The following is a 66,423-nucleotide window of genomic DNA, read 5'->3' as shown; positions in this document are numbered from 1 at the left end:
ATTAACTTCTGTGGTACAGGATCAACCCCGTCACCGATTCGAACCGAGTCACCCACACACTCAGCTTCCATCACTTGAACCCAAAAGGTTTGACATCCCCTTTTAGCTGCTTTTTGAGCGGCCCTCGCAGTCAGGAACTTTGCATCCCAATACTTTGAGGAACGCTTTTGCAACTGAAAGGATACATTAGGATGTCCTTCTGACTTCAACATGATACGACTTTGTCCAGCACCATAAATCCCTTTTATATACTTGTTGAAGAAATCCATACCAAACACCATCTGAAAATCTAGTATCTTCAACACTACCAAGTCCACTCTTTCTTTCCACTTGGATATCTTTATTGGAACATCACTCACAAACTTTCTAGCTACTTGCCCACCTTCCGCAAACCGGAAGTGCATAGGCGACATCTGCTCAGCATTCAATCCTAACAACTTAACTAAGTCTTCGGATATCACACTGTGCGTAGCTCCCGTGTCAATCATCACTCGGATTCGGTGTCCACGGACAAAGCCTACCAGATACATCAACGGATCAGTGTTTGCATTGACTGCAAGAAAAGCTTGAGGAAAGCAACAAAAGTTACTCACCTCTTCTTCCTCATAGTCTGCATTGACCAACTCGTCAACCCCTTCAGCTTCACCACCACCGTCTTCCCTCATGACATTAACCCGAGACCTTGTCCTATGCTTGTTGGGACATTCTGAGGACCTATGTCCCGACTCTCCACAATGGAAGCAATGACCCACACTACCTGTTCCACTAGGAGCAGGTTTTGCAGGTTGCTGCTGCTTGTACCCACCAGGAGGAGGAACAGAGGGCCTAGGACCAAAAGAAGCTGCTGGTGGTCTCCAACCACCACCACCTTTATTCACCGTAGCTTGTGAGCCCCCAGGGCGGTACCTACTTTCCACCCTTTGTTTCCGATCACCTTGCTTATTCCCAGAATTCCTATTCTTATCCGAGTTACCAGCATAAGATTTCTGATATTGTTCTATGAGCGAGTGACTAAAGGCAACTTGCTGCGCTGCCTCCTTACACTCCAGGTATGTCTTCGGCTTAAACTTCAAGATCTCATTACGAGAAAGTGAACTTAAACCCTCCAGGAAATAACTCCGAGCATCTTCGTCACTCATATTTGCAATCATAATGCGCTTCTGAGCAAACGCATTAATGTAATGCATAAGGTCCCCTCGCTGCTTTAACCGCCGCAGCTCTGTGCGAAGTCTCAGACCAAGATCATCCGGCAAGTATTCCTTACGGATACGAGACCACATCTTGGTCCAACTTCTAGTCTGCCCTTTTTCAGCACACACCTGGCGCCACCAAGTTTTGGCATGATCGGTGAGAAAGGATTGCACACACGCAACTTTCATACGATCATCTACGTCTGCCGCTATGAAATAGTTTTCCATATTGTAGACCCAGTCTTCCAAAACTTGATAGTCCCGCATGCCTCTGAAGTTGGGTGGTTTTGGAGGCTTGAACTTTGAAACTCGTGCAACCGGGGGCGGCTGCAGAACTTCGTCGTCCTCAGAACTCGAAGAGGAGTCCGGTTGCTTAGGCTTAGCTGGTTTAGCTGCCTCAGCTTCTTTCTTCCTCTTCTTGTTCTCCTTCTTCAATTTGCGAATCTCCCTTCGCAAATTCTCGATCTCAACTTCCTGAGCCGTACGCTGCAATGCCGCAGCATCTGGCTCTTCCTCTTCCGACTCGGCCTCAGCCCCTTCCGCAGCATCTCTAGCAGGAGTTTCCTCCTCTTGATTCGCCTGTCTAGAGGTTTCAGCGTCATCAGCACGGTTCCTCTTCACCATCCTGCTAGCTGCATGCATGCCTCTATCAGTAACTGAACATGCATACAACGTTCTTACCGAATGGTGCAATCCAACTAATCCTACACAGGTCGCTTCGGATCTACTAGCAAAGTTTCTGCGTATGCAACTTGAGTCAGAAAATCCGACAAAAGTTGGATAGAAATCGCTGAGACAGTCCTCTGATACCAAATGTAGCGCACTTGAATTTGGAGCCAAACTCCAAGCCCGTTGCGATACGAAACGAGGGTCCGGTACAATCCCACGAGCACCAGCTCCCCGTATCTAGCACCTGCACGCAAAATGGTGTCAGACGGAGTCTGGCACAATTTTGGCATACCGGTGGCCTAACGCGAGGAGGAGGGTACTCCACCGACTAGAGCAGCGTGGAGCTTGGGCTTAGACCCAAGCCGGACGCAGAACAAGGAGCGACATAGCCCAGCGGGAGCCAAACTAATGTCTCAGGTGGTCGGACATGCATTCCAACCACTATCCCTACTATACATTTGGAACCCCCCACAGCCCCCCCCCCCTTGAGGGACACACGCTTTGGGCTTTCACCCCAAGCCTCCCTTAGTACCAGGAGTTAGTCTCTGGGACAAGTCCGAAACTTACTAAATATGGAATGGCCTTAGATTGCGAATTTGGACATGGGACGAACACCATTGTGTTCAGGCCACTCTCTACATTCTGTAGATATGCCAAATGAGCGAATCTAGACACTTTCCATAAATAGCATATGGGACCGAAATGAGACCAACACTAAGGGTATGATAGCGAGGGTGTTTGGCAGACACGGTAAGCTATCATCCAGCGATATTGAGGGACTAGTCTCAATACGCGAGGGTTCTTGCCAAGCCAGTGCAAGACAAAGCAAAAGAGAACTAAAAAGCCGGGCCAAGTATGCTTGGCCAAATAGACACTTAGGAATTCCGTCCTTATGCTCTTCCGGCCAAGTACAGATGCTAAGTCCAGTTTACTAACACTTAGACAAGAGGGGCCAATAAAGGGAACCAGCAGTACCGACCTCCTGCTGTCATGGCAGTAAGGAAAGAGTGTCCGTAAGGACCGGTCGACAAGTATCTTTCGATACCCGAAGTCACATTCGCGACAGTTGAGCAAGATGAATCTTTTGCTTATATTGTGATGGCTAAAGTATTTTATGATAGGAAGTCCCTTATTTTCCAAAGTTTAAGTACATGTTTTTCTAATTTCCCCATTTCTACATCACTAGTTGTTGCAAAGTCCTCTTTTGATGCTTCTTTATTCACTTTTTCTTCTTCCACAATTGTTTTTCCTCAATTTTTCTCATTTTCTCTTTTTTTCCCTAATGCTTCAAACATTTTTTTTCTTCGGAGGAGGGGTAGAGGGGACGGATGGGATTCCGGCCCCGACGATGGAGTGAGGATGAGCGCATACGATAGCGGAGCGAGGATGAACAATATGGATTGTGGAGTGAGAATAAGCATAGTAAGTCCAAATAGAACATTTGGCCTTGATATAGTAAAGCCAAACAAATGCGATAGTGGAGTGATGTCAAACATACATGGTGAAGTGAGGACGAACACAGCAAGTCCAAATGGAGCTAGTGCTTCAAAACATTTTTTCCTTTGAGAAGGGGATAAAGAGAATGTGGAGAACGAATAGAGTGAGTCCAACTTCCCAATTCAAAGTTATAATTGTGTGGTTAGTTTAAGTATTTAGGAGTTATATATGGAGTTGCAACTGGTTTATCGAGATTTTGTAGTCAGCTAATGTTTATACCATGGCTTTAGATTTTATTTAAGTCATGGTTATCAACAACTTTGTTAGTGATTTTGTGGGAGCTTCAAATTCTTATGATAGTTTATAATTGCTAACAAAAACTTCAGATGTTCCATCTGATTTATTATCATCACCTTTTCATCTTCCAAAGGGGAAGATGGCGTAAAATTTGTAAATATATGAATGTATATAAATGTATTACCCTAGCTAAGTAATATACTAATTATAGTACTATAGCATATGGACTGTTCATTTGGGACTAAATCTGGTCCATCCATTCTTGTATATAAGCAAGTGTTTAAACCCCAATTAAGATACCTATTCTTATATCCCAAGCACTCACAATACAAAGTATTATGATATATAGTATTATGATTTTTTATATGGGTTTTTTTATCACCAGGCTCTTTGATTTTAAAGTTACAAATGAAGTGTGTTTCTCTAGATATGACTATAGAAGATATTTAAAAATATAGATGACTTGAAATTAATTTATTAAATAATATTTTAGAAAAAATAAAATCAAAAGTTTTTAAGTATTATGTATCACAATATTTTATAAAAATTAAAATTAAAATATTTTGAATGACTTATTTAGATTTTAAGATTATATATTTTGGTAGCTAAATAAAAAAGAACATTTCTCTAAATATGCTACTTTTAAGTGATATGCAATCAATATTTACATATAAAAATAATTTCATAAATATAAATGATGGTCAATTTTTAATATATAAATTTACTATTAGTACTAACTTAGACTAAAAATAATAGTTTTAGTAATCATCATACTTTAGTATATATATCTTTTAGTTTTATTATATGCAATAAAATTTCTTATTGTATAGAATAAGAATTTAATAAATTACTCATACAAACATAAAGATATATAATGTATATAGAGTGTTAAATATTATATTTTTAAATTTAAAACTTTATTAGCAAGTGTTCCAGGACTACATATGGAAAGTAATTTACTAGTATGAAAGTAGAAATGTCTGAAATTGCTTTAGCATTAGTTTCAAATAGAAATAAATACTAGTGAGTCAAATCAAAATTTGCTAGCACTTGTTATGATCTGGTGCTAAATAGCAAAGATAAAGAGGCCTAACCTTACATAAACTATGTTATACTTCCTTGTGAGTTTCCTCACTATTCAACCATTCCCAAACTATCTCAAAAAATTTATTATGCCATCATTTCATTGTGAGCTGTTAGGTAGGTTAAGTTCTTTATTCTAAGTTTTTATATACTTTAATATACCCTTAGGTTTATTTTTTACCTATATTGAATATGCAGTTAAAGCTAGCATCTAAAAATCCTCTTCCCCCCGTCCTCCTAAAAGTTTTTGTCCTAAGAACAAATTATACCAATAATTACCTTTTCTATGGATCTTTATATAAGTTTCATTTATCTAACCACCTTTGTCTTATCTTTAATTAATTTCCCTTGCTAAGGTTCTCACTTATTGTATTAACTCTTATTTTGTCTTATTTAGGTTTAGTTACTCACTACACAAGTAATACAATATTGACTATTTGTAGAGAGTGTAGCCAAACTTTATATCTAGTCTAACATAAAGAAAGGGATTGGGAGAGAGTTTAAGAATTTATGAAGCCAAACATATCAAGCTTTTAAGTTTTAAAATTCCTTTGATATAATAAAACTTATTTATAAAAATCTATACATCCCAAGCTTTAGATGCATCTCTTAATTTAAGATCCCCAGAAGAAACACTATAACCTAATGACTCAGTATGGGTATCTTAACTTTTCATCTTTGTCCCAAAGGGAAGGCCCAAGTGCTTCATAGTACTCAAGTTCTACTTGAGTCAAGAACAATTTCCTTTTCAAGAATAAGAATTACTCTTGAGCATATCCTTGAGGGGCTTTTATGCACCCTTCAAACCCATGTTCATTCCCACTTAGAGCTATTAGAACCCTAGACACAATCATTTAACTTAGTTTTGACTCAGTTTCCAATTCAATTTTGATTTGGGTCTCAAGCTTAATTTCAAATTTGGTCTCAGATTTAATTTCAAACTTAATTTCAAACCCAATCTCAAATCTTAGAAGATTGAGTCTTGAACTCATTCTCATCTGACAAATTTTTTATCATTCTAATCTTAATTTTGAGGGACCTTTTTAACTTAGAACCTTCAAAGAGTTAGTTCTTTACAACTCATAGAAGAAATTTAATACCCAATGATTTATTAACCATGGTCTTCAAGGTTAGAGAAGATAAGACGAAGAGAATGTCAAGTTCTCGGAATGTTGGCAATACGATTTGACTTTCATTGGTGCAAGTAGAAGTGATTTGTTGTCTGGCAGTGGTACTTGCTTTAAGAGTTTTTTTTTAAGAAAATCCTTTTGAATTTTTGGGACTACCTAGTAAAAGCGAGTCATTTTATGGATTGTGTTATACTGGAGGAATTGCTTTCGCGTTACTCTCGGATGCAGACGTAGGCTAGTGCGTCGGGTTGCAACTTGCTGGCGCGACCTTCGTGTATTAACAGCTCGTGCAGCTTCCGCTTCTGCACCACCGTGTGTTTTAAACAAACAAACAAAGAAAAGCAATGCTCACCTCGGAGAAGCTGCTCGTAAAAACCGAAGCATCCGGGGATAGCCTTGGAATGATCGTATTTCCCTGACGAATGGTTGTGAGAGGCGGGAGATATTTAGAATCTTTTTCTCACCTGTGGAGCCCCGAAGAGATGGTGTACGCTCATTTTCTTCTCGTCCTTCATTAACATTACGTGCGTGAACATCGTTTCCAGCTCCGGAGATGCAAACGATCCCTGATAGAAAGTGTCAAAAGGGGTTAGGAGAAATTGAAAGAAGCCGTGCCTAACCTCGTTCAATGACTTTCGAGCAGTATCATCCTTCGCACTCTGCTCGTCAGCGTAGTCCCGTTTTGCTGGCGCTGTTTCATTCATCAATGGCGCCTTCTCGGCCACACTTGTCTCTGGAGCAGCGGCTACTGCTTCTTTGTATCTGAAAGAGTGAGTTTGTTTCTTCCTCTCCAATCCTCCGTTGTGATCTATCTCTTCCAGAGCAGTTCCTTCTGTCTGGATTCTCGCTTCAGAGTAACTGTCCCTTCCCGATTTGCCATATCTATATGATGGAAGTTTGGGTGGCGGCTTTGGAGAGAACGGCCTTGTTGGGAGAGCGGAATTCCCACTTCTGGAATCCGGTGCCTCAGCAGAATATGGAACAGTAGAGCTAGCTGACTCTGGCCTCCAGTAATCCTCCTTGCAACTCATATCCACTTGCGTGTGAATCTCCGTGTAGCTCTGCTTGGTTAGACCTTCAACATACTCTACGTCGATGCTCCTGTCCGTGCTCAAACCTCCCGATGCGTCCACTGCGGAGCTTGTCTCATAGTTGAAGAGGCGGCTCTTGACGTTGTTATAGTTCGTCTACACAAAACGAAACATCAAGCATGTCAAAGCTGGAAGAGCTTGCTACCTTTTTCGAGGCCGCGTTTCGTGCAATCTCCTTGACTTTACTTCTGTATAGTTTCGTCTTGAGCTCTGGTTCCAACCTTGAGCTGACCATTGGCTTAACCTTTCAATATAAGTTGTCACAACCAGAAAATAAACGAGTGATAACAAAGAAAAATACCTTAGACCAATCTAGCTTTTGTGGAGCCATTGCCATAGACTTCCGTCGTAGAAACGGTCTCTTGGGCTTTTCTTGGTCGGATTGTTCGACATCGCTCTCTACGGTTCTAATGCTGCTCTCGTATCCATAGTCATCAGGCTCCTTGCTCCGCGTGACTAAATATTGTGACAGCCTCGAGGCAACGGCGTTTTCGGTGTCAGCCTTTGGCACTGGAAGCTGAGAGTCCAAGTTCTTTTCCATGAAGTAATACCGAGCGTTCTTGCTCATCCCCGATCTTTCAACCTCTTGAGTTTTTCCTCGTTCCTCGTGAACGGGAGCGCCTTTCCTAGGAGCTTCTGAACAAGTTGCTGGCCTCTTCAAATGTTTGACTGTGTAGTCACTTTGAGGTACCTGGACCCGATGGTGGTTGTGCGTGTTCCCTGTGCCTTGCGAACCTTCTGACGCTTTCTCGCTCGACTTGTTGACAGTAAAAAGTGAGCACCTAAGAGAAGGAACTCCAGTTTCGGTGTGCGAATTTCCTATAACACGAATCTGAGCTTGTTCCCCCGACTTTTGAAGATGTGAAGTCGGAGAAGTTGATCTAGAACCATAAATGACAAGAGGAGTCGCTGGACCACGTCGCAGTAGATATCGAGCAGCATCTCCAGGACCTGTTGCAATCCAATGGTAAGACCAGTATTCAAGATGAAGAATACTACCTTGCAGGGCAGTATGCAACTGTATGATCTTCTGTTGCAGCTGTCCCGAAAGCTGAAGCACAAGCTCGGAAGAACCTGGCGCCGTTTCCTGCAGCATGTCCTCCAAGAGGAACCTTATTTCCTGTAATCCAGGAACATTCAAATTCTAGAAACGAGCACATCGATTTTTGAAACCTTTATCTCCTTGACGACTGCTTGTAACCTTCTCGTTTTCAATCGCCTCCTCACTCTTGCGCCTTCAGTGCACGCATGCACGCGTTCCAAAATTCTTACAAACTTTCCTGGAAGTAGATGTAAGCACATTGATCGAAATCCCCTACTCTGCGTGTGTACCGTATGATGGAGGATTCAAGTTTTTGGAGGCATGCCTCCGCTTGATTACATCGTAGAGCTCCTGAGAGTGCACAAAGTTTTCAGTACAACTATTTGTAAGATGGCTTCGTTCACCTTCAATGTAGTCGGGAGAATTTCCTTCGTCTTGGGCTTCAACAGTCTTTTCTTTCTAAAACACGCCCGCCAAGAGCGCTGGATAGTCCTTGCTGCTTCTTGAATCGTGGGAGGCCTCCGCTTGGATACTCTTGGTCGTCTTACATTCTGTCGCACGGAATGAGAAAGATCAAGAAGCAGAAAAGAATTGCTCATACATTAGGTGGCTTTGTAGGGCTTGGTTTCTGCGGAACCGGACTCCGTTTCTTCATCCTTGATTTTTGTCTTCGCAGAACCTTTACACGGTGTTCTCGCCAATGCCTTTGTATACAGGCTGCTGCATTCTGCTTTTTACGTTCCGTAATATCCTGCAAAATCACCGCAGTGGTTACCACAACAAGTGATGAGCATTCGGGACGCACCGTAATCTTCTGTCTCTGCATTGCAATCCATTGCCGGTCGTCATCAACGATCTTTGCAATGTCGACTTTCTCGAAGCTACAATCCAATGCCTTTTCTTGCACTTCTTGTGTTTTCTGAGGTGCTCTCTGGGGTGCTTTCTGGTTGACATCCTTTCCAAAACTAGCCCTTGGACGAGCCACTTCAGCTGAAGTTGGCAAGACCAGTTCGCCAACCGGTAAATTGAAAGTCTTACTTTCTATGCACAGTGCTGCTTTCTCGACTGTTTGCTCAGCATTTGGTACTGAAGCCAGCTTAGGACTTAGAACAGGAGTAATCTGTTGGTCCTCGCACAAGGAAAATCCAGAAGATCTCAAATTCTCCTGGAACAGGATATCAGAGACAACGTAACAACGCAAATAAAGTACCTTCATTTGCGAAACTCGAATCAACCTGATGATCTCCGCCTCCTCTTCCGATAGCCAGAGCAATCGTTGCGAGTTTGAGGTGTCAGCCGGAGGATTGTAAGGAAAAACGGCATCTTTCGGAGGAGGAACTGGAACCAGCTCGCGGGGCTGATCAAACTCCTGCTGGACTGGAAAGCTATAAGCTCCCGGGAGAGCGTGAGCATACTGCCGAATGCTGGGAGGTGTGGACGCTCTGTTTGGAAGATAATTGTAAGGACCCGTTAGAAGAGGCTGCTGCTCGTAAACAGGTATTCCCACCTCCGGCTCTGAAAACTCGTAGTCTTCAGCGAACGGATTGTATCCACGCCCAGCGGGATAATTCACAAGAGGATCGCTGTAGCACACGGATGGAAACGCTGGCAGGCTCTGGGAGAGAGGATTGTATCGCGGCGGGTGTCCCTGATCGGCAGCAACGTAGCCTGTGGCGAAGGGATTGTAGGCAGGCGGATTGTATGCCGGATCCACTGGGGTTGCCGCTAGAGGAAGAAGATCGGCGTAGGAGTTGTAGCTACCATTAGCATTGGCGTAGTCGAAATCCTGGAAGGAATTTTGCAAGAACTGCGAATCCAGCGACCCCATACTCGAATCGATGCCAATGAGACCCTTGCCAAGTTATCCGGTGCTGCCGCGGCGCGCATTCACCATCTCCGTGCGCATCCACTGGCACCAGCGCTCCCACGCCCGCGGTTCTTGAGAGCATTGCTCGATTGGACGCATCATGAGGGCGAGCAAAACGATCGATCGCTCACTGCGCTGCCCAAGGAAGACTGCCACTCCGGCGCTACTCACAAGCCCGATCGCCCCGGGAGAGATGCCGATCTACGCGCCCTAGCACTGGAAACCCTAGAAAATGAAAATGCCGGCAAGAAGGTTTCATCTTACCGAATATTCCGCCGTCACAGCACAAACAATATTTCCCCTTTTCTTTTCCCCCTTTTTAAGGAGCTCTCGTTTTTACTTGCGGGTTTTGTCTAGGGCTCTATGGCCGATGGCTCTTCCAAGCGAGGGATCAACAAGGCGCAAGAACAGGCGCTCCACCAGCAAGCGCTCCACCAGCAGGCGCTCCACCATCAATCCCTCCAGCATCACGGCCTGATTTCTTCCTCGTCTTCGACTTCCAAGCAGCAGCAGTACAATCCAGGTGTGAAATCCGAGCCCCCCGAGCAGCACCATCAGGATTTTAGCAAGCAGATTTGCTGCGTGGAAGCCAAGGACGGCGCCGCCGCTGACAACAGCGGCGATGAGAAAGTGGAGGAATCGGAGGAAGGGTCGATTGTTCGTGGCAGCAGTGGAGTGTTTGCCGATTTAAATGTGGAGCCTCCCACCAGCGACGGTGAGGAGGAAGGTGAAGCTCGGTAAGACTTTCGCAAGTAGACTATAGTTCCTCTAATCTAGAACCAATGGCATAGAACTAAGACTTTGGAGAAGTTTTACAGCCCATACTGTTACCGTTTGGATAGAACTGTGAAGGACCGTTCTGTTTTCTATGTTTTCAGGCCAGAGGAGAAAAGACGAAGAAGACGAGTTTTGAAGGAAGACAGTCCAGCGGATGAGGAAGGGAAGAAATCGGGGAAGACTTTCAAGTCTCGATCAAAATCTAAGTGGTCCGAGTCCGGCGTGGATGGGGACTTGGAGTATCCTGGCAATGTACAGAACGTGAAGGAAGAAAAGATCAAGAGCTTAAAAGCTGTAAGCGTCCGGACGTTTCTTCTGAGATTTTGGTTTCTTATCCTCTTGGTTTCCAGGGACTTGTGCACGTATCTCGAAAGCTACCAAAGAATGCACACGCACATTTCGTCCTGGGACTGATGTACCAGCGTTCCGACCAACCACTAAAAGTGAGTTCTGCTTTTTTGCTCTTTCGACCGTAAAGCCGATAAATGTTCATTCTAGGCAATTCCCGCCTTTGAGAGAGCACAAGAAATTCTAAAGCAAGCCGACGATGACCTTTGCCGCCAAGGTAGAGCCCAGTTGTTGGCCTTGGTACAAAACCATCACGCGCAGGTATGGTATGTTGTATGGATTTGCCATCTCCAAGCTCATTGTTTTCGTTTTTTCTCTTCAGTGTCTTCTGCAGGGAAAGATCGGCGGGCAAATCTCGCCTGGAAAGGATTTCTCCAAAGAAAATATGCGTTTGATTGGCTCAAAAGTGAAGGAAGCCGTTCCTGAGGACTCTGGCCAAGCTTCCATATGGAACACTTTGGGACTCCTTTTATTGCACACTGGCCGCATTCAAGTGAGAACGTTGGTGTCAATCCGTCAAGTCTTTGTTTGATTTTCTGGTAATCGCAGAGCGCAATCTCTGTTTTTACGAGCCTGTTGAGTATATTACCGGACTCTCTCGACGCTCTTGCGAACCTTGGAGTTGCATATTTCCAAAGGTACTCGAGCTTTTCTCTTCCTGTGTGATTTTCGCTTTTTGCTTACAGTGGCGAGCTGGACAATGCAGCCCGATGCTTGCAGTCGGTCTTGGAGAAAGATGTGTACCACCCTGGAGCACTTATTAACTATGGAGCAATACTTGTGCGACAACACGGTTCCTTTTTGCCTGGTAAGCAATCTACTGCGGTAACGAATAAGCTGTCTGAGGCAAGGGATTGCAGGAGCTGGAGCTGGAGCTAGTAAAGAAACCGGAGCTTATGCAACACAGCTAAAAGCCGCACACGCAGCTTGTTTATACTTGCAAACCAGCTTGAAAGAAGACCCGAAAGCTGGCTCGGCTTGGGTCAATCTTGCTGCTGCTTATGAAGTCCTGGGCGATTTTACCAACGCTAGCAAATGTTTGGAACAGGTAAGAAGTACGATGTTTTATTTCACCAAGCCAAAAACATTGTTTTTTGAGCACAGGCCTCCAGATTGGAGCCCCACAGACTAGCTACTCGTTATGCCGTGGCCGCTCACAGGATAAAAGACGCCGAAAGATCAGACGATCCATCGGAACAAATGTCGTGGGCTGCAAACGAGATGGCCTCTATCCTGAGAGAAGGAGACCCAGGAACTTTCCATCCTCATCTTGCATGGGCTGGACTGGCGATGGTGAACCGGGCACAGCACGAATCCGCGGCTTCTTTCGATCGTGGCGTGATGGACTCGAAAGATGTGGAAGAACGAGCAGTTCATACGCTCCAGCAGGTAAGCTCTCAGCTAGTTCCTTCCGACTCTCTCCTTTTGTTTCTTCGTGACAAGAGCGATGATATATTCGCAGGCAATCGAGGAAGATCCAGAGGATGCTTTGAAATGGCATCAGCTGGGCTTGCACACTCTGTGTACCTTGCAGTTCGTCGCAGCACAAAGCTATCTCAAATCGGCCATCGCTCGGCGAAGAACTTTCGCAATGGCTTGGTCGAATCTAGGTGCGTTCTCTCGACTTTTCATTGTTTGTCTTTCTTCCTTGACGAGCTTCGTTGTTTACACAGGCATAGCTCTCCACTTGTCCGACGATCCCTCCCTCTCCGAGGCCGTGTACAAGCGAGCGCTGAGCCTCATGCCCGAGAACCAGTCCTACGGTCTCCACTCCAACCTGGGAAACCTCTACAGGCAGCAGAAGAAATTTGCCGAGGCCCACGAATCCTTCGACAGGGCTCTGCGAATTTGCCCGAACTACGCCCCGGCTTGCAACAATCTGGGACTGCTTTACGTCGCCGAGGGGAAGTGGGTGGAAGCGATCGAGATGTTCGATCAAGCATTCCTCTCGGATCCTTACTTGGATGTGGCGAAGTCCAACAAGATCAAAGCCACCGCCCTATACACTGACAAGCAATTTTGAAATGTCGTTAGTCAGCTCTAGTCAACGCACCTTAGCAATGCCCTAACAGTTAAATATAGAGCATAATCCTCTTTAACTTCAGCCGTTCGATCTGGGGTTCTTGGCATTAGGGTTCTTCCAGCGGCGGAGCAGGGTTTTGGGAGGAGGAGATGGCGGCTGCGGCTCGACCGACTGTTTCCGTCCAGGTACTGGAAGCTGGCGATCCGACGAAGGCTGGGGTCACCGCGGCACTCGCTGAAGTGTTCAAGTCCCCGATCCGGCCAGATGTGGTGCGGCAAGTCCACACTGGCATCGCCAAGAACAAGCGCCAGCCATACGCGGTGAGCAAGAAGGCAGGGCACCAGACGTCGGCCGAGTCATGGGGCACGGGCCGCGCTGTGTCGCGAATTCCTCGCGTGCCGGGTGGAGGAACTCACCGCGCCGGTCAGGGAGCTTTCGGCAACATGTGTCGCGGTGGGCGGATGTTTGCGCCCACCAAGACGTACCGCCGCTGGCACCGCAAGCTCAACATCAATCTCAAGCGCTACGCGGTGGTGTCGGCTCTGGCGGCGTCGGCGATCCCGTCGCTGCTCCTCGCGCGCGGCCACCGCATCGAGAAGGTGCCCGAGGTGCCGCTGGTGGTGAGCGACGCCCTCGAGTCGATCGAGAAGACCTCGGTGGCGGTGAAGGCTCTCAAGACGCTTGGCGCGTACGAGGACGTGGAGAAGGTGAAGAAGAGCCGGAACATCCGCTGCGGTAAGGGAAAGATGCGCAACCGGAGGTATGTTTCTCGCCGGGGTCCCTTGATCATCTACGGGACCGAGGGGGCCAAGCTCGTCAAGGCCTTCACCAACATCCCAGGTATCGAGGTTTGCAACGTGAATCGTCTTAATCTTTTGCAGCTCGCCCCCGGCGGCCACCTCGGTCGGTTCATCATCTGGACCAAGTGTGCCTTTGAGAAACTGGACGAGATCTTTGGCAGCTTTGACACCCCGGCTGCGCTCAAGAAGAACTACCTGCTGCCGCGTCCCATCATGTCCAACTCGGACCTGTCGCGGATCATCAACTCGGACGAGATCCAGAGCGTGGTGAGGCCCAAGATCACCGACGTGAAGAGGGCGCCGCTCAAGAGGAACCCGCTCAAGAACTTCAACGCGATGGTGAAGCTCAACCCGTACGCCAGCACCGCCCGGAAGATGATGGAGGAGCGGCGGAAGAACGCCAAGGAGGAGAAGCTCGCAGCCAAGCGCGCCCAGGTAAACAAAAAAGAACTTTTTTTCTCTCTTTTCCGGCCTGACTTAACTCTTTTGCGATCGATGTTTCTGCAGAACCCCGAAGAGAAGGCTGCGATCAGCAAGGCTGGAAATTTGTGGTACAAGACGATGATCTCGGACAGTGATTACTTGGAGTTTGAGAACTTCTCCAAGTGGCTGGGAGTGTCACAGTAGAGAGAGCTCACCACGCAACCGATAAAAAAGAAGATCTCGACAACTAGTTTCTAGCGAGTGATGTTTTCCTTTCTTCAAAGTTTTGGACTTGATATGTACTCGAAGCATTCATCTAAACGTCCCATTCCAGCTCTCTTTTTTTTTGGTTTCTTGTGTGTTCTTGAGGCGTACGAAAAGATGCCCGTTACGAGGGATCGTATGATGGGATATGCGCCCCCGTATATGATATTCCAAGAACAAGGGAGGGAAGAAAAGCATGAGGCTTGGAAGAAAGCATCTGTGTTAGCTGGCAAACGTTTAGATTCTTGCTTGGTTGCTCATATTTTAGAAGCTTTGGCGACGCGATCGATCGAGAGCTCGTTCTTCGTTTTGTTCTTGATTGATCTTCTCTTTGTTCTTCGCGCTTCGCGATTTGAGAGAGGGGGGAGAGAGATTGGAGAGAGAAAAAGTAGAGGAAAGCGAGCGCTGCGCTTTTTGCTTTGGTCTTATTTTGTTTGTTTTTCAGTTGGGATCTGGCAGTGATTTGTGGTCCTTTCTCGCAGGAGCGCAGTGGTTGCTGCATTGCATTGATCATCTCCTGTGCTCTTTGCGCTGCGCTTTCTTTCTTTGCCTTTAATTTTTCTTTCTTGCTTCTTCCTTTCCTCGTTTCCCTGGCAACAACAACGCTCTGCTGCAAGAGCGCTCCTCTGCTCTCGCTGGTGTTGTTGGATCCATTGATGTGATACATTCGCTCCTCCCTCCTCTTAAAATCGAAAGAGGAGATAGAAACTGAGAGAAGGAAGACGAGGAAGGTCTCAGATCGATGAAGGATTTCTGCAAGAGGCTCGCGCTCGTCCTGCTGTTCGTGTTCGTGAGATCCTCGGCGGCGCTCAATCTTTCCAGCATTGCCAATCCAGCGGCGGCGGCAGCGGTGGCAGCGGTGGCTGAGCAGCATGATCACCAAAAATCCATCAGGTGTGTCCACATTGCCTCCTTCCTCTTCCCTGCTCTGTTTCTCACGGTTGATGCCACGCTCGAAAAATCATCCACAATTCAGCACCGATTCCAAGCCATCGTCTCAAACGCTTCCAAAATCCACGACCCATGTCGCCCAAATCATCGCCCAGCTCTGAATTTCCCGGATTTCCGACTCCCCTGTTCTTCCTTTCCTTCATTCATGACCGGTGCTCAAGCCACCGATCAACCAACCTTGCCTTGATTGATCCCGCCCTACTGCATTCATTCCATCCAACTCACTCGATCTCTTCAGCAGGAGTAATGACGACGATGACGCCGATCAAAGAAGAAGAAGAACCCTAATCCAAGACCAAGAACAAGAATGGGGGCGGCAAGAAGACGACCAACAGCAGCGCGATCGGAGCTGCCGATCCACCGGGAACCCCATCGACGATTGCTGGCGCTGCGATCCCCACTGGCACTCCCACCGCAAGCGCCTGGCCGACTGCGCCATCGGCTTCGGCAAGAACACCATCGGCGGCCGCGACGGCGATTTCTACACGGTCACCGATCCCTCGGACGATCCTGTGAATCCGAGGCCCGGATCGCTGCGCTACGGCGCCATCCAGGACCGCCCACTGTGGATCATCTTCGCGCGCGACATGACCATCGTCCTCTCCCAAGAGCTCATCGTCAACAGCCACAAGACGATCGACGGCCGGGGGCACGCGGTACGGATAGCGTACGGCGGGTGCCTGACCGTGCAGTACGTCCGCAACGTCATCGTGCACGGAATCGGCATCCACAGCTGCCGCCGTACGGGGCCGGCCATGGTAAGGAGCTCGCCCGGCCACGTCGGCTGGCGGACGGTGTCGGACGGCGACGGAATATCCATCTTCGGCTCCCGGGACGTGTGGATCGACCACTGCTTCCTGGCCGACTGCGCGGACGGCCTCATCGACGCGATCATGGGATCCACGGGGATCACGATCTCAAACAATTACTTTCGCGACCACAACAAGGTAAGCTTCCCATGGATTTTGGTGCTTGGATGCGTTTTGCTTGCGTTCTTCTGGTTTTCTGGCATGTTGGATTGCTTGCTGGATTGCTTCGCCTGAAGTTTCTGCCCAATTCCTGCAAGTAATCGAACGCAAGCTTACGAGATTCCTTGTGGCTCACTCCAGGTGATGTTGCTCGGCCACAGCGATAGCTACACCCTCGACAAGATGATGCAAGTCACCATCGCTTTCAATCACTTCGGGGAGGGGCTTGTGCAGCGAATGCCCAGGTGCGTGATTCGTTTTTTCTTCAATTTCTCTCTTGTGTTCTTGATCGCGTGAGACATCCCAACAGGTGCCGGTATGGATACTTCCACATCGTCAACAATCACTACACGCACTGGAGAATGTACGCGATCGGCGGCAGCGCAAACCCGACGATCAACAGCCAGGGCAACAGATTCGTGGCGCCAGCCGACGTAAACTCCAAGCAGGTACATCACCCAAAACAGAAACTTGCTTGCACTCCAGCACGATTGACAATGCTAACATTTAGGGTTCTTCCTCTCATTGTCAGGTGACCAAGCGAGAGTTTGCGGGCGAGCGGAGCTGGATGAAGTGGAACTGGCGATCCGAGGGCGACAGTTACATCAACGGCGCGTATTTCAGGCCCTCGGGCGCGGGAAGCGCCGCGGTATATGCCAAGGCATCGAGTCTCCCCGCGAGGCCTGCGGCGTTGGTGCCGGCCATGACGGCCTTCGCGGGGCCCCTGAATTGCCGCCACCATGTATCGTGTTAACAGAAAAAATTCAAATTTGAAAGAATATTCATAAAATGATTCTTTTAGGGCTGGCTCATATACTCCTGGAGCCAATTCCCAATTTGCAAGCGAATGAACTCGCGAGCTTTGTCTAGCATGTCGCATTCTTGAGGATCTGGTAGAAAAGTTATGGAGTTGGGGGAGAAAACGAAAAGAGGCTTACTTGTTATCACACACCCTGTCTTGAAATCCTGGACGTGGGAACAAGAGTGGCAGTCCAGCATAAACGATGGCTCTGCGAAATAGAAACAGTAACCATTGATCAAACGCTTCTAGCAAGACTATGTGTGTACCAGAAAAAGAAGACGTGATGTTTTGGATCGAAGCATGCCGCCATGGGTCCTCCGATCCATTTAGAAACATGATCTTGGAGCCTACAAGAACAAACCATGAGAAAAGAAATACTCAAAAACATGGAAGTACCGGCAATCTTTGCTCCCCCAAACAACAGGTTTGTCGTTGTAACGTCCGGTCGGATTCCCTGCCCAAACATTTGCGAGCACTGATCCAAGTAGTACCTGAGACATCGAGAGTTATATTGTTCTTCGAAGGAATTGCTATGTTTGGTTGCTCTTACTGTGTGTTGATTTGGAGAGAAAACAAGCCATCTGGTCCGCTAGAGACTCGAAAGAGTCCCATTTCCGTGCAAACTTGATACTTCCAGGCCCATTGATCTCTTGCACTACTTTGGTTAGCTTGTACTGAAAGTCTCAGTAGTTCCACGTCGAAGAAATCTACAGGGCCGGTTGGGAAGGATGAAAATACGTCCTGTTTGAAACAGTTGGGTGATTGTACGTGGAAGATGAATTTAGTTACCAGAAGCTTTGTAGCATTGTTAGTAGCACTTGCGTTGAGTACTGAAGTACACAACTGATTAAACCGTCCGCTTTGGGCCTGGATTGTAGCAAAACGGAACAGATCAGAGGAAAGAACAAAAACATGGCGTTGGAGTTCTTTTCTTACTGCAACAGCTATTATCTCAGCCACATAAGCCAGAAAATCGACGTCTTGCAGCTGCAAAAGCAACACTACTTTCTTCAGTGATAGAAAAAACACTAAAAACTTACCTTTACAGCGTTTGGATCAAAGAAAGATTTGATCGCGGTTCCGTTTTCTAGCAAAGCCTTCTCAACAATGCTTGTGACATTCTGCAGCACTCGCTTGCATTCTGGGCCAGCAGTGATTCCCATCTGCCTGCGAATCAGGGTAAAAAAATAATTAATCAAGTTTTCATCACCTGCCTGTCGTAAGCGCTGTAGCTTAAGATCGGATGCACCACAGCAGAGCTGGCCCAGCTTCCAATCACCAAGTGCGGAAATTTCAGTCTAAACCAAGCACTCAAAGCACCCGCATAGGAACCTCCGATCACGAGCCACGGATTGTCTCCGTCCTTCTGGAACTTGGCATTGATTACCTTCTGAAGAATTGAAAGAAAAGAATCTTACGAGAGTTGAGAGCGTGACAAAAGGAGGTTCACCTGATAGAAAGCGATAAACTCCGCGTGATCCAGCAAAGATTGCTGGATCGTGAGATACTTGAGGTTGTCAACTGTGAGGTTGTGAAATGGTGAGCTTTCACCGTAGAATCTGTGCTCCAAGGTCACGACAGCGGCTCCAAACTCCTTCGCAACATCCTGAAGAAAAGTTTAAAATAGCGAGAAGAAAAAAATGTTGTTGTCCAGCGTACCCCTACAGATGTGAGTTGAGCGTATCCTCCCGGGCATGAGGTCTCTCCACACATAACCAGGAACATCGGCCCTCGTTGAGGCTCAAAGTAGTCCAATAGCTCGAAGTATTTCTGAGGAAACGTCCTTGTATCCTAAAGAATAAACAATCCTAAGATAGCACGAGATTTTTTTCTCAAACCTCCGGTGTGAAGTGATCCAGTTTTTGTTGCTGGAAGTAAGCTCTTCGTTCTTCCAGTGGAACTTTCCATGCCGAGCTAGAGGAAGCACGCAAACCTGGGGTGAATGCAAGCAATGGTGTTGCAGCCACAAAGAGGGCCAAAACAAGAGAAAGCATCAGAGTCTCTTTGAGCATCGTAGAAATGCGGGCTTCTTGATCAAGAAAGGGTACAACGCAACCTTTGGAAGGATCGCCAGCATCCTCCAAAATATTGGCAGCGTTGGAGACTCCACTAGCAGACGATTGACCATAAATGATAAACCCTAATAACATTTTAATGAATTAGTTGACAGCCGTCTTAAGTATGACTTCCTACTGTTTTCCACCAATGATAGAAGAGCAGCCATAGTCACTTTGGATCCCCCTGAGCTCCTCTCACAGTAGATATATCTTTGATGAATGGCTTAAGTTTCACTCACTCAAATTTTTATTCTCAGCTTTTGTCAAAGGCATACCATGTCCACAGCGTTGTTACCACTGTCCACCATTGAGTGAATTAACAACCCCAAAGATTGCCTCCCTTGCTTAAAGGCACCGAAGTTTCTAATTCTTCATGCTAAGTGTTCACTCGCTCATTCAAGTTCCTATCAATCTCCTTAATAATAATACATGTTTTTGGGGTTTGTTAGCGCCCATCTAGAGGCATAAGGCCACTTAGAACAAGAGGGATCATCTCTACCTACCTCCTACACTTCCTGTGCTTGAGCCACCTGAATCTCCTTCATTTTACGCAGGTAGATAGCCAAGTGGTGCAAAGCAACTTAGTTTTCCAGGAGACTAGGGAGATCCCTCTTGGCCCAAAGGATCCCAGGGAGACGTGGACTCTCTTGATTTGAGGTATAGTTATGGTCCCAAACCATGTCATCATGTTTGTTGTGGTAATCATGCTCAAACGCCATTATCCCACAGTAAACTAGGGATAAACTTATACAAAGTACATAGACAATAATTCTTCATATTTTCCACTACTTTGTCCACATGGAATATTTATGTCATTTGCATCAAATAAAAGATCCAACTCAATTTCCTTATTCTTAATTTTGTTCATCCATGTAGGGAACTCTCTCTCTCTCTCTCTCTCTCTCTCTCGTCCAACCATATATGGAGAAGTAACTTTCTCACACACATTAATTTTCAATAAAACTTAAAATAATAATCTGAAATACAATTAATATTTTATTTTATTTTTAAATATTGTTAAAACAAAATTGCTAAATATGGAACTAAAAAATAAAGTAATAGTAATAATATTTTACATAAACATTATCTAGAACTTCAATTAAACTATTATAGAAACTTTAAAAGATCATGATTTATCTACATAATTAAAAATTCCTTGTTTCTTTTAAATATTATTTAAAATATTAATTATTATATTTAATATTTATTTATAACTAAGTATCTAAATATGATAAATCCTTATGTAAGGAATACACCTAGAATATTTAAGTATATTCTAGGATATTTGCTAATCTAAATGTTGATATTTTATTACTCTTAAACTTTTATAATAATTTTTTACTTATCACTAATATAAAATGTGTTTAAGGATGGCCAAACCTGATCAATACTTTCCAATTAGAAGCTAAGCATGATAATAACATTAAATAGATCCTTTGGTTTGTAAAGCTTGAGTCTCCATTTGAACATGATTAAAGAATCCTACAATAAGTTTTGTGAAGAAAAGTAAGGAGGTGGATATTGTTCATCCCAAGTAGCCAATTATATTGCTCATGACAGTCTTGAAGTTGTGGTGGTTGCTCATAATAGAGTTTTAGAGGAATATACTTGCTACCAATAAGATTGTGGAAGCTAATGAAACAGCCACTACTAAAGAGGATAGTATTGAGCTCTTTTGTACCTAGTGATGAGTATAGATGTGTCTTCCATACACCTCTATACCTGGAAGTTTTAAAAATTACACTCAAAATGTAAAAATTGTATTCTTTACTTTAGAAATGTAACATGGAATATTTGTTGATCAAATATACACATTTTGGCCATTTTTTTAAAAAAAATTAAAAGCTATATAATATAGCTATATATGAGCAAAAATAGGGTTTTTTATAAATTAATAATAGATTAATGGAATGAACAAAGTGCATAACTTTATTAAAAAAATGTTTCCCTCTAATACCATCAATGTAATATAGGAATAAATATATTAATTAGGGATTAGACCCTTAGTTATATACAAGAATGAATTGATCAAATGAGATGTTATATATCTATATATGAATATATATTTACAGGCCTCACAAAAGTATAACTTAATTTCTAAATTTTTAATAAAAAATATTTTAAAAAACATATAAAAAAGAAATATTTAAAAGGTAAAATAACCTTTTATAGTATTATAAAAATTCATTATAATATAAAATATTTATGATTTTTCTTATATACAGCTGAACTAGGCCCCTTTTCTTAAAATGTTTTTAGAAAGTGTAAAATCTTGTAAAGAAAATCCAAAACTTAAAATACATGTGAACTTTTCAAAAGTATCTACAACTCATAAGTGAGAAATTGTAAAGTATGTGAATTTCAACATATAAAACAGAACTTATTAAAGAAAATCTAAACTATAAAAATACTCCAGTTTATAATTCATAATTGTTTAATTTAACATAAATAATAAAGCATAGATTTTCTTAATCAATATGTTATACCACAGCATTGCAACTCTCTTGATGTTACTTCTGTTACAGGTTACTTGCGTTAAATCACCCCCACCTCACCCATACCAACTTCAGCCTTTTACAATCTTTCGTAGAAATCTCCATACATTATCATTGTCACAGTTTAGAACTAGTATGCGACAGCTTGTTGAGCATATTAATCGTGTATACAGTGGCAATCCTCAAATTTCAGTAAGAGGGTCAATTTTAGATTTGTGGTTTGGTAACACCAGGGTGAGTTTTTATTTGTATGTGAATGCCCCTTTAGTTGTAAATAATCAGTATATAATCTGTGTTACTGATCCCTTAATCCTGGTAAATTTTCATCCCACACATGTACAGAACTCATTCATTCGAATTGCTGCACGGATTTCTGTGGATGCCGCTATCGATGCAACTAGATTGACATTTCATGGAGGCATACGCACTGAGTTTTTGAACTTTGCAATCAGCTATCAGGTTAATGTCTACAATAATCGTAGTTTGCATGCCATGAATTCATCAGTGATAAATGGTAGCACTTCATATGCAAGAATTTCACCTTATGTAAAAAATTCATCAGTGATTGATGGTCGCAATGTATATGCAAACGGTTCCTCAATGATTGTTACCCATGAAAGTGATAGTGATCAAGGGAGCTGCTGGAGTTTTGAAAACTCTCTTATAGGGAGCCAAGTCAAGGAACCTGGATCTTACCTTCTACAAGGAAATGGTATCAGTTCATTGAATGGGCTTTACAGGTTGATTTTGCGTATGGACTGTAAATTAGCCTTAATGACAAAGAGGAAATATCAGGAAATTTGGGTAAGCAAACATAATTATCATCCTTCTGATGGATGCTATGCTATACAACAACATGATGGAAACTTGGTTATTAAGGACATCAATGGGAATGTTTTTTGGGCAGCTGGAGTGTATTGTAAGCCCCAACCAAATTGCATTATGCCTACTAGTGTTGTTGTTAGAGGAGACGGAAATGTTTTCATCTATAACTTGGATACTCATGAAATCTGGTGGCAAGCACTAAGTTGAATCACAGTTTCTTGAAGAGGCTAGGTTTTGATGTTTAACTTTTGCCACCATATGTATAATAAGATTAATGCCTCTAAAGGTATTCAATTGTTTGAATAAGATGAGAGAGGCTTGAACCTCATTATTAAACTTCCTTGCAACCAGGCTCAGGAGCTGCATCTTACTTCACAAGATCCCAAGTCCAAGGGGAGTGATCAATCCTTGAGCCAAGACTATTGCTTTAAGATCAAACCAACTTGCTAAATCTGTTTGAGCTTCCACAATGCTATTGGCAAAGCAAAGCCTGCGAGGAAAAAAGTAAGAAATATAAAACTTAAATTCACAAACTATCTTTTCCCTATTTTTGGTTTGCTTAAGTTAAGCAAACCTGTAAAGAGATTGGAGTGGATATATCTAGAATATGCTTAAATATTCTAGGATATTCTACATCTAATGGTTGTGATTCATTTAGATTAATTTTATATTTATAATTTATAAACTTTCTTAAACGCTTTCTAGTATATTCTTTTTTATTTTATTATCTAATGGTTGATATACAATAAGATTAATCTTGTGTTTATAAATTACAAACATAAATTTTATTTGATCTACTATTAAGCAAACCAAGCGTGCTACATGCAACATGTAACAATTTATTTATACAGGAAATCAACATCAAAGAATACTGATTTTAACTATTAATTTAAGATCAAATTAAAGCCAAAACTTTCTTTCCCACCGCTGGGTTCTCAAATTTGAATGAGGTGCAAATAGCCGCACTATAATAGCCGCTTTGACCTTTTACAGCTGGCAAAGCTCACAATCTAGCAAGCTCACCCTGCTTTTGGTGTGAAACTTTGCTCCAGCTCTAGATCGCAATCTACTCAACGTCCAGGATGATCCACCGTCTTGTGAGGCCCAATGCCCAGTACAACATAAGCCAGAATGGAGCCCAAAGTGATCACACTCCCGTTGATCTAGCCTAACAACATTTTTCAAATTACAAGACAGCTTTACGCCAATGCCATCACAGCCATTGCTAGGGAAACCATGTTTAAAAATTCTGGAAAGAAAACTCAAGGCAGGAGAAAGAGCGTAAGTCATGCAGCACCCAGATCCCAAATAAGACACAGTCCACAACAACTTTCACAATCCGCTGGCGATTGGGGCGGGCGATGGGGACGATGGGGCCCCGTCCCAGCGGCCACCGAGACAGAGTGGATCACTCGGTGACTGGAACAACTGTAGGCCGTCAACTCAAGACAAAAGTTTGGCGATCTTGTACTCAAGATTGTTTTGATCAAACCAGTTCACAATTGCTCGGCTTGAGGCCAGGGAATCTAGCTCCAGAACTGGACGCGCTCGGGAGCTCGTTAAACCGTACACATCTGATTAAACAGTCCTCTTTGGGCCTGGATAAAAACGATAAGAGAAAAGAAGAACAAAAACATGGCGTTTGGAGTTCTTTCTTGCTGCAGCAGCCATTGCCTTCATACAACTGATAAACCCTAATTCTTGGTAAGAGAGAATGGGGGGCGGGCGAGCGGAGTGGATGAAGCGCATAGCGTCAATGCCGGCGCCACAGATGCCCGTGGAGAAGCTCAAGCGATGGGGCGAGGAGCTCAAGAAGGGCGTGTGGGGCTACTGGGAGGATCACCGCTGGAAGCCGCTGCAGATCAGCGCTCGCCAGAGGGCCAAGATCAAGAGGGAAGTGCTGCTCGCGGGAGGGTAAGATTTTCTCACATTTCTCTACTCTTTCTCAGTTCTTCTTTTGTTCTTCGCCCTTCCTTTTCCCCATTGGGACTTTTGCTCGTGTAGAGACTGGCCTTACGATAAGCCACGCAAGGAGATGAGGAACGTGATGAAGGGTCACAAGGGCGACAGGATCTCTGCCGAGAGGTTTGCATCAAACTCTTCCAAATGCTTTGCTTGATTCGCGATTTCAGGAGGAAGACCACTGCCGAGATTATGCAGAGAATGCCGCAGATGGTCGCAGACTGCAGGGTAAGCTCCGCTACAATGTCAAAATCTTCCAATCTTTCGTTTGCTTGCAGAAAAGAGCCAGAGAAAGAAGGCAAGCCTCAGCGAAGAACAAATAACAAAAGGGATTAGAAAAGGTTTACTTCCTTATAAATTACAAAGCTCTATTGGGTAGAAACCTAACAATGGGCAAGCCAACTCTGGTGCTGGATCTCGATGGAACGCTGATTTGCGCTCGTAGGCTCAAAAACTCCTCAGGTATGGGAGCTGACATGGTAGTTGAGGGCTATGCCGTCTACAAACGTCCGGGCCTTGACAAATTCCTGCGAGACATGGCAAAGCTGTATGAGATTGTCATCTTTTCCTACAACTACGAGCCTTATGTGAATGGCATAGCGGACAAGCTGGATCCCACGGGAACTTTGATCTCCCAGAGGCTTAGCAGGGAATCGTGCCCTACCAGGAGCAAAGATCTGAGCGCCCAAGCATTCGGACGCGATTTAGCGAGGGTGGTGTGGCTTGATGACACTGAGACGGCTTTTGACAAGCAGCCGGGGAACGGGCTGGTGGTTCCCAATTTCATGGTTGAGATGAGCGATGGAAAGGACAGCTTGTTTGAAGATTTGCGGCCACACTTGGACGCCATTGCTGCCAACTGTGGAGAGGTGGATGTTCCAGCTGCGCTCCAGAAGATTGGGAGAATTCAAGTTCAGAGTGCAAGTGGGAAACCTTGGGTTGTTCGTGTCAATCAACGCCCAGAGAGAATAAATATTTGATTTTAATTACCACATTTACTTTTATTCTGTTTAGTTATAAAATTCTGATTGATCAATTCGATTAATAAATAATACTAAAAATGAATAGCAATACTATTAAACGTGCATGTAGCGGACAACAAATTATTTAAATCTAATAATCTTATTCAAACCTTTAGCTATAATTTATAAACGCAAGATTAATCAGAAGTGTTTAAGAAAGTTTATATTATAAATAATAAATAGAAGATTAATCTAAAAGAATAACAACCGTTAGATGGTAGAATATTGTCATATTTTAGGGTTGCTTAAACAAACCAAAAAATATAAAATTCATACTAAACTCAAATTAAAATGGATTAATGCTGTATTTTAAACCATTTTTAATTAACTAAAAATTTTGATTTTAAATCCTACTTTTAACAAAAAAGGGTAATACTATAGCCCTTAAGCAAACGAAAAGGCTTTAACCCAAATAGTTTTCCAGAAATCTCTAGAATTATGAAACTAAGCCAATCAAAATGTTATACTGTGATGTATCAACTATTTTGGTGTTACTTTTATTGTGGGTTGCTTGTCAACCCCCTCATACCATCTTCAACCTCTTACCATCTTTCGCAGAAATCTGTCACAGTTCCAAATTAGTATTTTACACCTTGTTGGGCATATTAATCGTATAATGAATATAATCTAATTTCAGTAGGAAGGTCAGTTTTAAATTTAGAGTTTAACAACGGCTGAAGTTCATTTTGTCCGTGAATGCGCCTTTAGTTATAAGCAATCAGTTTCTAATCTGTGATCCTGATCCCTCTATCCCCTTCAATTTTCATCCCACATACGTATGGGACTCACTCACTGAAATTGTTGGACGAATTTCCGTGGATGCTGCCAGCAATTCGAATAGATTGACATTTTGTGGAGGCATATGTACTGAGTACTTGAACTTTATCAGCTTGTTGTCAACAATCATAGCAGATTCTATGCAAGGAACTCATTAGTGACTAATGGTAGGACTTTATATGCAAGGAATTTATCTGTGATTGACAATCAGCTATATTTTAGGAATTCTTCAGTGATTGATGGAGCTTGTCAGCAATTGTTACGCATGAAAGTGATGGTGATCTACATTCTGGCTGGGGCTCACAATACACTCCAGCTGCATTCCCATTCCTTAATAACCAAGTTTCCATCTTAGTGTGGCATCCATCTGAACGATGATAATTGTGTTTAATTGTGTTTGCTCACCCAGATTTCCTGATGCTTACTCTTTTTCGTTAAAGCTAACCTACAATCCATCCGCAGAATCAACCTGTAGAGTTCATTCAAAGAACTGATACTGTCCCTGCAGAAGATAAGACCCTGGTTTCCTACAAGAGAGTTTTTAAAACTCAGGAGCTCCTTTAAAACGAGAGGAGAGGGAATTGTTTTCATCTACAACCTAAACTGAAATATGTTGCTTGATCGAAATATATAGCACTAATCAAGAAACCTCTTTTGAAAAAGCAATGTCTCGACCTCAAGTTTGCACCAGCGATGAAATATACGTGCTGACCATCTGTGCCACCATCCCTTACAGTTAGTTATCGTGCAATTGCATTTTCATGCTCTTCAGATGGTCTGCATAAATGATCACATAGCTTTTTTCGAAGCATCTTTACTTGTTTGTGAAAGCTTCTATTCTATCACACATTTTTTTGTTTATTCGACTAATTTTTCTAGATATATTTCATGTAAAAAGCTGTCACACAAACAAATTCTTATTATTACTCCAAGTCTGAGCATTTATTTAGAGCGATCAGCTCCCATCCATTTTCATGCTCTCCACAGTCTCTACGATCTAGAACCATGCTCCACGGATGAAGTCGAGAACCTCTGGAAAACAAAAGCAATGAAGAAGAAATCAAGACCAAGAAAGTTTATAGCTGGCTTTACCTCGATCATCGTCGTCGTTGTAGTAGCGGCGGCGCTCCTGATCGTCATCGTCATCGCCTCGCTGCTGCTGCTGCTGCTGGCAGTGCTGGAGGAGGTCGGCTCCAATGTCGCGAGGGCGGCAACCTTTGCTCTCCACGTACTGGCGCGCCACACTGCAGCACTGGGGCGAGGGACTGTCGCGCGAGCACTGCTGCAGCTGCCCGCGCAGTTGGCGGCACTCCCGCTCGCGGCGGCGGTCGCGAGGGGAATCGTTCCAGTCGCGCATGGCCGCCGCGGCCACCACCATGAGCACCAAGACAGCAGCCACGAACTTGATCGACGCCATTTGGAGGAGTTAGAGAATCGAAACCAAAGAGAAAACAACAGAGCGAATGAGATGAAACTCGTGAGCTTGATGGAGAGCTGGAGCGAGCGCGGTGAATTTATAGAGGGTTAACCGGAAGTCTGCATGGTAAAGTTCTTGGCCACATAGCTTGCATGCGGACTAGAGTTACTGCAAAGTAAATAATCACAGGAAAGAAAAAGAGAAAAGTATTTGAGAGGAAACAATGACAATTCTGGCGTTAATGGATAAAGTCAAGCACAAAGTTTCTCCTTTCTACCATAACGAGTTCTTTCTTCCAATGGAACCTTGAGAGCCTAGAAGAGAGACTCCATGATCTCCGACTGGACTGTGATGAGAGCCGGCTCTTTGGAGCGAGCATCTCTCGCGGGATAAACCACCTCTTGTATTTGCTGCTGCTGCTGCTGCCTGGGCTGCAAGCTCTCCACGTCCTTGAGCTGATCGAGCTGATGAACAACGTAAGACATCCGAGGCCTCATGGACGCGACGTGCTGCGTGCAGCTGTAGATGAGATCCACGAGCATCTGGATGTGTGCGGGGGCGGGAATCGACGTGAGCGACGGATCAATGATCTCCTGCAGCTGCTGCGACTGAACCAGTGGCGTCGCCCACTCGAAGATGGTCTGCCAGTCCACCACGTCCACTGGCATGGCCGGCTTGCGGCCGCTGATGAGCTCCAGCATGAGCACGCCGAAGCTGTAGACGTCGCTCTTGGTGGTGAGCTCGTTGCGGTAGACGAACTCCGGGGCAAGGTAGCCGTGCGTCCCTGCCACCACCGTGCGCTCGTAGGCGGCCTCCCACGGCACGACGCTGGCCAGGCCCACTCCCATGACGCGGCCGTGGAACTTGTCGTCGAGGAGAATGCTGCTCGCCTTGATGTCCCTGTGGATGACATGAGGCTTCACTTGGTCGTGCAAGTATCTGCCAGAGCGAAGTCCTTAGTGCCACACGGGAGAAAAAGGAATGAAGTAACGCAAGCATATCAGTGAAACCAGCCGGAGTTTTCTAGATGCCAAGCATGGCACGCTCAGCGGTTTGTACTGAAAAAAGAAATGAACAAAGATCAATCACCGAATCGGAAAAACAGTCAAACCAGATGCTACAATACTCAAGTAAACCAAAGAATGAAGGATCCTACATTGAATCGTCAAAGAACGGATGCATATGATGAAATACTATCCTACATGCAACGCTTGAATCGTAAAAAGAACGAAGAAAACGAGAAACTAACCAGGTTACTACTTACGCTATGCCTTGAGCAGCGGTGACCGCAATTTGCATCCTCGTTCTCCAGTCCAGCGTTCCTCTCCTGACGGGGTCGTGCAGCCAGAGGTCGAGCGGCCCATTCGCGATGTACTCGTAGGCTATGTATCGCTCGCCGTGATCGTAGCAGCATCCAATGACCGCCACCAGACTTGGATGCCGCAGCCGCGCTATCCGGTTCATCTCCGCTAGAAACTCTTTCCGGCTTTGGAAGCTCGATCGTTCCAGCTTCTTAACAGCCACCAAAACGCCATCGGAGAGAATCCCCTTGAAAGTGCTACCCCGGAGCCTGTTCTCCATCCCAAAATTGTTGGTGGCGATCCTAAGCTCGTCCAGAGTAAATAGTCTGAGCGAGGAGAGCGGCACCATGGAAGACGACGGCGCTCTTCTCGATCTCCTCCTCCTCCTCTTCCTTCTATAGACTAGAAGCCAGATGACAATCGCTAATGCCGTGACAAGTATCAAACAGCTTACGGCTATAAGTACGATGAGGTACGCTTTGCGGTTTGTAGCTCGTATACATTCGCCCTCTAAAGCCAAGTCAAGAGAAAAAAGCTTAGAGACAAGGAATCGATACAAACTTGCCGAGTTACCTTTCGTAGCAAGAACACAGACGAATCTATGCCTGTCTCCACAGTTCTCACGTACAAGCCCGTGCATGCTTGACACAGACAAGCAGTATTCTCCCAAGTTAACGCAACCCGAGCTGGAGCAATTGCTGGAAGCGAAGGAAAAATTCCAGCGTACGTGACAGTCACTCCACCTCCACAAAACTCCCCGGCTGGTGTTGGATATCACAGCCCCGACCCAGCACGGATCAAAGACACCGGTACAGTGGCTTTTGACAAACGCGACCTCGGCATCTGAAGTTATAGAGGCCAGATGACCACTCCTGTTCCGGCAACTCGTCTCGGATTCCTCCCAAGTGCTGCTCGCGTTGACGAGCATAAAGCATCGATCAGCCGGTCCTCGTAGCCATCCATCCGGACAAGTTGCTACAAACGCTAACAAACAAGAGGAGAGCTTTCAGTAGAGTGTGACTCGAAACTCAAAACAAAAGAGCTGATGTTACTCACAGTTTTGCTTCTCCTCGAGAAGAGAAAGCCTGCCTTGTCCACTGCTACTGCGCTGGTGTCGTCTCTGTCCCGCGGCAGAGACTATAATGCCGAAGGCAATGAAGAGCAAAACGATGCCCGCCCCGGCAGACACCACCAATGAGAGAAATATCCTCCTCCATCTTGTTCCTCTTTGCACTTCGTCCATGATTCTCGGGTCGCCATGATGGTGCTTTACGCACCAAGCTCCATCGCCACCACCATCCCGCTCTACTTGATCTTCGTCATTACCAGCAGCTTCTAGCAGTAGAGCCAGACCTCCCAGCATAGCCGAGAGAGATCCCAGGAGAGTGTAGTAACGTCGCCGCAGATCTTGCCTCTTTGGAGAAGATGGTAATAGCAGCAGCAGCAGCAGTAAAACTTGGTGGCCTTGCCATTCGTCCACAAAGGCCGCTACTCAATCCCATTGAATCTCGCGGTAGTACTGCAGCAAGGAACTAACAGCGGGAATAGCTCTGGCTACATTCATAAAGCAAGCCCCCAAGAGAAAGAAAAAAGGAGAAAAAAGAAGAGGAAAGAATCCTGTGAGCACCTGCCCTGCCTTATATTCTACCAGATGCCTCCAGCGCAAGCAAGCCCTATCTCCCTGTTCTTAATTCTTTTTCCCACCACTGTCCGGTACCTGGAGGACGATTTACCAATCTAGCCCGGGCCCTTGTGAATCTAGAGAGCGAGAATCAATGCCCGCAACCACAGCTCTCGGCGTCGCGATTCGCGAATGGGAAGATTACCTTGAGAAATGCGGAGAAACACGAAGATTATCTGGCGCCGCTACTGCGAATCGTGGAACTGGCATCTGCTGAGGCGGAAGAATCGTTTGCTGCTGCCGCCGCTGCTAGATTCCTCGCATTTGGCACCGAATCAGCTGAAACACGCGACTAAAAACAAGCGCACAGATCTGATAAACCCTAAACCTTAGACACATTCCCGCCCGGGAATCGCGCATTCCGTTGCGGAAATCCCTGCCCGTTTTTACCCCCGGGTAAGGTATAAAAAGGTAAAACGCTACCTCATTGGAGGGTTCCATCCATCCATCCATCCAGCCATTGATCCGAGCTCTAGCTCGTTTTAAAAGTTGACAACTTGATGTGGTAATAATTCCAGCCTTGGCCATTCAATGCCACGCTTCGAGGGCCGTGCGGAGCGCATTCATGGAGCCTGTCTTTCACTCTCAGGTTTTTCCGTGTTGTTTTTGTTGCTTCTTTGATGCGATGCAAGCGATGGATGGAGGAAGGATTTCGATTGATCTCCTCCAAATTAATCGCCCATCGTGATTCGTGGCGTGAAAATCCTTTGCTTCGTTGTTTGCTTCTCCGTGAAATAAGTTTTTTTGCTCGTGTATCAGCCAACCAGCCACAAACAATTATCCTCCTCCAAATCAAAACTTTGCGTTCCTCAAACTTCTCTCGTCACAGCACAAATCGTGATTGTACAAGAATGTATTCCCTTTATTCCCTCCTCGCGACGTCTAGATTTCTGCAGTGGGCGATCGTGAGAAGAATGAATTTTAAACTATATGACCTCGGCCGGACCTTTCGATGTGGTGCAGGATTAAAAGCCTTGGTCCCGGTGGAATCTTCACGTCCCTGAGTGCACTGAAAGGCATATAAGAGATATGAGCACAGAAACAAGAAATAATAGGCAGAGTAGCGACGGACCTGTCCGTGAGCAAGGGAAGAGTTTCATCGGTAAGATAGCCCTTCTTAAAGTTCTTCTCGTACTTTTCCAGTCCAAGTACTCGTAGCATGTTCTTGGATCGCAGGTATTGAATGTCATCTCCCGGAGGTTGGTAAAACTTTTGCGTCACCTGGAAAGAGGAACGGATGACAAACTCCCAATCGGCAGAATTTACAGACCTTGAACATCGCTGCTTGAATAAGGCCGAAAGATAAGCCAGTAGTGACAGCAGACGCCACTGGATTCTCGCCTCCAATGCCGCTCGCGATCGAAAGGCACGCACCAGATCCAAATCCCGCCACCATACTGCCAGGAGAACAGGGAAACATTCGTATCAAGCTTATACAAAGAATCATCTAAAAGCTTACCTGGTTTGAGCATCCTCAACACCACCACGCAAGCGTTTCATGACGCAAGTCAGCCCAGAATTCACTCCAGACATGACGGCAAAATTCCGAGCTTGAGCCCAAGGTCCGCCAGCAAAAGCCTGAAAATTCTCTCGAAAAGTTTCCCTTCGAAATTCGCTACAAGATTGCATACCATCATCTGTGGATTCGTCTGCGGCAGCTGGTTGCCCATCGGTGGAGCGCCGGCGGCAGCATCCGCGGTCAATCGCCCCATGAGCCCCCCAATCGCACCGCCCTGCGCGGCGCCACCGGCTGTGACGATTGCCACCTCCACGGGCGCAGATTGCTGCCTCAACCATTGCTTGAATCCCGCGTCCAGCTTCCCCAGGCGCTCCTGGACTGCCTCCATAGCCTCAAAAGAACCCTAAAAATGCAAGGAGATGAAAAAGAATATCCTCTGCCTTAAACCCTCAAAATGGGACAATCCCCGCCGTCTGTTTCAAATGGAGGTAGAATATGCCGATACGCCCACAACGCAATTCTGGGATATCCCCAATTGCTCGAGTGTACTCTACTAAACGAACCAAAGCCTATAAAAGAGATCTGGGAGCTAAACCTAAAATGGAGATGTCCATGGGAGAGATGGCTATGGCGAAGATCCATTTCCAAATGGACAGGTTTGCGGTGTATTGTTCCAGGAGGATGAAGAGCACGGGCCACAAGATCAGCGGCTATGATGTAAGTAACCCGAAAACCCAACGGCTGCGATTTGCTTGCATGTGTGTCTCCCATAACCCGTGAAACGCTGCCACCTCACAATCCAATGTATAGCGATGACGAGATCCTGGTCGTCCGATCGCGCCCGTGCCACCGTTGGATTTGATTGCCCCAACGGCCAAGGTTTATAATGGATGTTCTTCAGTTTTGTTATTCATCAATGGGAGAAACAGGGAGAGGCTGACATGCCGGGCTCGGGAATCTAGGGTTCTTCAGGTATTTCGCGGGCGCAGGACATGGCGGCCGCTATGGCGTCGCTGGGATCGGCGCTGCCGGCGTCGTCGTCCTTCACGGCGTCGGAGATTTCTTCCGCGAGATCAGTCAAGCCGCGGCCTCGATCTGTGTCATTCGCAATGCGGCACACTGGCAGTTCTAGTTGTGCCGCTCCCGGGGCCTTCTCCTTGTCGTGGTGCCAGACAATGCGGGATTCCACCGGCTGCGAGTCTCTTTCCAGGAGCAAAATGTGGAACTGCCCGTGGCAAATTTCTACTTGCGATGGGAGATTGCGGACCAGAGCGGCTGGCTCAGAAGGTTTCAAGGTTCCCTGATTGCGACTACGTGTTTTCTTCCGGGAATCTAGAGTTCTAGAGTAGAGCACTGGGATGAATTATGCATCCATGGGGATTGGGATATAGGTGAAGGATCAAATCTTCGCGTTTTTCACGTAGTTTTTTTGCTGTGATACAGGTTAAAACTGTACCAACGAAGCCAATTGAGGGGCAGAAAACTGGAACGAGTGGATTAAGAAAGAAGGTAAAGCATGTCGTAAAGTTTTTGTTGCTTACTCCGTTGGATCAGGTGAAAGTTTTTATGGAACAAAATTACCTCTCAAATTGGATACAGGTATTTGCATTTTGCTTACAGAGCTTTTACATTGACATATATTCCTTTTAAAGTCGCTCTTCAACTCCCTTTCATCCTCGGACGTGAAAGGAGCGACTCTTGTGCTTGGAGGTGATGGCCGTTATTTCAACAAGCCAGCAGCTCAGGTAGCTATACTGCATGTCAAATAAATCATAAGCTCTGAAAGCTTGTTATGTTTCCAGATAATTATGAAGATCGCAGCGGGAAATGGAGTAAAAAAAGTTTTTGTCGCAAGGTAATTTACGTCGTATCTCTTTGTTTGTAACTTGATGTGGAGCTTGCAGGGATGGAATTATGTCTACTCCCGCCGTTTCTGCTGTCATACGGAAACGAAAAGTAAGGCTTCTAGTATGTGCTTGAAGTGATTCTGATTTTCAGTGTTTCAGGCAAATGGAGGATTCATCATGAGCGCGAGCCACAACCCTGGCGGTCCCAAGAACGACTGGGGTATTAAGGTTTTTTGCTCATTAATTTCTCTGATACGATCATTGGGCTTCTGCTAACTCGCATTTTTCGTTCAGTTCAATTATAGCAGCGGTCAGCCTGCACCTGAGGTCATAACGGACAAGATTTATGGAAACACCCAATCTGTATGATTGTTGTTTATTTTTGCTTACATGCATTCATATCATCCTTGCAGATTAAAGAAATCAAAATGGCGGATATTCCTGATGTAAATTTGTCAAAACTTGGGACTTATAAATTTGGCAGCTTCACTGTAGAAGTCATCGATCCTGTTTCTGACTATCTCGAGCTGCTAAAGGCAAGAACAAACTGCCCAAACTAGATTTGAAACTTCTCGCTTTTGTCTGTGCAGAGCGTATTCGATTTTCCACTTCTCAAAAGTCTCTTGTCACGCTCCGATTTCAGGTCCGTCTCTCCTCTGCCAGCATCTCCTTTGTTGAATTTTATGAGGTGCAGTTTCAAATTTGACGCTATGCATGCTGTAACTGGAGCGTATGCTGAACCAATTTTCGTGGACGTCTTAGGAGCTAAAAAGGTATGTCTAGGAATGCAACTGACAGTCATGTTTTCTTTGGATTCCGCAGGGTTCTGTAAATAACGGTGTTCCTAAGGAGGACTTTGGAGGCGGCCATCCTGATCCTAATCTTACGTAAGCACTTAGTTCACAATGAAGCTGCTTATTCGCCATGCTTTCAGTTATGCCGAGGAACTGGTTGAACTAATGTTTAGTCCGGATGCACCAGACTTTGGTGCTGCAAGTGATGGTAAAGCAGAGTTAAAACTTTATTGCGAGCGGATTTTTTGAATTCATAAAGCATGCAGGTGATGGAGACCGGAACATGATCCTAGGCAACAATTTCTTTGTCACTCCTTCGGACTCTGTTGCCATGATTGCAGCCAATGCTCAGCCATGCATTCCATACTTCAAGAAGGGAATAAAGGTTTGCTGATTTTTGGTAACTTTAGAGAGTACTTATTCTCATCATTTCTACTTCTACAGGGGCTGGCACGTTCAATGCCAACAAGCGCAGCGTTGGACAGAGTTGCACAGAAGCTTAAAGTTCCATTCTTTGAGGTACGGGACGCTACCGACTTTATGAGCGATGGCTCACACAGCAAAATTGTTGAAGGTTCCAACTGGCTGGAAGTTTTTTGGCAATCTCATGGACGCGGGAAAACTGTCGATTTGCGGAGAGGAAAGTTTTGGAACGGGATCTGATCATATTCGTGAAAAGGATGGAATCTGGTAGGCTTCTGTCATTTCGCAAATGATGTAACCAGTAGTTACATCTTGCACGGTTTTTAAACCAGGGCAATTCTGGCATGGCTATCCATATTGGCTCACAGAAACAAAGGAAAAAAGGTCGGTGACAAGCTTGTGACAGTTGAGGATGTTGCCAGGGAATACTGGGCGAATTATGGACGCAACTTCTTTTCAAGATATGATTACGAGGTTATCCTTGAATTCTCAACGTCGAGATCATCAATTGTCTCATGCTCGTTTATAGGAATGCGATGCTGCTTCGGCCAACAAAATGATTGATCATCTTCGAAGTCTTATTGCAAAGAGCAAGAAAGGAGATAAATATGGTATTCCGATGTGGCTTCGAAGACACCTCTCAAACCCTTAACGCTTCTTGCAGGCAAATATTCTCTTGCTCTTGCGGACGACTTCAAATACGTTGATCCGGTGAGTGCTACAACTGATTCATTTTTTATTTATGTTTATTTTCTGCTCACACGATCTGCCTGCCTGCTGACACTTTTGAAATGACAGATCGACGGGAGCGTATCTTCCAAGCAAGGAATCCGCTTCATTTTCAGCGACGGCTCGCGATTTATTTTCCGTTTATCAGTAAGTGTCAGCCTCGCTTTCCTTCTCATTAAAAAAACCACGCTCGTTTTCCTGTAGGGAACCGGGTCGGCAGGCGCAACAATACGCCTCTACGTGGAACAGTATGAGACGGACAAGTCAAAGCACGATCTCGATGCCCAGGAGGCGCTGAGACCCCTGATAGGTAACGTGCTGGTCGCTTTGCTTGATCTCAAATCTTTGTCAATGTTTTTTGTTTTTCTCAGAGATCGCGTTGAAGGTCTCGAAGTTGAAAGATTTCACTGGCCGGGACAAGCCAACGGTCATCACATGAGGAAAGGATGGCGTTCTCGCCTCGTCCTCGATTAGAGGTGTGGTTTTGGGTTTCAAAGTCATCTTTAGCATACAGACGAATGATTTCGTTCGCAGATCCGAATCAGCCGCAACACTGCACTTAGCCGACGCATCGTTGAGAACTCCGAGGTTTATCACACAATCTCGCGAGACATTGTACCAGTTCACCACTTCTTTTCTCGCAGCCGTGACTGGAGACCAATGGTGGCAAGCCACCGCATTGTACCTCCGAGTAAAATAAGCAAACGTTTTTTTTGCGTTTAAGTTAACATCACCGAGATCTGGGGCAACGAAGTTGCGATGTTGCCTCGCTAATAAGCTCCCTTTCATCGATCCGTGAGCTCTCTCGAGTGGCAAGCTTTAAAAAAGCATAAGAACAGGACAGCGATCCAAGGATCATCCGAGGAAAGATAGCAATGGAAGTGGTCCGAGTTCCTTGAACTCTTCTGGAAATAACGGCTGACAAGCTCTAGAACAAGCGGCACAAAACAAATCTATGACGAAGCGGAATGAAAGTTCCTACGAGTTAGTTTTATACGAGTACGAGTAGTATACTATACTCGCCGCTAGCCACCAGCGGACAGGATCGTATGAGATTTGGCCCGTGCTTTCTTTCGCCTGGGATTTAAACAAAAGAGAGCGTTGGATGGTTCTCTCGCGCTTTGGTGGCTTGCATGTGGCGTGGAATGGAAACGCACCCCTTGTGCGTACCATGTATGTGTGTGTGATATCATCACACAAAATGCACAGATCAAAGTGAGAGAGACATTGATTTTATTAGAAAAAAGATTCCTTTATGGAAGCTAGCGCAATGTAAAACCATAACAAATATTATAATATATCAGTGCGAAGGAAACAAACAACGCTAGCTATGATCGAGAGATGGGAATGAATGGTTTTATATCTTGACAACCTTGGCCAGGGAATGATGACGGGTTCTCTTTGGCAATTGCGCTTTGGGCGCTTTGGCTTTGTTTTGTCTTTGGAGGCCAGGCGTATGAATGCCCCGTATAAAATACGGCTCACCGCCAATGGGACCTCCACACGTAACGCGGCATGCGATGCAGGGACAAAACGAAACAGGAGACACGATCGCTGGGTTGACAAAAGGATTAGTTAAAAATTATTTGATTAGTGAGCTAAGCTGATGGAAACAACAGCGTCGGCAGGCCACATGAACACAACGTCACGCGGCCGTATGGGCCGAAATGCTGGTACGGAAGAGGTGGGTTGTGACCCACTTGACGGAATCGTTGGACGGAATATTTGTTCTCCTCTCTACCTCTCCGACGGCTATGGATATAAAAGGAGGCCTCCGGCCCCGTTCTGTTGGTCCATCGCAATCTTGCAACTTGCAAAAAAGTAGTGCTCTACGGTTCTTCGCTCCTCTCCGACACCTTGTTTGATTGGTTTGCTCGGCGAATTATTTCGCTTGGCTCCCCATTTTCTGTGATTTTGAGCGGGGCGAGGTTAGATTTGATTTGGGAAGTGCAGTGATCCATCCATTAGCTCGCTATATATACTTGTAGCTCACAAGCAATTCGATCGTCGATCGAGATCATGGGTCAGTGCCTCAACAAGCCGGGCCATGCCGTGAGGCGACTGGGCGAGCCGCGCTCGTCGAGCGGCGGCGGTGGCTTGAAATGCGGCCGACTCTACTCGCTCTTGAAGGAGCAAAGGTCGAGGTTCTACATCTTCCGCCGCTGCATCGTCATGCTCGTCAAATCCTGAAGCTGGAGCTCGATCGATTCATCCACCAGAAGCTGGAATTTTTTCTTTGCTACTTTTTCTTTTGTACAAATTGTGCTTTGTGAGGGAGGAGCGGCACAGAGATCACTGCGAAAAGAAGCAAGAACAAATCCATCGCTGAGAAGGAAGTGAGATTTTTCCGACCGCATCGCTTGCTTTTCCCGGGTCCGTCCGCCAAAAAATGTACAGTCCCTTTTGAGTCAATTGATCAATCAATGAGTTCCAATCCATAGAAAATCTGTTTTGTCACTCGTTCGTTCTTATCCGGATTTTTCCGCTAATCCAAACCGGATTGGATCTTTCGAAAAGACGCGATTTTTTCTTCTCTCGATGTTTTCGGCATCGTGAGGATTCATGAGAGCGGCGTCTCTCCGATCAATTCCAGCAGCTCCACCGCCATCGCATTCCGCCCTCGTCTTCCTTCTCAGCTCGTGCGGCGCCGGGGATCTGCCCAAGCTCCGGAGCATCCACGCCCAAATCCTCCACAGCGATTTCTCCCGCGACAAGCTCCTCAACGATCATCTCCTCCGCCTCTACGGCAAATGCGGCTGCCTGGACGAGGCATGCAGGGTCTTCGATGGCATCGCCCACAAGGACGTCTACACGTGGACGGCCATGATTGGCGCTTACGCCCAGGCAGGCAGCATCGACGGTGCAAAATGCCTCTTCGACCAAATGCCCGAGAGGAACGCCGTGACATGGAACGCGATGATCACAGCATATGCCAAAGCAGGGCATATGGAAGAAGCAAAGAATCTCTTCAATCGAATGCCACACTGGACGTTGATCTCGTGGAACATTATGTTGGTTGCTTACGCCACTGATCATGATCTAAAAGGTGTACTTGATGTGCTCGATTCCATGCAGGAGAGAAACGTATTTACGTGGAACACGGTGATCACCGCATTTGCTCAAGAAGGGCAATTGGAGGCCGCAAAGTCGATATTCCAATCCATGCCGGATTGGAATCTTGCTACCTGGACGACAATGCTGCAGGCCTATGCCCAAATGGGGCACCTCTCCGACGCTTGGGTGGTGTTCCGGTCCATGCCAGAGCATGACGTGATAAGCTGGATCGCAATTCTCCTTGCGAACTACCAAAACAGCGACCTCGCGAGCACGATAGCTGTGTTTGATTCCATGCCGGACTGGAGTGCTGCTTCGTGCACGGTGATGCTCCAGGCCCTTTCTGACCGTGGCCACATCACTGCAGCAAGGGACGTCTACGATTCGATTACGGACAAGAATGTGGTGGCGGGGACGGCCATGATCACCGCGTATTCCCAGGCGGGAATGCCCACCCACGCCCAGGAGGTTTTCGATTTCATGGAAGAGAAAAACGTGCTGACGTGGAGCTCGCTCATGTCTGCATATGCCCAGGCCAGGCAGATGCCTCAGGCGGAGAATCTCTTTGAGCATATGCCAGAGCGGAACCTGGTGTCGTGGTCAACGATGATATCCGGGTTCGCGGAGAATGGCAACTTGGAGAATGCAAGATGCTGTTTTGATTCCATGCCGGAGCACACGCAGGCAGCGTGGAACGCAATGGCGGCAGCATATACCATTTGCGGGCATCTGGAAGACGCCAGGGAAGCGTTCGACGACATGCCCGATCGAGACCAAATCTCCTACACGGCCATGGTCCAATCTTACGCGCAAAACGGAAACATAGGCGAAGGGATATCGCTCGTCTACGCAATGCCGCACAGAGACGCCAAGACCTGGAATGCGCTAATGGCAGCACTTGCCCAGAAGGGGTATCTGAATCGCGCGCGTCGGGTGTTCGACGCCATGCCAGAATCCAACGGAGTCTCGTGGAGCGCCATAGTCTCCTGCTACGCGCAGACGGGCCGCGGGGAGTCAGGTGTCCGGATGTTTGCGGCAATGGCGGCAGAGGGATTCCCCGCAGACCAGGTGGCTTGCCTGAGCGGGCTCGTCGCTCAAACCCACATCGGCCGCGTCCCGCAGTGCTGCGCCTTCTTCCGCTCCATGCAACAGGACTTCGGGGTGGCGCCGCTGGCGGAGCACTTCCTGTGCGTGGTGGACTTGCTGGGAAAGGCCGGGCATCTGGAGCGAGCGGAGGAGCTGGTGGAGACCATGCCCTACGAACCGCACGCCAAGACGTGGGGCGCGCTGCTGGGCGCTTGCCGGCTCCATGCAGACGTCGGGCGGGCCAGCGGCGCGGCCAGGAATCTCTTCGCCGTGGACACTCGAGATTCCGGATCTCACGTGTTGGTGTCCAACATGTGTGCTTATCCGTGAAATCCGATAATATAAAATGTGCGATTTTATTTAGATTACCCATAGGTATATTCACGGAATCTTTCGGCCTTTATAAAGTAGAGCTGCGGAAAAAGGATCTCTAGTTTTTTGCAAGGATCTCTCCCTTTTCGTCTTCCCAGAGCACTGCAAGAAGCTGAGAGGAGGAGGAACTGCAAGGCTGGGGTCACGTGCTGCTCCTTCTCCTCCTACGCATGTAGTGTGACAGCAGATCTCTATGCGCTACTGGGTGTGAGCTCTGGTGCTGATGCCTTGGAGCATCTACCGCATCGCACCGATGTCTTGCCTGGCCGGTGACTGCGAGCAATGCTCGTGTGTCCAGGAGGCATACCAGCTGCTGTTACCCGGCTATTTGGGAGGCAAAGACGAGAACTTCATTTAGCAACTCAGTTGTCGTAGAATGATTTCTCTTCTTTTTTGTTGTTAGATATTTAAAACCACATGGTCATTATCATGTTTTATTGCACACATTAACTCTAAAGGATATAATAAGTCATAAATATGATTAGATTTTTTTAATTTTGTACACAAATATTACATAAATGTCATAGGTGACTACTTGCTGCTCACTTGTTCACCTGTAGAACTAGTGACTGTGCAAGAGATCTAGATTCGTCAACTTTGAAGAATAACTTGCACTGAATTGGATTAGAAATCTATTGCAAAAATCTTGTCTCTACTTGCTTTGCAAAAATTTTGCTTTTTTAGCTCCTTGATTGCCACAATATCTATCTTGGTCATTGTGGCTATAGATCTTTCATAAGGACCTACACATTCACAAGAAAAGAAAGCACAGTCACATGATGCATCTGGAATTACTCTACTTCGCAAAAACGTCTAGAACATAGAGTAGTCTCGGTTTTGGGGTACAAGGTTTAGCACCTTTGGGTGAATGTATGATACAGCACAAAATAATACCTCATAACTAAATTCTTTTGAACCAGTTTTTACAAATGTGAAAGTTATACAACTTTTTGAAATATGGTTGGCAAGGTTTAATATAAATTTACAGTAGTTCAAATCCTACCAAGCTCAGCTAGGTTAGGCAATTCCCCATACTGCCATGCTCTAGGTGCAGATCTCAGCATTAGCATCATATAAATATGCTAGAACAATGAAAAGAAAAAGTTGCCTCTTAGCATAGACATATTGCTCAGCATGATCCTTTGAAAGGAGTTCCTTATCCTTTGCAAATTTGAGGGGTGATTGATCCAAAGTGGTGACATTCCTGGCATCCATGAAGGAGCCAATTGCATTTAAATGAAGAACTTGGGCTAGAAGAATTCAAGAATCATAATGTTGTAAAAATAAAACACAAGCAACTGCCAACCATTGACATCTCTACTCACTAGCTATCAACTACCATCAATACATGATGTGTATGTATTTCTATTTTCCTAGCTTTGTACTTCGAAATTTTTAAACTAACTGGGATGATCTAACACAATGAAAGAGCTGTCAAGCACATGCAAAAAAAAGATGATCTTGTGTGCTCAACAACTCTTGGTGTAAAATTGAATCTCATGCCAAATATGATCCTAGGGTCATAAGGTACTGCTTGAGGATCTTGTAAAAGGAACAAAATACAAGATCATCAATACCAAAGAATCAACTTGAGTTGGAAGCAAGAGCAATGTAATGTTTGGAAGAGCTAAAGGCATCAATAGGCAAGTGCTCATAATTTAGAATTGAGGATTCTAGCATTTGGATTTTCAATAAGCAATATAGGGAAATTTATACAAATGCTGTAGAAAGGGTGGAACAAACTCTTCCGGAATACAAGTTTTGCAAGCTGTGGTATACTTAGAAAGGAAAAGTTCAAGTGCAAATATTATGGTCGAGTTGGATAAAACAAGTGCATTATACAAAAAGGAGTTTGCAAGTTTTGTGTAGGAGAAGTGGTTGTGGTTATCTAGGTGGATCATTTAAGTGGATGAGTCATGAAGAGCTCTCCATTGAGCTTGTACAAATCAAGCACAAAATTTAACATGCAAAGTCTTTAAAATTGAAAAAATTAATATACATTGCAGACAATCATAAACTAGAGGAATGGCTAGAGATATAATTAAGACTTCCATATAAGTAATAAATAGAGACTCTAGACTCTTTCAAAGATGAGTTTGCACACAAGTAAAATAGCACAACCTAGCCTCCAGGAAAGCAACATTGAATGGTTGTAAATGAATATTAATCTCTATTTCTATATAATTGTATTCCATTTATTTTTTAATTACATTTGAATCAGCTAAATGAGATCAATGCTAGATTGAGCTTTGGATATAACACTCACATAAATCAAATTTACAGCCTAGTATTTATCAAAATAATATTATATATTTATTATTATTATTATTTTTAACATTAGTGGTAAATTAGCTTCTAAAAGATGTTCATTTGGAAATAAATAGATTTGAAGAAACCAAAATTCATTTAAAGAAGACTATAAAATTTATAATATATACATAGAGTTTCTAAAAATAAAGACTTCATGAAGGATTTGTTAATGCATTGCTTAAGTTTTAAATTTGTAGCTATGCATATAATCTAAATCTAAAATAAATTTCTTGCTATGAGGTCTAAGTGTACAACTATAATGCCATATGTTAATATTAGTGTAGTGGGATTTTGGTAGTTATCAGATTGATTTCAATTTGAACCACTCACTCTAGGGTCTTTAGGCTAATTAATACAGCTACCAATAGCTAAAGTGAGAACCCCAACAATATCAATCTTTTACAATCGTGGCAGTAAATAAAGAATTAATATGTAACTTTTAATACCTGTAATCACATTTGCGATAGATAGGTCTTATATACTCACATTAGTGGAGTTGAGGGGTAACTTTGATTATCCCCAAGGAATGTTTAGATTTGGGATTCTAATTTAAATCTAGCCTTTGCATTGTTTAGATCTCCCTTTTCATATAACTTTTCTCACCTTCTTCTCTTTCGCTCTTTCCTCTTAATGGCAAAGTAATAACCTCCTCCCCCTTTAACTCTAGAGTAGCAATTAGTGCAATTACTTGATGCTATGCAATTGTGCTAGAATAACATGTTCATTAGAAATATGAGAAGAGAGATAAAAAGGAAGAGAAGCTTGAAAAAGAACATTAATATTTGATTGAATACTGATGTATCATTTTGATTGAGGTTATTTGTTGTCTCTTTAGTATATATATGTCACAGGGGTGCAAAGTTCTATTAGTGTTCCACCATATAAACTCCTATATGGTTATAATCCAATTCTACCAATAGAGTAAAGTTTACCTTTACAATTACCATGAGCTTCCGATGCTAAATCTTGGGATTAGTATTTGATTAGCATTCTTCCACTTGTCCAAGTAAATTTTGCCAAACACTTAGGCCACATACAAGTGGGATAACAATGGCACTACAACTCCCATTATCATCCATCAAAGGAGTATAAAATAGATGACTTCATGTTAGTTTATTTTCCCAATTTTACGATATGTAGTTTATCTAAAGGGCTCCTTGCTTAGTGGAAAGGGCTGTATCAAGTGTTGCGACAAGTGGGACCACAAGTTTATGAGGTTCAACATGATGTTCAGCAAGTTGATCTTTCAGAAATTGTGCATGTGCAGCGGTTAAAACACTTCGTACAAAAGGATTAGGAATAATTGGCATCACATATAGATCCATTAATGCCTCCTTCTGATGTTCCTCTAGATCCCAGCCCATCCACGAAAGAACCTTAACAATCTTCCATCATTTTAAGAAGAAGGGATGATGTGAGGTCCAAGTGTACAACTACAATATCATATACTAATATTAGCATAGTGGGATTTTAGTAGCCCTTGGATTTGTTTTAATTTATAAGTTAGGGTTTTTGGGCTTATTGATATACACATTTCTGTATACCATTTCCATGTTCCATACACTCATATTACAAGTTTAAATTTATTTTAAATATATGTATATATGTATATATATGTATGTGTATGTGTATATATATGATGTCCATAAAGCTTGCAAGAAATTTAATTTTTATACTTATAACAAAAGTAATAATTCCAATTATAAAGAAATAAATTCTTAAATAATTTTGTTATTTAGAATGTCTTGAGAATTGTATTAAGTAAATTTTTAAAGTTGTGAGTGCATAGAGACTGCTAGTACTTCGTACATAGGGAGTTCACATACTTTACAATGTATTTTGACTTGGCTTTTATGGTTTTTACTTGTGGTTGTTACCTGTGGTTATTACTATGCTAATATTAGTATACGGTATTGTAGCCTTACACTTGATCCTTACAAAGTGTATTTTTTTTTAAAAAATATTTTGAAATTCTCACTTTTGTATTATTTTAATTAATCTATTAAATTAGAATCTGATTTTTTATTTTTCCTGAAATTTTGAGATATTTGATATTAATCAAGAAAATAATTATAGTAAATTATAATAAAAACAAATATAGTTATTATAAAGAAATTTTAGCTTGCTAATTTAAAAGAAGTAAAACATCATAATATTTATGTTTTGCAAAATTTTGTTTTCAAACTTTATGTTTTCAATAAATATCTTTACTAAGCCTTCCACAACATCAAAATAATTACATTCACAATGATGGGATGACCACTTATGGACAGATGGCCCAATTTTTGAGAGATGGGGATTATGGTATGGGTGGTTTTGGATTACTAATAAAAAAAAGGACTATTTTTTATATTAATTTTTAATTATTTTTTAAATTTAAAGTATAATTTCATATTTTATTATTTTAAAAAGAAATAATTATTTTTGAAAAAACTTGAAAATTTATTAGGAAAATAACAGAGCTTTTTTTTATCAATTAATCAAATCACTCACAAAAGATACAATAAAAGATCTTTAAGCTTTCTTACTTCAATTTCTTTAATACTGTTTAGTGGGAGAATAAAATCTTGAAGGAAATAAAAATTATTGCTAGCAAAGTCAAAAATAATGAAAAGAAAACTGGCTTATTAAATAAAAACCCTAAATAAAGTTTTTCCAATATTAATTTTATTAGATGCTCTAAATCTGTGATTGACATAATAACTCCCCAAATTCACAAAGTCAAATGCTTTTAATGTAGTTTGAAAATAGAACATTTCATGGCAATTGGCATGCTCTTTTCATGAAAGCCATGTTAGGAGAAAAACTTTTTATAGAAGTGTAACCTAATGGCTAAACACAGGGTTCTCAAAAAGCATTTCTGATATCTTTTTTTTATGAAAATAAACCAAGTGTTTATTTAATCTACTCACCTAATTTTATACTGATTACTTTCTAACTCAAGTATGTATAAATATTCTTTCTGGGTTGGCCACAAAGGACCCTTACTATGTATAAGTTTTACATACATACACAACCAAAGTTGTAGAATTAACCAATCAATAAAGGAAACTCACTTTTTCCACACTCACTTGCAACTATTCATGTAATAAAATTTGTAACTATATAAATAATCTGGGAAAACATATTCTATATTCATAGTGAAAGTGTCATAAATAAACATAAACTTAACCTAAGAATATTATTTTGAGGATGACAGCGAGGCTCCTGGCGGCGTGCATCCCAGCGGCTCAGCGTGCCCCCATCCCGGGCTGGTCGCGAGGTCTCCAGGATCTCCAAGATCTGCGAGAGAAAGCAGCAGCGATCGCTGACGCCCAGCACAAGCAGCTGGAAGCCTTCTCACAGACGCTGCTACTCGACGAGCCCGGGGGTAAGTTCCTGCAGCTGCCAAGAGTACTCACGGGGCTCTGGCGATACTCAGGAAAGCACGAGCCGCTGGTGTACATGAGGAGCTGCTACGGCAAAATCCTCGACTTGATCTGGGCGCATAGTGAGACGTCAGAGGTAGCTTCCGTGGTTGCACTGGGCACGCCCGGGATCGGCAAGTCCGGCTTTCTCTTCGTTCTGTTGTGGGAGCTCCTTCACAAGCGTTGCTGGAATCTCATCATTCTCAAGTTCAGGGAATCCGACAGGTACTACGCCTTTGACAAGGACGGCAAAGTTTCATCCACTATTGACCCCGTCGTTGCCACGACTTGGGTGCATGCTGAAGAGAAAGGCACGGTGTGGTACCTGGCAGACTGGAAGTTCAATGAAAACCACCGGAGCCTGCCTTGCAAGACCGTTATAACAACCTTGTCAGAGCGCGAGCAGAAGCACCACCGAGACGATGTGATCAGGCTTTTTGTCCCAACTTGGTCTCGCGAGGAAATCCACACGCTCAACGATCGGGTGTTCAAGCATCCAAAGGCCGAGGTAGACGACAGGTTTGACAAGTGGGGAGGCGTCCCGAGGCATGTGCTATCCAAGACTAGCATACATCAGCGGCAAGAGCTTGAGGACGCGATTCACAGCATTGCTTGCACCGTGTGTGATAGGAAGAGGCTCTTTGTGGCCAATGCTGGCTATGCTTCAGATCTTGTCTACCACATAACAGTCAAGGACGATGATGCTTACGCCATCGCCACCAAGAAGCTGGCCACATTGTATGTCACAGACAAGTTGGCGGCGTTTCTTAACATTGACGTTCTGGACAGAGTTCTGAACTATGATCGAGCCACAGCAGATTCCGAGAACGGTGTGTATGCTGAGTTCTTTGACAGGAAGTTCCACCTGCTGCTGCTGCATGGCTGCTACATGCTCTCTGTGATGATGAACAAGAAAGGCCCGTCTGGGCCGGAGGAGCAGGCAAAGTCTTTCATCAAGGCTATGGATCTGATGCTTATTGAGACGGAGTTTCCGAAAGATATAACTCCGGAACAGCTTGATCACACCGTCATCAAGCCAAAGGATCGCGACAACACGGACTGGGACATCATCTGCAGCAGAAGAGTTCTCCAGCTGATGGTATCTGACAAGAGAAGAGACGAGGGGCTCTTCCCGTATGGCCAAAGGCCTGGCTGGACCAAAGCATTTGATTTCCTCCGGAGTGTGTACAAGGACGGCAGCTTGGAGCTTGTGTTTGTGGTTCCACTGGTCAAATTCAGCACGTTCAGCGTCACTGTCCATGGGGAAACTTTGGGCGACGCAAGGCTGAGGATCATGAACGACTATGCAGCCGCTGGAATCGAGGTAAAGAAGGTCAGCTGCTATTTGGGAGGCAGAGAGGAGAACTACAATTTCTCTTCTTTTTCGTAGAACGACATGGTCATTATCAAACATTATTCAGTCACTCTAAAGGATATAATGGTACAGAAAAGTCATAAAAGTGATTAGATTTTTAAAATTTTATACATAAATGTCAAAGGTGACTATTTGCTGTAAACCTGTTCACCTGTAAAATTAGTTGACTGTGTCAGAGATCTAAATTCGTCAACTTTGAAGAACACTGAATTGGAATAGAAATCTATTGAAAAAGTCTATTTCTTTTTTAACTCGATTGCCACAATCTCTATCTTGGTCGTCATGCTATAAATCTTTTATAAGCATTTGTTTTGGTACAAGGTTTAGCACCTTTTGAATAAAGTGATAGAATAAAAGTAACTAGAGTGCTTCAAATTAGTGGAGCACTCTATAATAAGTCTCACATGTAATGAAGCATAGCAGGTGGTTTCAAGTCTTGTAGTGGAGTCACATGGGAGGCAAATAGCCCAAAAGTATTACCATCTGTTTGTGCTTGTAATTTCACTCATTTTTCTTTATGAGAATGTGCTCTTGATATTGTTTTAGTCCTTATGGGATATTGAGGAATGTATATATATATATTAGCATTCCAAAGTACTCATTACATTGATAAAAAAATACAATTGTAGGTCAAATAGTTAAGCACACTTTAATAAATGTTATTAAACACAAAATCCTTGAGGATGAGGTGATGAACGAATCGTTGGTGATCTCGAACGAATCATACCTGAGGAACATCTCTGCCACGGTCCCCATTACTCCCTACTCTTATACTCAAGATTTTAGAGACCTTAGAATCTCCTCTACATATGTTGTAGCTAGCTCTAATCTATATTAGTGCCTTAATTGCCTTTTTGATTATAAGTTTGTGCAAAATATGCATTAGCTATGGCCCCAAAAATGCTCTCTAGGAAGCTATTTCATTGCCCATTGACCAGATTTTAATCTTGTGATTTTTATCTTGTTTAATTCTATTACGAGTTGTGCTGGAAAAAAAAATATAGATGCAACACTAATAAAAAAAATTTAAACCCAAAACATCCCTTCCTCATTGTAGTATACTCAAGGTTGGTTTCAACCCTTCCAAACAGCGATTGGCCGATTAGCCAACTATAGTTATTGACTAGTCGTAAAAGTGTAGAACAATTGATTGGTTCATGCAGACGTCGGGCGGGCCAGCAGTGCAGCCAGGAATCTCTTCGCCATGGGCACTCGAGATTCCGGATCTCACGTGTTGGTGTCCAACATGTGTGCTTATCCATGAAATCTGATAATATAAAATGTGCGATTTTATTTAGATTAACCATAAGTATATTCGTGGAATCTTTCGGCCTTTATAAAGTAGAGCTGCAGAAAAAGGATGTCTAGTTTTTTGCAAGGATCTCTCCCTTTTCGTCTTCCAGAAGCTGAGAGGAGGAGGAACTGCAAGGCTGGGGTCACGCACTGCTCCTCCTCCTACGCATGTGGTGCAACAGCAGATCTCTATGCGCTGCTGGGTGTGAGCTCTGGCGCTGATGCCTCGGAGCATCTACCGCATATGTCTGCCTGGCCGGTGACTGTGAGCAATGCTCGAGGCATACCAGCTGCTATTTGGGAGGCAAAGACGAGAACTTCATCTAGCAACTCAGCATGTTGTAGGATGATTTCTCTTATTTTTCGTTGTTAGATATTTAGAACCACATGGTCATTATCATGTTTTACCGAATTATCATCCGTTGCACCATTCCATTTTTTTGGTTTTGGTTTTCATTCTGGATCTGTTTTCTCTGAAACAAGGAGCAAGTGTTAGTGCTCGAGATGAGAATCAGAGAAAAGAGCGAACTCACATGGCCACAGCAATCAAGCGCTGCTGCTCTAACAGGAGATGGATCTCCAAGGTGTGAAGCCGACTGAGGTGCACACATTAACTCTAAAGGATATAATAAGCCATAAATATGATTAGATTTTTTTAATTTTAATGAAAATCATCTGTACACAAATATTACACAAATGTCAAAGATGACTACTTGCTGCTCACTTGTTCACCTGTAGAACTAGTGACCGTGCAAGAGATCTAGATTCGTCAACTTTGAATGAATTGGAATAGAAATCTATTGCAAAAATCTTGTCTCTACATTGCTTTTTTAGCTCCTTGATTGCCACAATATCTATCTTGGTCATTGTGGCTATAGATCTTTCAAAAACGTCTAGAACATAGAGTAGTCTCGGTTTTTGGGGTACAAGGTTTAGCACCTTTGGGTGAATGTATGATACAGCACAAAATAATACCTCATAACTAAATTCTTTTGAACCAGTTTTTACAAATGTGAAAGTTATACAACTTTTTGAAATATGGTTGGCAAGGTTTAATATAAATTTACAGTAGTTCAAATCCTAACTAGAATGCTTCCAAGCTCAGCTAGGTTAGGCAATTCCCCATACTGCCATGCTCTAGGTGCAGATCTCAGCATTAGCATCATATAAATATGCTAGAACAATGAAAAGAAAAAGTTGCCTCTTAGCATAGACATATTGCTCAGCATGATCCTTTGAAAGGAGTTCCTTATCCTTTGCAAATTTGAGGTGATTGATCCAAAGTGGTGACATTCCTGGCATCCATGAAGGAGCCAATTGCATTTAAATGAAGAACTTGGGCTAGAAGAATTCAAGAATCATAATGTTGTAAAAATAAAACACAAGCAACTGCCAACCATTGACATCTCTACTCACTAGCTATCAACTACCATCAATACATGATGTGTATGTATTTCTATTTTCCTAGCTTTGTACTTCGAAATTTTTAAACTAACTGGGATGATCTAACACAATGAAAGAGCTGTCAAGCACATGCAAAAAAAAGATGATCTTGTGTGCTCAACAACTCTTGGTGTAAAATTGAATCTCATGCCAAATATGATCCTAGGGTCATAAGGTACTGCTTGAGGATCTTGTAAAAGGAACAAAATACAAGATCATCAATACCAAAGAATAAACTTGAGTTGGAAGCAAGAGCAATGTAATGTTTGGAAGAGCTAAAGGCATCAATAGGCAAGTGCTCATAATTTAGAATTGAGGATTCTAGCATTTGGATTTTCAATAAGCAATATAGGGAAATTTATACAAATGCTGTAGAAAGGGTGGAACAAACTCTTCCGGAATACAAGTTTTGCAAGCTGTGGTATGCTTAGAAAGGAAAAGTTCAAGTGCAAATATTGGATAAAACAAGTGCACTATACAAAAAGGACTTTACAAGTTTTGTGTAAGAGAAGTGGTTGTGGTTATCTTGGTGGATCATTTAAGTGGATGAGTCATGAAGAGCTCTCCATTGAGCTTGTACAAATCAAGCACAAAATTTAACATGCAAAGTCTTTAAAATTGAAAAAATTAATATGCATTGTAGACAATCACAAACTAGAGGAATGGCTAGAGATATAGTAGAAATTGCTATACATGAATATAAGTTTCTTATCATATGTTTCATTTTTCTCAATTACACATGTTACTTTTGCAATGAACAATACTTCAGTTGACATGATTTATAATATTGCAAAATTGAAACTTCTATATAAGTAATAAATAGAGACTCTGGACTCTTTTGAAGAGGAGCTTTCACACAAGTAAAATAGCACAATCTAGCCTCTAGGAAAGCAACACTGAATGGTTGTAAATGAATATTAATCTCTATTTCTACATAATTTTATTCCATTTATTTTTTTTATTACATTTGAATCAATGCTAGATTGAGCTTTGGATATAACACTCACAGAAATCAAATTTACAGACTAATATTTATCAAAATAATATTATATATTTAATATTATTTTTTTAAACATTAGTGGTAAATTAGCTTCTAAAAGATGTTCATTTGGAAATAAATGGATTTAAAATCTTGAGAAAAAATCATAAGAAACCAAAATTCATTTAAAAATGGTTATAAAATTTATAATATATACATAGAGTTTCCAAAAAAAAAAGACTTCATGAAGGATTTGTTAATGTAATGCTTAAGTTTTAAATTAGTAGCTATGCATATAATCTAAATCCAAAATAAATTTCTTGCTATGAGGTCCAAGTGTATGGCTATAATGCCATATATTAATATTAGTATAGTGGGATTTTGGTAGCTATTAGATTGGTTTCAATTTGAATCACTCACTTTTGTATATAAACTAGGCTCTTTGGGCTAATTGATACTATATTTTCTTTCTATATTCCATGCACTCACATTAGTGGAGTTGAAGGGTAGTTTTGATTATCCTCAAGGAGTGTTTGGATTTGGGATTTTAATTTAATTTTAACTTTTGCATTGTCTAGATCTCCCTTTTTCTTATAGTTTTTCTCACCTTCTTCTCTTTCGCTCTTTCCTCTTAATGGCAAAATAGCAACTTTCTCCCCCTTTGACTCTGGAGCAGTAATTAGTGGAATTGCTCAATCCTATGCAATAGTGCTAGAATAACATGTTCGTTAAAAATATGAGAAGAGAGAGAAAAAAGAAGAGGAGTTTGAAAAAGAACATTAGTATTTGATTGAATATTGATGTATTATTTTGATTGAGGTTATTTATTGTCTCTTCAGTATATGTATGTTATAGGGGTGCAAGATTTTATTAATGTTTCACCATATAAACTTCTATATGGTTATAATTCAATTTTAACAACAAAGTAAAGTTTACCTTTACAATTACCATAAGCTGCCAATGCTAAGTCTTGGGATTAATATTTAACTAATAGTCTTTCACTTGTCCATGAAAATTTTGCCAAACACTTGGGCCACATACAAGTGGGATAACAATGACACTATAACTTCTATTATCATCCACTAACAAAGTACAAAATGGATAACTTGGTGTTAGTCTATTTCCCCAATCTTACAGTACGTGATTTATCTAAAGGGCTCTTTGTTTAGTGGAAAAGACTGTATCAAGTGTTACGACAAGTGGGACTACAAATTTATGAGGTTTGGCATGATGTTTAGCAAGTCGATCCTTCAAAAATTATGCATATACAACAATTGAAACACTTCATACAAAGGGATTAGGAATAATTGATATCACATACAGATCCACTAATGTCTCTTCCTCATGTTCCTCTAGATTTCGGCCTATCCACAAAAGAACTTTGACAGTCTTCCATCATTCCAAGAGGAGGGGATGATGTGAGGTTCAAATGTACAACTACAATGCTGTATACTAATATTAGCATAGTGGGTTTTTAGTAGCCATCAAATTGGTTTCAATTCATAAGCTAGGGTTTTTGGGCTAATTAATATACACATTTTTGTATACCATTTCCATGTTCCATACACTCATATTACAAGCTTAAATATATTTTAAATATATGTATATATGTATATATATGTACATGTGTGTATATATATATGATATCTATAAAGATTGCAAGAAATTTAATTTTTATACTTATAACAAAAGTAATGGTTCCAAATTATAGAGCAATAAATTCTTATATAATTTTATTATTTAGAATTTCTTGAGAATTTTATTAAGTAAATTTTTAAAGTTTTAAATTTTCTTTAAAATGTTTTGAAATATTCACTTTTGTATTATTTTAATTAATCTCTTAAATTAGAATCTGATTTTTTATTTTTCCTGAAATTTTGAGATATTTGATATTAATCAAGAAAATAATTATAGTAAATTATAATAAAAACAAATGTAGTTATTATAAAGAAATTTTAGCTGTGAGGGCCAAGTGTACGGCTACGATGCCGTATACTAATATTAGGGTAGTGGATTTTGGTAGCCGTCGGATTGGTTTCAATCCGGACCACTCGCTCCTATATATAATCTAGGGTTTTTGGGTTAATGGATATGCACATTTTTGTATTCCCTTTCCATATTCCATGCACTCACATTGGTGGAGATGAGGGGCACCTTTGATTGTCCCTAGGGAGTGCTTGGATTTGGGATTTCGGTTTAGATCTAGCTTTTGCATTGTCTAGATCTAGCTTTTTCCATTTCCTTTATTTTGTTCTTTCCTTTCAGGATTTTGGTTTAGATCTAGCTTTTTGCATTGTCTAGATCTACCATTTCTTTCCAGCTTTTTGTCATTTCTCTTCTTTTGCTCTTTCTTTCTCATTCATTTTCATGGCCGATCCGCAATCTCCTCCTTTGACTCTAGAGCAGCAGTTGGTTCAATTGCTTGATGCTATGCGCTTGCAATTGAACAACCAAACTCAGTTGATGGCGGCGTTCACGGCACATGGTACAACTCCTCTTGCTTTTGGTGCCAATCCTCGCGTTCGGCCAGAGTTCTTTCGTGGGAATCCTGGGGATGATGTGTACCATTGGTTCGATCACTTCACGGTGATTGCCACATATCATTCTTGGGATGATGCTCGACGTTTGCGTGAGTTCCCCACATGTCTTCAAGGGACGGCATTGCAGTGGTACAATGGATTGAGCGCAGCTACTCGTGGCGATTGGAGTGTTCTTCCGGACGTCTTCAAACGCGCCTTCGGACACGCCGACAATTGTGATGATGCCTTCCAACAATTGCATCGTCTTCGCCAAGGGCCATCTGAGTCGGTGATGCAATTTGGCGTTCGTTTCCGAAGTCTTTTGCTTCGTGCGGAGCCAAATATGTCGGAGCGGATCAAGCTAGGAATGCTGTGGCCAGCACTTCGTCAAGATCTTGTCGGACTTGTGCATGCACTTGCTCCTGCCACTCTTGACGATGCTCTTCGCTTGGCACAACGTTATGAGACGTCGCCTCTTCCACTTCTTGCTACACGTCCTTCAGCTCCACTTCCTATGAGTGATGGTCCTGTTCCCATGGAGGTTGATGCTGCTGCTACTCGAGTCCAAGGACAAGGGCGAGGACGTGGTCGTGGCCGTGACATTCGTTGCTGGGCGTGTGATGAAGTTGGTCATACTTATCGGCATTGTCGGCGCTTTCCGGATTGGCGACCTCCATTTCCTGGGTGGAGACCTTGGCGTCAGCAACGTCCCGTTGGTGCTGCTGCGGTGGAAGGTTTGGATACCGAGGTGCATTCGGGAAACGAGGAGTCGCGCGAGTAATGGAGGGACCTTGCGCGAATAAGTTAGTGACCCCTCCATCTTTCTTTCAGGAGTATCATCAAGGGGTTCACTCGGCACCGGTTCATCCAGTGTTTACTTTCCAAGCTCGTTTTTATAACAAGAGGTCTCCTATTCTTCTCTCCGTGTTGGTTGATACAGGTTCGAGTTTATCTTCTATTGCTCGACCTGTTGCCACACGTTGTCGTCTACACTTGCGTCGTGCGGCGGATCCAGTTTTCATTCTTTATGGCAACGGCCGTACACATGCATGTGCACGAGATGAGGCGGACCTGGTTGTGTGTGTGGGCGATCTCGAGCTTGAGTTGCAGTCGTTGCGGGTGGTGCCGAGTCAAGCTTTTGACCTCATTCTTGGTATGGATTGGTTGCAGCACAATCATGCCAAGTGTGACTTTGAGGCTTTTCCCCCTTATCTCATACTTCCTTATGTTTCATCCATTCCTCTCACTTCCGTACCTCTTCGTCCCTCTACTTCTACCTCTGCTTCCATTACTTTTGTTCCCCCATTATTTCCTCTTGTGTTTCCATCTTGTTCTGCTCTTCCCTTTTTCGATCCCTCCGATGATCTTTGTGTTGCAGCTGTTGACCAGCTCATGAAGGAGTATTTTGATCTCTTTGAATTTGACCTATCGTCTGGGGCCAAGATTGCCACATGTCATCCCATTCCAACCGGGGATGCTCGTCCAATCAAGGTTCCTGTTCGTGGTCAGTCACCCAAGGAGATCAAGATTTTACGTGCAAACGTCAAGGAGATGTTGGAGAAGGGTGTTATTCGGAAGTCGCGGAGTCCTTGGGCATGTGAACCTCATCTTGTGACGAAGCCTGATGGGAGTATTCGTTTTTGCATCGACTATCATCCGTTAAATGAAGTGACGATCCCGGACGTGTACCCTCTTCCTCACACTGCTGATCTCTTGGATCGTCTGGGGCGAAGTCGTTGGTTCACCAAGCTAGATCTTGCTTCTGGGTATTGGCAAGTACCGATGGCTGAAGACGATATTCCTAAGACTGCTTTTCGTACACCATTTGGTTTGTACGAGTTTTTGGTGATGCCATTTGGTTTGAACAATGCTCCAGCAACTTTTCAGCGGATGATGGACGAGGTTCTTTGCGATATGCCGGAGGTGACGGCTGACTTCATTGATGATGTCTTGATCCACTCGGAGGGGACGTGGGAGGAGCATGTTCGTGATGTTTGTAAAGTGTTGGATCGGCTACGCGACGTTGGTTTAAAGTTGAAGCGGTCGAAGTGCGTGTTTGGGTCCAAGGACACAACTTATCTTGGGTACCATATTTCTCGTGAGGGTTTGCAAGTTGATCCTGACAAACTTGTGGCTGTTCTAAAGTTCCCTACTCCAAAGTGTGTGAATGATGTGCAGCGTTTTTTGGGTAAGGTGCAGTATCTCGGTCGTTTTGTGGATCATCTTTCTGATCGCACTTTACCATTGCGAGCGTTGCTGAGGTCATCAACGTCATCTTTCATCTGGTCTCCCGATTGTGAGTGGGCGTTCGTGAATCTCAAAGAGCTATTGACGACTCCTCCGGTTTTGGCATATCCTGACTACACTCAACCTTTTATTTTACGCGTGGATGCTTCTGACATTGGTCTTGGAGGTGTGTTGATGCAAGAGAGCTCGAGTGTGCCTGGTCAGCGCCATCCCATTGCATACATAAGCCGTACATTACAACCAGCGGAGATGAACTACTCCACGACGGAGAAGGAGTGTTTAGCAGCAGTCTGGGGTTTCGAGAAACTTCATGCCTATCTACATGGTTCTCGGACGTTACTTGAAGGTGACCATGCTGTTGTTACTTCATTATTGAAGCGGAAGAACCTGGTTGGTCGTACGGCTCGATGGGCTTTGAAGCTTCAGATATATGATTTCGATGTTGTTCATCGCCCAGGGAGTTCTTTGGCTGATGCTGATGCCCTTTCTCGAGCTCCTCTTCCTTCTCCACTCACTTCTCATGTTTCTGACGAACCTGTTGTTCCAGCATCTGTGGATTTTCTAGATGAGGATTCTATGCCGTCGGCAGTTGCTGTCCTTGACGTTCAGTGTCCACAGGGTGTAGAGCAAGATCTACCTTCTCTGGATGAGGTTCGCGAGGCTCAAAAGATTGAGCCGTGGATTCGAAGGCTTCGAGATGGGTTTGAGAATCCTGCATCACTTGCTGATGACTTGCCTTTTCGGCATTTACATTCTCAATATCGCCTTGAAGATGGCCTTCTTTATTTTGTGGGGACGGATCCTGATGCTCATTTACGGCTGGTGGTGCCTTCGGTGTTTGTTCCACGGTTTCTCCATGCCTACCATGATTCTCCTATTCTAGGTGGGCATATGGGACACCGTCGTGTCACCGAGAAGCTGCGCAGATCTTTCTATTAGCCAGAGATGCGATGTGATATTATCCGGTATGTGCGTAGCTGCGTTTGGTGCCAAGCTCGTAATACTCCCCCTTGTGCTGTGGAAGGACGGTTGGAGTCAATTACAGTTTCTCGTCCGTTTGAGTTGGTGGCGTTTGATCTTATGGGACCTTTTCCGCGGTCGACTGCTGGCAATGAATATGTTATTATTGCTTCTGACTACTTGACTCGTTGGGTGGAAGTTGGTGCTCTTGCTAGTGCCTCTGCAACTGCTGTTGGATACTTCCTCCTCAATCGAGTGGTGTTCCAGCATTCTTGTCCAGAACGGATTCTTTCGGATAATGGTCCTGCATTTATGGCTGAGGTATTTCATGTTTTGACATCTCGGTTGGGGATACGCCACACTTTTACGAGTGCTTATCATCCACAATCAGACGGTCTGGTGGAACGGCTCGTTCGGACATTCAAAGGGATGATTGCGAAGTATGTGAACTTTCAACATTCGGATTGGGATGGTTATTTACCGTCTCTTTGGTATGCATATGTCACAGGGGTGCAGAGTTCTGTTGGTGCTTCACCATATAAACTTCTATATGGTCATGATCCAATATTACCAACAGAGCTGGGTTTACCTTCACGATTGCCACGAGCTCCTGATGCTAGGTCATGGGATCAATATTTGACAAGCATTCTTCCACTTGTCCGAGCAGAGTCTGCTGAACACTTAGGCCGCGTACAAGTGGGACAACAACGGCGCTACAATTCCCATCATCGTCCACCAGCGGAGTACAAAGTGGATGATTTGGTGTTAGTCCGTTTTCCCCATCTTACGGTACGTGGTTTATCTAAGGGGCTCCTTGCGCAGTGGAAAGGACCGTATCGGGTGTTGCGGCAAGTTGGACCACAGGTTTATGAGGTTCGGCATGACGTTCAGCAGGTCGATCCTCCGGAGATTGTGCATGTGCAGCGGTTAAAACGCTTCATACAAAGGGATCAGGAGCAGTTAATACCGTCTACAGATCCACCGATGCCTCCTCCTGATGTTCCTCTAGATCCCGGCCCATCTACAAGAGAACCCTGACGGCCTTCCATTATTCCGAGAGGAGGGGATGATGTGAGGGCCAAGTGTACGGCTACGATGCTGTATACTAATATTAGCGTAGTGGATTTTGGTAGCCGTCGGATTGGTTTCAATCCGGACCGCTCGCTCCTATATATAAGCTAGGGTTTTTGGGTTAATGGATATGCACATTTCTGTATTCCCTTTCCATATTCCATGCACTCAAATAGCTTGCTAATTTAAAAGATAGAGAACATTATAATATATTTTCAAAACTTTATGTTTTACAAAATTTTATTTTCAATAAATATCTTTACTAAGCCTTCCACAACATAAAAATAATTACATTCACAATAATGGGATGACCACTCATGGATAGCTGGCCTAATTTTTGAGAGATGGGACTATGGTATGGGTAGTCTTGGACTACTAATAAAATAAAAGACTATTTGTGATATTAATTTTTAATTATTTTTTAAATTTAAAGTATACTTTATTATTTTATTATTTTAACCAGAAATATATTTTTTTGCAAAAACTTGAAAATTTATTAGGAAAATAACAGAGATTTTTTTAATCAATTAATCAAATCACTCATAAAAGTTACAATAAAAGATCTTTAAGCTTTTTACTTCAATTTCTTTAATACTGTTTAGTGGGAAAATAAAATCTTGAAGGAAAAAAAAATTATTGCTAGCAAAGTAGAAAAATAATGAAAAGAAAACTGGCTTATTAAAATGAAAACCCTAAATAAATTTTTTCCAATATTAATTTTATTAGATGCTCTAAATCTGTGATTGATATAATAAATCCCCAAATTCACAAAGTCAAATGCTTTTAATATAGTTTGAAAATAGAACATTTCATGGCATTAGAATCCCTATTGGCATGCTCTTTTCATGAAAGCCATGTTAGGAGAAAATAGAAGTGTAACGTAATGGCCAATCTTAAAAAAAACACATGGTTCTCAAAAAGCATTTCTGATATCTTTTTTTTATGAAAATAAACCAAGTGTTTATTTAATCTACTCACCTAATTTTATACTGATTACTTTCTAACTCAAGTATGTATAAATATTCTTTCTGGGTTGGCCACAAAGGACCCTTACTATGTATAAGTTTTACATACATACACAACCAAAGTTGTAGAATTAACCAATCAATAAAGGAAACTCACTTTTTCCACACTCACTTGCAACTATTCATGTAATAAAATTTGTAACTATATAAATAATCTGGGAAAACATATTCTATATTCATAGTGAAAGTGTCATAAATAAACATAAACTTAACCTAAGAATATTATTTTGAGGATGACGGCGAGGCTCCTGGCGGCGTGCATCCCAGCGGCTCAGCGTGCCCCCATCCCGGGCTGGTCGTGAGGTCTCCAGGATCTCCAAGATCTGTGAGAGAAAGCAGCGGCGATCACTGACGCCCAGCACAAGCAGCTGGAAGCCTTCTCACAGACGCCGCTGCTCGACAAGCCCGGGGGTAAGTTTCTGCAGCTGCCAATAGTGCTCGCGGAACTCTGGCGATACTCAAGCAAGCATGAGCCGCTGGTGTACGTGAGGAGCTGCTATGGCAAAATCCTTGACTTGATCTGGGCGCACAGTGAGACGTCAAGGCTAGCTTCCGTGGTTGTGCTGGGCACGCTCGGGATCGGCAAGTCCAGCTTTCTCTTCATTGTGTTGTGGGAGCTCCTTCACAAGTGTTGCTGGAACCGCATTGTCCTCAAGTTCAGGGAATCCGAGATGTACTATGCCTTTGACAAGGACGGCAAAGTTTCATCAACTATGGACCCCGTCGTTGCTGCAACTTGGGTGTATTCCGAAGAGGAAGGCAAGGTGTGGTACCTGGCAGACTGGAAGATTGATAAGAACTACTGGAGTCGGCCTTGCAAGGTCGTTATAGCCACCTCACCAGGTTGGTAAAATCACCACCACTTCTTCAAAGGAGATGATGTGATCAGGCTTTTTGTCCCGATGTGGTCTCGTGAAGAAATCCACACACTCAATGATCAGGTGTTCAAGCATCCAAAGGCTGAGGTAGATGACAGGTTTGACAAGTGGGGAGGCGTCCCGAGGCATGTGCTATCCAAGACTAACATACATCAGGGGAAAGAGCTTGAGGACGCGATTCACAGCATTGCTTGCACCGTGTGTGATAGAAAGAGGCTCTTTGTGGCCAATGCTGGTCAGGATGGCTATGCCTCAGATCTTGTCTACCACATAACAGTCAAGGACGACGATGCTTACGCCGTTGCCACCAAGAAGCTGGCCACGTCGTATGTCATAGAGAAGCTAGTGGCGTTTCTTAACATTGACGTTCTGGACAGAGTTCTGAACTACGATCGAGCCACAGCAGATTCCGAGAACGGTTGTACGCTGAGTTCTTTGACAGGAAGTTCCACCTGCTGCTGCTGCATGGCTGCTGCGCGCTCTCTGTGATGATGAACAAGAAAGGCCCGTCTGGGCCAGAGGAGCGGGCAAAGTCTTTCATCAAGGCTATGGATCTGATGATTATTGAGACGGAGTTTCCGAAAGATATGACTCCGGAACAGCTTGATCACACTGTCATCAAGCTGAAGGATCGCGACAACACGGACTGGGACATCATCTGCGGCAGAAGAGTTCTCCAGCTGATGGTATCTGACAAGAGAAGAGACGAGGGGCTCTTCCCGTATGGCCAAAGGCCTGGCTGGACCAAAGCATTTGATTTCCTCTGGAGTGTGTACAAGGACGGCAGCTTGGAGCTTGTGTTTGTGGTTCCACTGGTCAAATTCAGCACATTCAGCATCACTGTCCATGGGGAAACTTTGGGCGACGCAAGGTTGAGGATCATGAACGACTATGCAGCCGCTGGAATCGAGGTAAAGAAGGTCAGCTGCTATTTGGGAGGCAGAGAGGAGAACTACAATTTCTCTTCTTTTTCGTAGAACGACATGGTCATTATCAAACATTATTCAGTCACTCTAAAGGATATAATGGTACAGAAAAGTCATAAAAGTGATTATAGTTTTTTTAATTTTATACATAAATGTCAAAGGTGACTATTTGCTGTAAACCTGTTCACCTGTAGAATTAGTTGACTGTGTAAGAGATCTAAATTTGTCAGGTTTGAAGAACACTGAATTGGAATAGAAATCTATTGAAAAAGTCTATTTCTTTTTTAACTCCTTGATTGCCACAATCTCTATCTTGATTGTCATACTATAAATCTTTTATAAGCATTTGTTTTGGGGTACAAGGTTTAGCACCTTTTGAATAAAGCGAAGAATAAGAATGCTTAAAATTAGTGGAGTGCTCCATAATAAATCTCACATGTAATGAAGCATAGTAGGTGGCTTCAAGTATTGTAGTGAAGTCAAATGGGAGGCAAATGGCCCAAAAGTATCATCAACTGTTTGTGTTTGTAATTTTGCTCATTTTTCTTTATGAGAATGTGCTTTTGATGTTGTCTTAGTCTTTATGGGATATTGATGAATGTATATATATATATATATATATATATATATATATATATATATTTTATCAATCCAAAGTATTCATTACATTAATAGAAATACATCAAATAGCTATGCACACTTCAATAAATGTTATTAAACACAAAATCCTTGAGGATGAGGTGAGGTTTGGTTTAACCTTCAGTCCCCATTACTCCCTATTCTTATACTCAAGATTTTAGAGACCTTAGAATCTCCTCTACATGTGTTGTAGCTATACCACCTCACAAGCTCTAATCTATATTAGTACCCTAATTGCCTTTTTTATTATAAATTTGTGCAAAAATATGCATTAGCTATAGGAAGCTAGTTCATTGCCCATTTACCAGATTTTAATCTTGTTTAATTCTATTAAGAGTTGTGTTGGAAAACAAAATATAGATGCAACACTAATAAAAAAAATTCAAACCCAAAACATCCAAGGTTGGTCTCGACCCTTCTAAATAGTGATTGCCAACTGTAGTTATCGACTAAAATAGTTGATTGGTTTATAAACTTTTCTTGATTAAAATTTTTTTTTAGTAAAACCAAACTAATAAAAGTACAAAAACAAAACTATTAGAATTTAACTATTATTCATATTTTTTAACATCTTTCAATATCTATGACATCTTCTTTAACAATTTTTACATTTTCATTTGGAAGATTTTCCTTAATAAATCTTTTATACCAAGAGACTATCAGGAATCCCCTAATTCTTGCCACATTCCTGACTCTCACCAGATTCCTGACCTGCAGACCACATTCCTGACTCTCGAGACACTTCCTTATTCCTGACTCTTGAGACTCTTCCCTATTCCTGACTCTCTAATTTCCTGTACGATTCTTGAGTCTCGAGCCAGATTCCTGATGATGATGTGGTGCCTCCTCGACTTCAGCTATATTTAGGCCGTCCTCGATCTAAGAGTGGTGGAGCTTCATCAACCTATAGTATATATAGGTTAGCTTTGTTCCATTTCTCCACAATCTGAATCAACACTAATCTAAGGCCTTTTCTTTGTTATTCACTAGCTTTTCTCTTTGTCTTTTGCATTTTCTAGTCTTGATTTTGTTGGGGGTCTTGACAGTTTGATTCAGATTGTGCTTTTTCTTTTTTTGCTTTAGCTCGTTTTGATTGTTTGATTGCCTTTGCCTTTTTTCCCTATTTTTTTCTTTCTTCTTTTCCAATGGAGTCTCCACGCCATCCTGATTTCTTTGCTGAAGTCCTTGCAAAAATCCAGTCTGAGAATACCGAGCTGAAGGCGACCCTTCTTTGCATGCAGCAGGAGCTTGCTTCACTTTCGGCTCAAGGATCTAGCAAAGTTCCTGAACCAAAGGTGAGTTTCCCGGCGAAATTTTCAGGGAAGCATTCGGAGCTTCGCGGATTCCTGAACTAGATGGAGCTGATCTTCGCACTTCAACATCGGCGGTACCCCACTCCCGAGTCTCAAATCGGTGCGATTGGGACGTTGCTCGAAGGTGCAGCTTTGTCATGGTTTTCTCCTCTCCTGGAGAAGAGCATGAAAGGGGTCGTGGTTCCGAAGCTGATGGATCTTCAATTGTTCAAAGAGAAGCTCGAAGCATGTTTTGGCGAGACGGATCGGGTTCGGGCTGCCACCACAAAGATGAGACGTCTTTCTCAAGGGTCTCGTCCTGCCTCGATCTATGCTGCAGAGTTCCAACTCCTTGCCTTGGACACTCAGTGGGATGAGCGGGCCCTGATTGATCAATTTCGTTTCGGCCTCAACAACGGTGTCAAGGATTTGTTGCTCACCATGGAGGATCCCACGGACTTGTCGGACACCATCAACAAAGCTGTTCGATGCGACAATCGTCTCTTTGAACGTCGTCAGGAAAGTCGCCGTGCCGCCGTTTTCCCGTCTCAGACTCAGGAATCCCAGGTTGAGTCTTCAAGGCATACTCCTGAACCTACTGCTTCGATCCCGATGGATATTTCTGGTACTCCCCGACTCATTAGAGGGAAGTTGAGTCCTGCTGAGAAGCAACGTCGAATATCTCATAATCTTTGCCTCTACTGTGCTGATCCTAATCACAAAGCAGCTGTGTGTCCCAAGAAGCCTCCCCGACTGCTCGAGTTCACTCTGCCTCAAAGTCCACCTCTGTTGCAGTCGGGAAACGACCCTGTCCAAACAGAGTAGGAGCTGTTTGTTTGGACTCCCCGAATAAAAATCACTTCTCTTCTTTATCAAGCTCCTCACCACCTTTCATCAAAGCCACCACCAATTCCCACAACTTCTGCATCCCATGTCTCCTTTCTTTCACTAGACAATCAGGACTCAAGGCTTTGGCACTACTAGACTCGGGTGCAAATTCCTGCTTCATGGACACAGACTTTGCTGTCCGACATCACGTTCCTCTTTCTCCTACCATACGGGATCTGCGGGTTGAAGGTATTGGCGGGCATTTTGTGTCTCCCTCTTCTGGACTTAGGGAAACGTTGCCCGTTCGAGTACACATCGGCTCCACCGTCACCGATATCACCTTCAACATCATCAACAGCAAGTCCTCCTCTGTGGTGCTTGGCCTCCCTTGGTTCCAACTACATCAGCCTCAGATCTGTTGGAAGGAATTAAAGCTCGTCTCTCCCACATCACCATCTTCCATGGCTTCTCCTGCTGTTCATGGAGTTCGAATCAGAAAAAGTTCCCTAAACTCAAATCGGGGATCTATTCCTGACTCTACGAAGTTTTCACCCTCTTCTTTTTCCTCTCTTCCATCTTACACTGGACAATATCCTCGTCTCATCATTCCATTTAGTCGTATGCCTTCTCCTATCTCCACAATCACTATGAAAGAACTCCTTCATGAAGAACCTCTTTTCCTTTTTGCTTTGCATGTTTCTCCTGTCAGTCTTCCTGAGAAGTATCATGATTTTGGGGATGTGTTTGACAAGAAAAAAGCTAGTGTCTTGCCTGTTCATCGGCCTTATGACTATCCCATTGATTTACAGGAAGGAGCGTCACCTCCATGGGGGCCTATCTACGGGTTATCCCCGTCCGAGCTTCAGGCCCTCAAAGAGTACGTGGATCAGAACCTTGCCTCATGGTACATTCAGCATTCACAGTCCCCGGCTGGAGCACCTGTCTTCTTTGTCAAGAAGAAGGACGGGAGTTTATGGCTAGTCATCAACTATTGAGGTTTGAACAAGGTGACTGTTCGGAACCGTTATCCGCTACCCCTGATCTCGGACCTGTTGGAACGCCTCGGTGGTGCCCACTTCTTCACCAAGATTGACCTCCGTGGAGCATACAACCTGATCCGGATCCGGCCTGGTGATGAATGGAAGACTGCGTTCCGAACCCGCTATGGCCACTTCGAGTACACTGTCATGCCATTTGGCTTGACAAATGCTCCAGCAGTTTTTCAACACATGGCAAATGACATCTTTCAGGAGTTTCTTGATCAGATGGTGATCGTCTACCTCGATGACATCCTCATCTACTCAAAAACTCAGGAGGAGCACGACGAACATGTACATAAGGTGTTCGCAAAGTTGCAAGAACACAGCCTATACGCGAAGCTTGAGAAATGTTCCTTCGATCAGCAGTCTGTGGAGTTCCTTGGGTACATTGTCACTCCTGAGGGTATCACGATAGATCCTGCCAAAGTCAAGACTATTCTCCAATGGGAGTTTCCCCAATCAATGTCGGACGTTCAGGTTTTCCTTGGCTTCGCCAACTTCTATCGCAAATTCATTAATCACTACTCTGACATTGTCCTTCCTCTCACGCATCTCACTCGCAAGGATGTTCCCTTCTCTTGGTCTGCTGCTGCCCAGCAGGCCTTCGACACACTCAAGGCGGCCTTCAGTTCTGCTCCCGTCTTGATCCACGCTGATCCCTCACAACCTTTTTTCATCGAGGCTGACGCCTCCGACTTTGCCATTGGTGTTGTGCTGTCTCAACTCGGAGCAGATCAAGAACTTCATCCGGCCGTTTTCCATTCTTGGAAATTCCAGCCGGCGGAGATCAATTATGAAATCCACAACAAGGAGCTCCTTGCTATTGTGGATTCCTTTGGAGAGTGGCGTCGTTTCTTGGAGGGGGCAGGCCATCAAACAACGGTCTGGACGGATCACAAAAATCTCGAGTACTTTGCCACTTCCTGAGTTTTGAGCCGTCGTCAAGCAAGGTGGGCACAATTCCTAAGTCGGTTTGACTTTGTTATCAAGTACAGACCTGGAAAGCTTCAAGGCCTTCCTGATGCTCTTTCAAGGCGCTCCTATCTCAGTCTCAAGCCTGGTAATCTTGCCTTCGATCAACAAGATCAAGTTATCCTCGGTCCTGATCGGCTTCAAGTTATGGCAATTTCCCTGGCCCCTCAGGACTCCTCCTTGATGGATGTGATCAGAAACGATCTTCAATCCGATGATCTCGCCAACAACATTTTCCCCCATCTTCAAGCTGGACACCCAGTGACTCCCGACTGCCGGCGATTTGACGAGTTTGAGTTCTTAGATGGCTTATTGTACCGTGGGGAGCAGCTTTACGTTCCTGAAGGTGATGCTCGAAGGTTGGTTTCAATGGCGTGCCACGATAGCCCGACTGCTGGTCACTTCAGCATTGCAAAAACCTATAAGCTGGTTACACGGGATTTTTGGTGGCCTCACATGGACGACTTCATCAAAGCCTTTGTTACCTCCTATGACACTTGCGCTCGGAATAAGGTACCTCGCCACCTTCCTTCAGGTTTGCTTCGATCCCTCCCGGTCCCTTCAGGTCCTTGGGAATCCATCTCCATGGATTTCTTGAGTGATCTTCCCAGTTCTAGAGGCTTCAACAGCATTTTAGTTGTGGTGGATCGCTTCACAAAGATGGCACACTTCCTGCCATGTACCAAGGAGTTTTCGGGCGAGGACATGGCAAAACTGGTATTCAGGGAAATTTTCCGACTTCATGGGATTCCTGTA

At 43.7% G+C, this 66,423-nt stretch overlaps 11 protein-coding genes across 16 annotated transcripts; 7 read left to right on the top strand and 4 right to left on the bottom strand.

Moving 5' to 3' along the window:
* Positions 1-5,858: 5,858 nt before the first annotated feature.
* On the bottom strand, positions 5,859-10,014 carry LOC9634381. Of its 2 annotated transcripts, none has more exons than XM_002966395.2 (13): positions 9,150-10,014; positions 8,745-9,104; positions 8,541-8,690; positions 8,344-8,490; positions 8,230-8,290; positions 8,071-8,177; positions 7,897-8,017; positions 7,199-7,848; positions 7,043-7,141; positions 6,427-6,993; positions 6,271-6,372; positions 6,159-6,221; positions 5,859-6,108 (listed from the first exon to the last, which is right to left on the bottom strand). In XM_002966395.2, the coding sequence occupies exons 1-13, from the start codon at positions 9,765-9,767 to the stop codon at positions 6,019-6,021; spliced, it is 3,135 nt and encodes a 1,044-aa protein (XP_002966441.1). In that variant the 5' UTR covers positions 9,768-10,014; the 3' UTR covers positions 5,859-6,018. The 2 variants fall into 2 exon arrangements, with proteins under 2 accessions (XP_002966441.1, XP_024526704.1); XM_024670936.1 differs by having other exon boundaries at positions 7,043-7,135.
* A 129-nt stretch (positions 10,015-10,143) lies between these two features.
* On the top strand, positions 10,144-13,035 carry LOC9634380 (probable UDP-N-acetylglucosamine--peptide N-acetylglucosaminyltransferase SPINDLY). Its single transcript, XM_002966755.2, has 11 exons — positions 10,144-10,543; positions 10,685-10,877; positions 10,934-11,026; positions 11,082-11,192; positions 11,254-11,424; positions 11,481-11,569; positions 11,618-11,739; positions 11,792-11,979; positions 12,036-12,320; positions 12,394-12,541; positions 12,605-13,035. Exons 1-11 carry the CDS (start codon positions 10,170-10,172, stop codon positions 12,952-12,954), a joined length of 2,124 nt encoding a protein of 707 aa, XP_002966801.1. The 5' UTR covers positions 10,144-10,169; the 3' UTR covers positions 12,955-13,035.
* Positions 13,036-13,042: 7 nt separating this feature from the next.
* Positions 13,043-14,521, top strand: LOC9634379 (60S ribosomal protein L4). Its single transcript, XM_002966754.2, has 2 exons — positions 13,043-14,189; positions 14,262-14,521. The coding sequence occupies exons 1-2, from the start codon at positions 13,104-13,106 to the stop codon at positions 14,379-14,381; spliced, it is 1,206 nt and encodes a 401-aa protein (XP_002966800.1). The 5' UTR covers positions 13,043-13,103; the 3' UTR covers positions 14,382-14,521.
* Positions 14,522-14,636: 115 nt separating this feature from the next.
* Positions 14,637-17,150, top strand: LOC9652676 (probable pectate lyase 5). 2 transcript variants are annotated; one of them, XM_002966753.2, is made up of 5 exons: positions 14,637-15,335; positions 15,634-16,339; positions 16,502-16,605; positions 16,671-16,809; positions 16,893-17,150. In XM_002966753.2, exons 1-5 carry the CDS (start codon positions 15,184-15,186, stop codon positions 17,112-17,114), a joined length of 1,323 nt encoding a protein of 440 aa, XP_002966799.2. In that variant the 5' UTR covers positions 14,637-15,183; the 3' UTR covers positions 17,115-17,150. The 2 variants fall into 2 exon arrangements, with proteins under 2 accessions (XP_002966799.2, XP_024526705.1); XM_024670937.1 differs by having other exon boundaries at positions 15,631-16,339.
* Positions 17,151-24,206: 7,056 nt separating this feature from the next.
* Positions 24,207-24,888, top strand: LOC9652648. Its single transcript, XM_002966752.2, has 4 exons — positions 24,207-24,453; positions 24,544-24,624; positions 24,672-24,729; positions 24,780-24,888. Exons 1-4 carry the CDS (start codon positions 24,254-24,256, stop codon positions 24,822-24,824), a joined length of 384 nt encoding a protein of 127 aa, XP_002966798.2. The 5' UTR covers positions 24,207-24,253; the 3' UTR covers positions 24,825-24,888.
* A 2-nt stretch (positions 24,889-24,890) lies between these two features.
* Positions 24,891-25,481, top strand: LOC112345237 (CTD nuclear envelope phosphatase 1 homolog). The gene has a single exon (XM_024671573.1). The coding sequence runs from the start codon at positions 24,891-24,893 to the stop codon at positions 25,479-25,481; it is 591 nt and encodes a 196-aa protein (XP_024527341.1).
* A 1,703-nt stretch (positions 25,482-27,184) lies between these two features.
* On the bottom strand, positions 27,185-27,778 carry LOC9652647. The gene is made up of 2 exons (XM_002966393.1): positions 27,393-27,778; positions 27,185-27,332 (listed from the first exon to the last, which is right to left on the bottom strand). The coding sequence occupies exons 1-2, from the start codon at positions 27,715-27,717 to the stop codon at positions 27,298-27,300; spliced, it is 360 nt and encodes a 119-aa protein (XP_002966439.1). The 5' UTR covers positions 27,718-27,778; the 3' UTR covers positions 27,185-27,297.
* Positions 27,779-27,926: 148 nt separating this feature from the next.
* LOC9652646 (C-type lectin receptor-like tyrosine-protein kinase At1g52310) lies at positions 27,927-31,027 on the bottom strand. 2 transcript variants are annotated; one of them, XM_024671358.1, is made up of 4 exons: positions 30,075-31,027; positions 29,592-30,002; positions 28,982-29,528; positions 27,927-28,656 (listed from the first exon to the last, which is right to left on the bottom strand). In XM_024671358.1, exons 1-4 carry the CDS (start codon positions 30,379-30,381, stop codon positions 28,032-28,034), a joined length of 1,890 nt encoding a protein of 629 aa, XP_024527126.1. In that variant the 5' UTR covers positions 30,382-31,027; the 3' UTR covers positions 27,927-28,031. The 2 variants fall into 2 exon arrangements, with proteins under 2 accessions (XP_024527126.1, XP_002966438.2); XM_002966392.2 differs by having other exon boundaries at positions 29,592-29,993.
* Positions 31,028-31,336: 309 nt separating this feature from the next.
* Positions 31,337-32,554, bottom strand: LOC9634377. Its single transcript, XM_024671361.1, has 6 exons — positions 32,331-32,554; positions 32,159-32,277; positions 31,970-32,096; positions 31,772-31,920; positions 31,646-31,708; positions 31,337-31,589 (listed from the first exon to the last, which is right to left on the bottom strand). Exons 1-6 carry the CDS (start codon positions 32,544-32,546, stop codon positions 31,562-31,564), a joined length of 702 nt encoding a protein of 233 aa, XP_024527129.1. The 5' UTR covers positions 32,547-32,554; the 3' UTR covers positions 31,337-31,561.
* Positions 32,555-32,759: 205 nt separating this feature from the next.
* Positions 32,760-36,679, top strand: LOC9634376 (phosphoglucomutase, chloroplastic). Of its 3 annotated transcripts, none has more exons than XM_024671355.1 (23): positions 32,760-32,875; positions 33,602-33,667; positions 33,713-33,757; positions 33,811-33,903; positions 33,961-34,013; positions 34,063-34,114; positions 34,165-34,233; positions 34,300-34,368; positions 34,419-34,541; positions 34,596-34,648; positions 34,700-34,778; positions 34,828-34,892; positions 34,940-35,007; positions 35,066-35,184; positions 35,244-35,318; positions 35,374-35,489; positions 35,555-35,696; positions 35,752-35,833; positions 35,887-35,933; positions 36,021-36,098; positions 36,156-36,261; positions 36,323-36,427; positions 36,486-36,679. In XM_024671355.1, exons 1-22 carry the CDS (start codon positions 32,765-32,767, stop codon positions 36,388-36,390), a joined length of 1,779 nt encoding a protein of 592 aa, XP_024527123.1. In that variant the 5' UTR covers positions 32,760-32,764; the 3' UTR covers positions 36,391-36,427; positions 36,486-36,679. The 3 variants fall into 3 exon arrangements, with proteins under 3 accessions (XP_024527123.1, XP_024527122.1, XP_024527124.1); XM_024671354.1 differs by lacking the exon at positions 32,760-32,875 and adding an exon at positions 33,073-33,453; XM_024671356.1 differs by lacking the exon at positions 32,760-32,875 and adding an exon at positions 33,298-33,445.
* A 2,218-nt stretch (positions 36,680-38,897) lies between these two features.
* On the top strand, positions 38,898-40,736 carry LOC112345236 (pentatricopeptide repeat-containing protein At4g02750-like). Its single transcript, XM_024671572.1, has 2 exons — positions 38,898-40,405; positions 40,562-40,736. Exons 1-2 carry the CDS (start codon positions 38,898-38,900, stop codon positions 40,734-40,736), a joined length of 1,683 nt encoding a protein of 560 aa, XP_024527340.1.
* The last annotated feature ends 25,687 nt before the right edge of the window (positions 40,737-66,423 follow it).

The sequence above is a fragment of the Selaginella moellendorffii genome, unplaced genomic scaffold, assembly GCF_000143415.4.
Source record: "Selaginella moellendorffii unplaced genomic scaffold, v1.0 SELMOscaffold_7, whole genome shotgun sequence".
Classification (NCBI taxonomy): domain Eukaryota; kingdom Viridiplantae; phylum Streptophyta; class Lycopodiopsida; order Selaginellales; family Selaginellaceae; genus Selaginella; species Selaginella moellendorffii.
Note: the sequence above shows the minus strand (reverse complement) of the source record. Positions and strands in the feature narration are given on the sequence as shown.

Bases quoted from the DNA above. Each gene is read 5' to 3' on its own strand.
- LOC9634381 (XM_002966395.2), bottom strand. From the start codon at position 9,767: ATGGGGTCGCTGGATTCGCAGTTCTTGCAAAATTCCTTCCAGGATTTC. The intron at 8,178-8,229 runs GTACACACGCAG...ATCTACTTCCAG, and splicing joins CTTGAATCCTCCATCATACG to GAAAGTTTGTAAGAATTTTG. The intron at 6,109-6,158 runs GTGAGCATTGCT...ACGGTGGTGCAG, and splicing joins TTACGAGCAGCTTCTCCGAG to AAGCGGAAGCTGCACGAGCT.
- LOC9634380 (XM_002966755.2), top strand. From the start codon at position 10,170: ATGGCCGATGGCTCTTCCAAGCGAGGGATCAACAAGGCGCAAGAACAG. The intron at 10,878-10,933 runs GTAAGCGTCCGG...CTTGGTTTCCAG, and splicing joins AGATCAAGAGCTTAAAAGCT to GGACTTGTGCACGTATCTCG. The intron at 12,321-12,393 runs GTAAGCTCTCAG...ATATATTCGCAG, and splicing joins CAGTTCATACGCTCCAGCAG to GCAATCGAGGAAGATCCAGA.
- LOC9634379 (XM_002966754.2), top strand. From the start codon at position 13,104: ATGGCGGCTGCGGCTCGACCGACTGTTTCCGTCCAGGTACTGGAAGCT. The intron at 14,190-14,261 runs GTAAACAAAAAA...ATGTTTCTGCAG, and splicing joins TCGCAGCCAAGCGCGCCCAG to AACCCCGAAGAGAAGGCTGC.
- LOC9652676 (XM_024670937.1), top strand. From the start codon at position 15,184: ATGAAGGATTTCTGCAAGAGGCTCGCGCTCGTCCTGCTGTTCGTGTTC. The intron at 16,340-16,501 runs GTAAGCTTCCCA...GGCTCACTCCAG, and splicing joins ACTTTCGCGACCACAACAAG to GTGATGTTGCTCGGCCACAG. The intron at 16,606-16,670 runs GTGCGTGATTCG...ACATCCCAACAG, and splicing joins CTTGTGCAGCGAATGCCCAG to GTGCCGGTATGGATACTTCC.
- LOC9652648 (XM_002966752.2), top strand. From the start codon at position 24,254: ATGGGGGGCGGGCGAGCGGAGTGGATGAAGCGCATAGCGTCAATGCCG. The intron at 24,454-24,543 runs GTAAGATTTTCT...TTGCTCGTGTAG, and splicing joins GAAGTGCTGCTCGCGGGAGG to AGACTGGCCTTACGATAAGC. The intron at 24,625-24,671 runs GTTTGCATCAAA...TCGCGATTTCAG, and splicing joins GACAGGATCTCTGCCGAGAG to GAGGAAGACCACTGCCGAGA.
- LOC112345237 (XM_024671573.1), top strand. From the start codon at position 24,891: ATGGGCAAGCCAACTCTGGTGCTGGATCTCGATGGAACGCTGATTTGC.
- LOC9652647 (XM_002966393.1), bottom strand. From the start codon at position 27,717: ATGGCGTCGATCAAGTTCGTGGCTGCTGTCTTGGTGCTCATGGTGGTG. The intron at 27,333-27,392 runs GTAAAGCCAGCT...TTTGTTTTCCAG, and splicing joins CAACGACGACGATGATCGAG to AGGTTCTCGACTTCATCCGT.
- LOC9652646 (XM_024671358.1), bottom strand. From the start codon at position 30,381: ATGCTGGGAGGTCTGGCTCTACTGCTAGAAGCTGCTGGTAATGACGAA. The intron at 29,529-29,591 runs GTAACTCGGCAA...ACTTGGCTTTAG, and splicing joins CTGTGTTCTTGCTACGAAAG to AGGGCGAATGTATACGAGCT. The intron at 28,657-28,981 runs GTAAGTAGTAAC...TCGCTCTGGCAG, and splicing joins ACCGCTGCTCAAGGCATAGC to ATACTTGCACGACCAAGTGA.
- LOC9634377 (XM_024671361.1), bottom strand. From the start codon at position 32,546: ATGGAGGCAGTCCAGGAGCGCCTGGGGAAGCTGGACGCGGGATTCAAG. The intron at 31,709-31,771 runs GTCCGTCGCTAC...TATGCCTTTCAG, and splicing joins CTTCCCTTGCTCACGGACAG to TGCACTCAGGGACGTGAAGA. The intron at 31,590-31,645 runs GTCCGGCCGAGG...CGCCCACTGCAG, and splicing joins ATCCTGCACCACATCGAAAG to AAATCTAGACGTCGCGAGGA.
- LOC9634376 (XM_024671354.1), top strand. From the start codon at position 33,151: ATGGCGGCCGCTATGGCGTCGCTGGGATCGGCGCTGCCGGCGTCGTCG. The intron at 33,904-33,960 runs GTAGCTATACTG...TTATGTTTCCAG, and splicing joins TCAACAAGCCAGCAGCTCAG to ATAATTATGAAGATCGCAGC. The intron at 34,234-34,299 runs GTTTTTTGCTCA...TTTTTCGTTCAG, and splicing joins AGAACGACTGGGGTATTAAG to TTCAATTATAGCAGCGGTCA.
- LOC112345236 (XM_024671572.1), top strand. From the start codon at position 38,898: ATGGAAGAAGCAAAGAATCTCTTCAATCGAATGCCACACTGGACGTTG. The intron at 40,406-40,561 runs GTGTGCTTATCC...TCGTCTTCCCAG, and splicing joins CACGTGTTGGTGTCCAACAT to AGCACTGCAAGAAGCTGAGA.